The sequence below is a fragment of the Gossypium hirsutum genome, chromosome A01, assembly GCF_007990345.1.
Source record: "Gossypium hirsutum isolate 1008001.06 chromosome A01, Gossypium_hirsutum_v2.1, whole genome shotgun sequence".
Lineage (NCBI taxonomy): Eukaryota > Viridiplantae > Streptophyta > Magnoliopsida > Malvales > Malvaceae > Gossypium > Gossypium hirsutum.
In genome coordinates this window covers 1348223-1418212 of record NC_053424.1, presented here as the reverse complement: position 1 = coordinate 1418212, position 69990 = coordinate 1348223, and the positions used below count along the sequence as shown (strand labels likewise).

The 69990-nt window shown below is 31.8% G+C and overlaps 9 protein-coding genes across 16 annotated transcripts; 6 read left to right on the top strand and 3 right to left on the bottom strand.

The window, feature by feature from the left end:
* Window positions 1-1024: 1024 nt before the first annotated feature.
* On the top strand, window positions 1025-2962 carry LOC121232076 (uncharacterized). The gene is made up of 2 exons (XM_041117472.1): window positions 1025-1481; window positions 2416-2962. Exons 1-2 carry the CDS (start codon window positions 1212-1214, stop codon window positions 2869-2871), a joined length of 726 nt encoding a protein of 241 aa, XP_040973406.1. The 5' UTR covers window positions 1025-1211; the 3' UTR covers window positions 2872-2962.
* A 3294-nt stretch (window positions 2963-6256) lies between these two features.
* LOC107928792 (pentatricopeptide repeat-containing protein At5g13270, chloroplastic) lies at window positions 6257-8749 on the bottom strand. The gene is given in 2 exon segments (XM_016860058.2): window positions 6257-8554; window positions 8557-8749. Coding segments are annotated over 2 exon segments (2253 nt in total). The 5' UTR covers window positions 8683-8749; the 3' UTR covers window positions 6257-6427.
* Window positions 8750-15005: 6256 nt separating this feature from the next.
* LOC121232075 (transcription factor ILR3) lies at window positions 15006-17147 on the top strand. Its single transcript, XM_041117466.1, has 5 exons — window positions 15006-15157; window positions 15547-15609; window positions 15697-15774; window positions 16222-16384; window positions 16569-17147. The coding sequence occupies exons 1-5, from the start codon at window positions 15033-15035 to the stop codon at window positions 16833-16835; spliced, it is 696 nt and encodes a 231-aa protein (XP_040973400.1). The 5' UTR covers window positions 15006-15032; the 3' UTR covers window positions 16836-17147.
* A 2610-nt stretch (window positions 17148-19757) lies between these two features.
* Window positions 19758-27260, top strand: LOC121232073 (SPX and EXS domain-containing protein 1). 5 transcript variants are annotated; one of them, XM_041117457.1, is made up of 15 exons: window positions 19758-19987; window positions 20216-20243; window positions 20730-20866; window positions 20966-21096; window positions 21258-21296; window positions 21428-21520; window positions 21644-21760; window positions 22227-22322; window positions 22507-22620; window positions 23268-23321; window positions 24289-24336; window positions 24817-24967; window positions 25898-26063; window positions 26331-26400; window positions 26879-27260. In XM_041117457.1, exons 3-15 carry the CDS (start codon window positions 20785-20787, stop codon window positions 27140-27142), a joined length of 1425 nt encoding a protein of 474 aa, XP_040973391.1. In that variant the 5' UTR covers window positions 19758-19987; window positions 20216-20243; window positions 20730-20784; the 3' UTR covers window positions 27143-27260. The 5 variants fall into 5 exon arrangements, with proteins under 5 accessions (XP_040973391.1, XP_040973394.1, XP_040973397.1 ...); XM_041117460.1 differs by having other exon boundaries at window positions 19758-20142; XM_041117463.1 differs by having other exon boundaries at window positions 19760-20142; window positions 26334-26400.
* A 590-nt stretch (window positions 27261-27850) lies between these two features.
* LOC107901733 (histone-lysine N-methyltransferase ATXR2) lies at window positions 27851-32854 on the top strand. Of its 4 annotated transcripts, none has more exons than XR_005930282.1 (17): window positions 27851-28051; window positions 28160-28235; window positions 28320-28405; window positions 28497-28834; window positions 28923-29035; window positions 29147-29178; window positions 29345-29490; window positions 29798-29885; window positions 30007-30055; window positions 30158-30212; window positions 30380-30449; window positions 30525-30594; window positions 31050-31126; window positions 31366-31422; window positions 31513-31798; window positions 32235-32382; window positions 32560-32854. XR_005930282.1 is itself a non-coding variant. In XM_016827841.2 (15 exons), exons 1-15 carry the CDS (start codon window positions 27968-27970, stop codon window positions 31621-31623), a joined length of 1452 nt encoding a protein of 483 aa, XP_016683330.1. In that variant the 5' UTR covers window positions 27851-27967; the 3' UTR covers window positions 31624-32047. The 4 variants fall into 4 exon arrangements, 1 of the variants encoding a protein (XP_016683330.1); XR_005930283.1 differs by having other exon boundaries at window positions 32509-32854; XR_005930281.1 differs by having other exon boundaries at window positions 32235-32854.
* A 1313-nt stretch (window positions 32855-34167) lies between these two features.
* On the top strand, window positions 34168-39995 carry LOC107901734 (cysteine-rich receptor-like protein kinase 10). The gene is made up of 7 exons (XM_016827843.2): window positions 34168-35040; window positions 36231-36353; window positions 37011-37138; window positions 37220-37430; window positions 37919-38156; window positions 38663-38804; window positions 39425-39995. The coding sequence occupies exons 1-7, from the start codon at window positions 34221-34223 to the stop codon at window positions 39488-39490; spliced, it is 1728 nt and encodes a 575-aa protein (XP_016683332.1). The 5' UTR covers window positions 34168-34220; the 3' UTR covers window positions 39491-39995.
* Window positions 39996-40639: 644 nt separating this feature from the next.
* LOC107900113 (eukaryotic initiation factor 4A-3) lies at window positions 40640-43420 on the top strand. Its single transcript, XM_016825820.2, has 7 exons — window positions 40640-41074; window positions 41373-41694; window positions 42044-42151; window positions 42242-42361; window positions 42462-42629; window positions 42865-42951; window positions 43099-43420. The coding sequence occupies exons 1-7, from the start codon at window positions 40776-40778 to the stop codon at window positions 43210-43212; spliced, it is 1218 nt and encodes a 405-aa protein (XP_016681309.2). The 5' UTR covers window positions 40640-40775; the 3' UTR covers window positions 43213-43420.
* A 561-nt stretch (window positions 43421-43981) lies between these two features.
* On the bottom strand, window positions 43982-60671 carry LOC107901735 (MAP3K epsilon protein kinase 1). Its single transcript, XM_016827844.2, has 24 exons — window positions 60402-60671; window positions 59862-59996; window positions 59053-59073; window positions 58791-58864; window positions 58622-58712; window positions 58445-58528; window positions 57881-57982; window positions 53523-53654; window positions 53238-53309; window positions 52610-52713; window positions 51941-52043; window positions 51345-51737; window positions 50416-50748; window positions 50258-50302; window positions 49322-49501; window positions 49053-49136; window positions 48517-48608; window positions 48337-48420; window positions 47316-48088; window positions 46667-47049; window positions 46438-46572; window positions 45216-45622; window positions 44873-44987; window positions 43982-44380 (listed from the first exon to the last, which is right to left on the bottom strand). The coding sequence occupies exons 1-24, from the start codon at window positions 60459-60461 to the stop codon at window positions 44204-44206; spliced, it is 4179 nt and encodes a 1392-aa protein (XP_016683333.1). The 5' UTR covers window positions 60462-60671; the 3' UTR covers window positions 43982-44203.
* A 2044-nt stretch (window positions 60672-62715) lies between these two features.
* LOC107900114 (glutamine synthetase nodule isozyme) lies at window positions 62716-69017 on the bottom strand. Its single transcript, XM_041117429.1, has 13 exons — window positions 68828-69017; window positions 68676-68715; window positions 68474-68577; window positions 68066-68114; window positions 67818-67924; window positions 66934-67021; window positions 66200-66328; window positions 65975-66049; window positions 65807-65860; window positions 65677-65714; window positions 64844-65003; window positions 63404-63464; window positions 62716-63067 (listed from the first exon to the last, which is right to left on the bottom strand). The coding sequence occupies exons 1-13, from the start codon at window positions 68899-68901 to the stop codon at window positions 62976-62978; spliced, it is 1071 nt and encodes a 356-aa protein (XP_040973363.1). The 5' UTR covers window positions 68902-69017; the 3' UTR covers window positions 62716-62975.
* Window positions 69018-69990: the final 973 nt, after the last annotated feature.

Below are 69990 nucleotides of genomic sequence, written 5' to 3'. Positions count from 1 at the left end.
TTTCTATATTAACATTTATTGAATATAAAATAAGATAATTTTGTACAATACCCATACATAATGTAATTTAAATTCATAATAATCTAAGAGAAAATATAAGTATGATACCTGAGCGTGTTGAGATTCAAACCCGAGCCATCAAGATCTAAGTACTACGTCCTTACTAAAAAGTCAAAACATAGTAAAAATCTATCCTAAAACTAGGTGATAGTAATTAAAAAAAAAAAACAACTAGATATGAAAAGGGTTAATATAACTTTTAGTCCTTGGGGCTTTGCAATTAGATTCATTTTGATACTTGTGTTTTTTGGTACACTTTAATACTTAAACTTGGCAACTAGGATTATTTTGGTCATTGAATTTGGACTCTATCCAATTTTGATGGCATGACACAATCTCAAAGTGCCATGCCATCAAATTATTACATTTGCTAAATCTGGGAGAAAAAATGAACTTAATTGTCAAGTTCAAATATCAAAGTGGACAAAAAAAAGTATAAATATAAAAATGAATCTAATTATCAAATTTAGGGACTAAATATCATATTAACCCAAACTATAACTATGGATATAAAATAACAAGAGTGAATTCCACCAAACATCCTCAAAATGACTCGCATTCTAAATTAATATCTTACATCGTAAACTATCGAGGTTATGTCAATTAAGTCTTTCAATTAATAAAATCATTAATTTAACTATTAAATCACATGTTAAATCTTAAGTGAGATAATTTAAAATGAAAATTTTAAAAATATTAATTTTGAGGTTTTCAAATCTTTTAAAAAAGTTTTATCATTCACTCTTTATTTTCTTTTTCTTTTTTTTTAATTTTACTTTATTTTTAGTGTTTACTTTTAAAAGTTATGCGATAATTTTTTTTTAATTTTTTTTTTAAATTTAGCTATATAAGATTTGAAGTGTTATTTAACGATTTTAATAACGAAAAAGCTTGATTGATATAATAGGATGTAATAAAAATGTTTTAAAATGTAATGACCAATTTGAAACAAGGGTCATAATTTAGGGATCTCTAATGCCATTAACTCAAATAACAATGATAGGGAATTTTAAATTAGCATTGGAAATAACTCACAATAAAGGCACAAAGCCGGCTCTTATAAACTGCCTAAACAATTAAAGACATGCCGAAACTCGTTATAATGATCCACACACAGCAAGTGAGTTCCATTAAAAAGAAACCAAGAAACAATGAAGAACCTCTCGAGGAACAGGTTTTTGCTTTGTTTTAGACCCGTCGTCGATATGGACATCATGCGCCTCGAACCCAAACCCGCCGCCGCCGTTGTTAACCGTCCCGCCTTTACATGCGTCGCCGGCTTTCAAAGCAAGGAGGATTTTTCGAAGCCTTCGACGGCAAACTCCTCCGTTTCCGATGAGGAAAACTCGATCGATGTTCATAGTGGGGGAAAGAAAACGCTTTCCAAAGTGATCAAAGCTGTTGTTTTCGAAACAGTATTGGTTCGTTTCTTCTTTCCATTTATTTCTTACTTGTTCTTTTATTTTTTTCATTGTTTGAGGAGGTCTAATTCTGAATTTAATATCTCTTGTTTTACAAAATTGACATGTTAGTCCCTATTATTATGCTTTATAAAAAGTAGGGTAAACTACATTAGTAGTCATCAACTATACTTTTTTTTTTCTATCACCCAACTAAGAAAAGTTAAAAAATATCACTTAATTATTCAATTTGATCTATTTTGGTCACTCAACTATATTAAATTTTTGGGTGTTTCTATGTTTACCTCAAATAATTGATGACCAAAAAAAGACAAATTTAAATAACTGAAAGCTTATTTTATAATTTTTCATAATTGGAAAATAAAAAATGATACTAATAATTATGTGATAATTTTGTAACTTTTGTAATTGAGTTACTAAAAGAATTTATAGTTAAATAACCTAATTTTTTTAAGAACACCATTTTAAATCATAAATTTTTTAGAGAAATAAAAATTTTAAATTCTTTTAAGAAATTAAATTATAAACTTTTAATTTTGTGGAAGCAAAAACTGTTAAACTTTAGGAGATAAAATAATATTTTATTGATGGATTAACTTAAAATTTTGAAAATTTTAAAAGGATTAAAGTAGAAATTTTTTGTTTCGATACTCTCCTTAAAATCATCATATTGTTATATAAATTATTGAATTAAATGGTAAAATTGTTTTTGAGTGCTTTCGAAAATTATAAATTAATATAATGGTAAAATTGTTTTTTTGACCTTCGAAAAATTTAGAACTTTTTTCTGCCTTCGCCTTCTTTGCTGAGTTATTGATATTTATCTTAATGATTTAACGATCCAATTAAACTAATTTCTCGATTTTCATAATTCCGGATATTAAATTTATTCATAAATATTATGTTTTTTTTCTTCATTTTATCATATTAACAGGCTCACAGGGTTCGAGATAGAAAAAGAAACAATGAATCCAAAAACAGAGTCTTGACTAGAAAGCTAATTCAATCCACAACATCATCATCTTCTTCTTCTTCTTCACCGTTAACACCAAACACAATACAGAAAACAGAGACGAAACATCAACAAAGCGGCTGCAACGAATCGAAACCGAAACAAGAAAGGATCGATAAGGGTTTTTCGTGTTCAAAAAACAGAGCCATGTCTCTGTTCTTGATTTGTTTGGCAATGACGATTTTCTGGGGAAAATTGGTTGCTATAATTTTGACATCAATTTGGCTTTACTTTCTCCATCATAATGGGGTTGCTGTAAAAATGGAAACCATTAAAACATGGGGTGAAAAGGAGTCAGAAGAAGAAGAAGAAGAAGAAGAAAAGGTGGTCATTAATGGAAGCAAAAACAGGGAGAGGGTATTAAATTTTGGGGGTTGAAAATTTGCGTTTTCGTGTATGATGGAATGATGACCTGTGTAATTTTATCTGATTATTTTTATAGATAAAGTTCAAATCAGTTTCTTGCTTAGTGATCTTTTTGTTTTGTAGTTTTTTTTAGGGGTTAGGTGAGGGTAGATTTCAGGATATTTATGACGGTTCACTCAATGGGTAAAGAGCTGTAATAAAGAGCTGTAGTAAGTAACAGTGATAATTAAAGCTAGAGTTTCTTAAGGGTTAAAGAACGAGAAAATCAAGAAAGGTAGGGAAAGAGAAGAGAATTGTTTGGTTTCTATTGTCCGTGGCCCTTAAAAGGGTCATTTAGTCATTCCCGAGGCGTCACGTACCATTCCCATATTAATTTTATATTTCTTGAAATTCAATTGACTTACAAATTTTGTTCTCGTGGGTATCAGTTGTCTAGTCGGGACAATAGATATACATGATGTGTCAGGGATATAGTACCTATAGTGTGTGTACACGAGAGGTTATGGGTTGCAATGCCCCGAGCCTCGCGAGTTTCGGACTCATAGAATTCTCCAACTCGCACGATGTTGTTGGTCTAGGGTGTTGTTCCACGTGATGTGTAGGACATAGTGCTAGCTCGCAAGGTATCGGTTCAATAGAAATTGAAAACGATACAAAATAAGAAAATAGGTTACAGTTATTCTGTCCACTACTAATTAAGCAATGTTTTAGGATGATGTTGAGGTATTTCTTTTAATCATTTTATTACACTTTAAAAACAAACCATATCATATACACAATTGTAAGAGTTTTTTTTTATTAATATACAAAATAATAATCCGTATATATATAGATTTCTAAACCATATTGACTTGCATTTTTTTATGTCTTTTGCTTCTTAATCGTAAATTTAAATAGCGGATTAAACTTTAATTCGATTAGTGTAGATATTGTTATCAATGTAAGAGGACGAGAGTTCGAGTGCGCTGAAGTGTGTTATCCTTCTATTTATGAGTTGCGGATGAGTTATGGGTAGGTCTAGACATTATGTCAAAAAGAACAGATATAACCAGAACCTATAATGAGATTGTTCAAAAAAAACAATAGCAATCATTGTGAGGCTTTGATAAATTTACAAAAATATTAGTAAGTTTACGTTTTGGTCACTTAACTTCAAAAAGTTACTAAATGGTCACTGAACTATTCGAAAGTTTTCATTTACGTCACTGGACTATTAAAACCGCTGTACAAATTTGAATATCACGAATATGCAAACCAAAATTCCAATAACTTTCTTTTTCAACCTTTGACATTGACCGTCAGACAGATCAACTTGAATTTAAGGTATGTTCTTCTACTCGTCGATGGGTACTAATCTACTATACCAACCTTTGAATTGTTGCTTAGAACTCCTAGCCAAACTTAAAAAAAAAAAATCTTAACAGCCTAGTGATTTAAATAAAAACTTTCAAATAGTTTAGTGACCATTTTATAATTTTTTAAAATTGAATGACCAAAACGTAGACTTACTAATAATTTAATGACCTTAAATGTAATTTACTCATATTTATCTACATTCTAGATATAAATATACACTAAAATCACATATATATGAACATTATATACTAGAATAACATCCATGGAGATTGATGTATTTTAACATTCATATAAAAAAGGTAAGAAGTGTCGATTGAGTTTTAACTCAATTGACATTGATATTGCTGTAGTGCACGAAGACGTGGATTTAAGTGTGTTGAAGTACATTATTCTCTTATTTAAAGGTTAAAGAGGAACTATGAATAATTCTAAACATTATATAAAAATGAACAGATATGATAAGAACCTATAATAATATTAGTGTTAAACAAAATGAGAAAAATGAATAAAAAATTTTGTATTCCTGTCCCGTACTATTTACTTGACACAAATTAACAAGTGTCAACATCACAATTTAAATGACTGCTCCCATATAAATTTAAATGTAATAAATAATGTTGGGCATGCCACCAAACTGCTAGGCAAGCACTACAAGGAACTTTGGAAAAGAAAAAGTACCTTTAAATAATGTGAGTGTTACATTCTTAGAGCATTGAATCTATATGGAAAAAACAAAACATGTTAACATTAGGGAAGCTTCTAACTTTTTTTCGTCCTTTCTTTCTTTCTTTCTATTTCTAGTTTTATAGATTATCCTCATTACATCAAATATAAATACTAATGTAATTATTTTTTTTCAATTATTCATGACTTATTGGACTGACTCGATTGATTATACTAAAAATTGATTAGGGTATTAGTCTAAAAAGCGACAAAAAGTCGGTTGACTTATAAATCGATAAAAATCAATTGAAACAGATTGAAAAAAATAGGATATATCAAATTCTATAATTTTAAATTTTTTAAATTTTTTAAATTTTTAAAAATTTATTTACTTTAAATCAAATTAACCAATTAGGTCGATCAAACTAAAAATTAATAGTCTAACTAATTCGACCACTAATTTAGTTCTAAATTTGTAAAAATTGATTGGATTTCGGATATTTATAATATTATATATGCTTGTATAATATAAACTATGATTTCATAATATAAAAAAAATATACCATATATTTATATAGCCTCACTTTTCTTTTCGTGCAGGCTTATTTTTTTTTATTCAAATAAATTTAAATATGGAACAAAAATCTGAATTTAGAAATTAATAATGTCCTGCTATTTTTGTATTGTTGTGCAAACACGTATCTATTTTTATATAAAAAGGGTTATAATTTTAATCTCTCCACTTTTTATTTTGGAATAAAATAATTTGGATGTGAAACCCTTTTTTTTTTTTGCCTTAAAATAAAAAGAAATTTCGGATAATAAGTTAGGTGGTATCCCAAGCAAAGGATCCCATGTTTGTTGTTAATGGCACTTGCCCATCGAAATTTTATTTATATAAAAGAAATAATAATAATTCTTTTAAGCCTTTTGATTACTATATTAATAAATTATATTAGTTGATTAAAAAAAATAAAAAGGAAAAGGATAGTATGAAAGAAAGGAGGATATAAAAAAATTTAAATAAAGCTGGAAAGCCATCATCTTTCTGAAAAGAAATTAAAAATATAATAAAATTATTTTTTAAATGGTATAAAATTATTATTAAAGAGAATTACATAGGGTTACTTTTAGTCCACAGTTTCTAAGTTGGCAGATTTGGCAATATGCTGATTAGTAATTATACTAAGAAAATTATCAATAAATGTTTAGTGATTGGTATTCAAATAAAAAACTATTTTGATATTTGATATTCTTTGAATTTGTGTCGTGAGTTAAAATTTAAATAAAAATAACCATTTCAACAGAATTTATTAATTTCGATTAAATTATTTTGGTTTTTTTTATATATTTACAATAAATATATGGTTGATCACAGCAGTTTTTATAGCATAAATGGATGAGATTTTTAATAAAAAAGACAATTTTTTTTTTGATTTAACGTATAAGGACTAATTTGACTAATTTTTAAGTATTTGGACAAAATACAATCTAATTCCTAATATAGGGGACTCCATTGTACTTTTACCAACAATGGTAATTGCAAGAATCACCAATAGTCATCGCAAGAGCATTTCCCCAAGTGGAAGTGATGGAACCTGCATGAATCTCTAATGGTGATTCGGCGTCCCGTAACCATCGATACATGTTTTGCAAAATCGTGGCAGTGTTTACATGCCCGGAGATTCTTGAAAATGACGATTGGAACATTGTTTGGTACCAATATGAGCCCAAATGCTACGGCAAGTCTCTCGCTATGCTCCATTAGCAGCTGTTTCCGTTCGGGCAAACCAAATGACACATCCTCTTCGGTTAGATGGACGCTTTCGACATCCGTAACTGAACCGTTTAATTCTTTCAACTTTCTGTAAATGTCATCGGTCCGAGGATGGTGTTTATCGCCCACTACGAACCGATGTACCTTACCCTTAACAGTAATCCAGCTACAACTAAGTTCCTTTTTCAACTTTCTTGCACCCATCACACTTCGTACACGAGCTGCTTCGTCCCATTTTCCGTGTGAACCATATAGGTTAAACATCAAAATGTAACCTGCAGTATCATCAGGATCCAGCTGAAGTAGATTTTCGGCTGCGATTTCCCCAAGTTCGAGATTCCGGTGGATCCAACACCCACCCAACAAGCATTTCCAGCTCATTGCATCAGGTTCAAAGGGCATATTCGTAACCAATTCATATGCCTCCTGAAGCAACCCAGCACGAGCGTATGCATCAACCATACAACAATAATGATCAATAGTCGGATCCACACCATATTCACCGCTCATTGACTCTAAATAAAGCTCAGCTTCCGTAACCAAACCAGAATGACTACAAGCGGTTAAAACACCAATGAAGGTAACTTCATTCGGCCTTGCGGTTGAGCTCTGCATCCTCCTGAAAAGCTTTAAGGCTTCGGAAGCATTGCCGTGATAAGCATGACCGCATATTATCGCAGTCCAAGCCACGGTATCGGGTTCATCTATAGACTCGAAGGCTTGATTCGCATAATCCAACCTACCACATTTCGAATAGAAAGTAATCATTGCACTCTCTCCATGAACATATGAAACTAAACCCCTTTTTATTGCATCTGCATGAGCTTGAGCTCCCATGTTATAATCTGCAAGAGCTGAACATGCTTGGGTTATGCTAGTATATATAAATGAATTCATAGCCATATCTTTGAGCCTTAATGACCTAAAAATCTGCAATGATTTCTCAAATTCACCAATTTGGCAATAGCCAGTTATTATAGCACTCCATGAAGCATCATTCGGTTCGGATATCCTCTTGAAAGCACGACGAGCCGAATCAAAACACGAGCATTTGATGTATAGATCGACAACAGGAGTTCCCACAGAAACATCGGATTCCAACCCGAGTTTAACAATGTAACCATGGATTTGCCTCCCTAAGTTCAGATACTCCAACCCGGAACACGCTTTGAGAGTGATTGAAAACACGAACTGGTCCATTTCGACACCTTCCTTTAACATTCTAATAAACAATGCCAATGCATCTTTCTGTTTGCCAGCTCGGGTGTATCCCATCATCAATCCTGTCCAAGCCACGGCGTTTGTTTCGACCATTTGATCGAAAACGAGCTTAGCCCTTTGTAGCTGCCTGCATTTCACGTACATATTGGAGATTGCTGTGATCACAGAAACATTGGTGCTTAACCCAGTTCTTATAACGAGAGAATGAAGCTGTTCCCCAATCTCCAACACAGAAGGATCTGATAGACTCTTCAAGAGGTTGGTGAAAACGGTGGAATTCAATCCAATTCCCAACTCAATCATTCGAGTACATAGCCGAAAAGCTTCCTTTAACCTTCCTTTCTCTGAGTAACCAGAAATAAGTATACCCCAAGACGCCACATCTTTTTCAAGCATTTCATCGAACAGTTTCTCGGCATCCCGAAAGCTCTCACAGGCACAATACATCTTCAAAACACAATTCTCGAGGTACCTAGATGGGTTCCCCAAACGCCGGTGAATCAATTTGCCGTCCGATAAAGAAGCCATTTTGCCGCAGGCTTCGAGAAGTGATTCGTAGGAATGGGGGTTGACGAGAACGCCGGCTTCGTCCATTTGTTTGAGGAAATCACGAGCCTCTTTGAGTTTCCCTTGCTTAGACAATGAAACCAAGTGCAGGTTCTCGAGCTGACCCTGCTGTTGTTGGCCATGGGGATTTTAAATGAAGAAGAGGTGCTTTTGAGAGATACCGATGAAGGTATTCGAGCAAAGCGAGCTGCTGCTGCTGTTTGCGAAGGAACGGAAGGCGGCAAGGAAGAGCTGGCCATGTAAATTTTTTCCCCAGAAAATTTCAGTTTAACCCCAGCAAATTGTACATCGGGAGAGTTGGTGTTCTTTTGGTTTAATTTGAATCTAGTCCTTTTACTCTTCTAATTATTGAAATTTAGTCAAATTTTACTCATTTGTCTGATTTAAAAATTAAAGTCGGATGCATTTGGTTCATCAAATGTACCATTAAAACCCATAATCTCACATTTTAGAATAATATTTGTTTGGATTCTATACATTTCGGCCAACCATTAATATCAAATTACCAAATAGTATCAAGATTCCGGAATATAGAATGTACTTAGGTCGTAATATTAAATTTTGGATAAATTTTCTTTTCTTTTTATCAAATTTTCCATTTAATTTTATTAATTTAGCCTAATTAAAAATAAAAATCTATATTTTTCTTAGACTGCATACTTTTAAAATTGTAATTATTATATTTAATATAAAATTTTATTTATTGATATATTAATTATGATTATCATTATTATTTATAAATTATTGTTGGTGATCCAATCACTTTTCATATATTATTATGATTATTATTTATAAATTTATTTCAACATCATATATTTACTTATTAATATATTTAAATATGTTTAAAAAAACAGATTACATAACAATGACAAATTTGGAGAGGTTTCGTAATTAAAATTTTATACTGACTCGACATTTATGATGTCGAGGTAAATAACTTTAAAAGAAGGCATAATGTTAAATTTATCATTAACGTTTACAACTTTTGTTATTTTGACACATTCTTTTTTTAGCTAAATTTAACCATTAATATTTCAAAAAAAAAGTTAAATTACTTTTTTTAAACAAAAATGTTAAATAAATTATTATTTTTTAGCAATGTTGGCATGGCAACTACTGTGATAATCATATTAGCTGCAATGTCAACAAATAAGTTATAAAATTATAAAAAGTCCATAATTAAAAAAAAAGTGCATGGACTATATATGGATCATCACGTGGGTTGTAATGATAAAAAAAATTAACATTTTTTGTCAATATTTCTATTAAAAAATATAATTGGACTATTTCAAAAATATATATATAATTGGACTATTTTTGAAAAGTTGATGGTAAAATTTAAATTTTTTTAAAGTTGGGAGTCAAATTTAACTTAAAAATGAATAAAGGTTAAATTGATAAAATATTTAAACATTAAGGGTTAAAAATGATATAATACCCAAAAAAACTTATATCGAGACATAATGCTTTTCCAATGCTTGTCTTTATCCCTTTATAAGATTTTAGAAATAGAAAAACTATAACTTAATAAATTTAATAATTATAATTTATGAAATTTTAAAATGTGGAGATTTGAAATGATCAAATTGAAGTATATGACTAAATTTACAATTTACACATATTGCGTGTACTGATAGTAAAATTTAACCATTTCATATGCTACTGTTCTTTTAAAAGTGTAGTTAAACTAAAGTTCTGGTCAAATTTTGGGCTGCTATTTGGGCTTTTGAGTATGAGGCCCAATGGTTTGATAATAATTTTATATGACAATTAGATATAATAATTAATTATAACTTAAAAAGCAAAATCCAAAGCACCATCAACCATGGTAGTCGTCATTGAAATTATTCCTAAACGGATGCTAAGTTGTTTATATTCCGTTTTAGTCCAAATTTCAGTCTATTTCCATCATTTTGATGTGTTTCAGTTTGTTTTAGTTAATATTAATTTGGAAATTTTAATATAAAATTTTGATATTTTAAATTTATTTTTTATTTTTTATCTTAATCATTTTAATTTTTATATAATTACATTTAAAAATAAAATAAAAATATTAAATTAAGTTATTGAAACTAATTAATAATTTAAAATTTATATTTATTTATATGAATATAATTGATATGTATTTGCATTTAGATATAATTTATTAAGAAATTAAAAAAATTAGACTATAAATATATATAATATTTAAACGCTTATATAATTTATTATTAAACGACTATTGATGTATATAAAAATATTTAAAAATATAAATAGAATCAAAACATTACCCCACAATACCAAAATAAAAAAGGGTGCAAGTCTATCATCAAAGTCTCGTATTTTTGTTAAATTATTTTATATGATGAATGTATCTAAGAGGTCATTTTATTATAAAAATTTAATTAAATTAACTCATTTATTATTAAATAAGTTGATTTAATTCTTATACTATTAAAAATAATTAAATAATATCGAACTAGAATAGAGTTTTCTTTTATTATATAAAAAATGACATTTACTACTTAACAAAGTCAATATATTTAAAGTTTTTATAGTCTTGTAAATAAATTTTTTGTTTAAAATTTAACTGTAATTGAAAAAATAATTTCGAAGATATTTTTTATAGAACAAATATTAACTCTGTATTAATTTAAATTTTTTTAATAGTGTAATAACTAAATTAATTTATTTAATAATAGAAAGATAAATGTAGTATATATTCATCCAATATGCAGATAGTCTTCCATTATTTTTTTTATATTTTAATAAAATTTAATAATATAAGTTTCATCATGGAATATTAAATATAATCTATGATCAAAGCATTTTAGTTAATAATATTCCCACAATTAATAGAGCATAAAAGAATAGCTACCCCTTTTCCCATCAACTTGCAGAAACTTTAGTAGTAATGAGATAAGAAGATAGACTCATGTAAACTAACCAATTAAAATGATTTCCTTTTAAAAAATAATATTTTAAAAAACTTAAAGAGTAACTAAAGAAGAAAAAAAAGTGAAGGATGGTAGTTCCCACGGTGCTTAAGTTAAGAAAGAGCGAAATTTTCGGTTTTAATCGGAAAATTTTGTCTTTTTTTCAAGTTCAATTTAATCAGGTTAGATGATTTTAATCTCGATTTAATCAGTTAATTCAATCAATTATTATTTCTTAAATTTTGAAATTGACCCGAAAATTTATTTATTTTATATTGTTTTTAGGTTATTTAAATTATTTTATATTTTATGACATATAATAGATACATAATAAGATAAACCTAACCTTACAACTATGGTTGGTTAACTAAAGAAACAGATCGAATTAAAGTCGGTTTTTCAACTAAAGTCGGTCAAGCTGATTTTCACATATTAGAGTCAGTTAAGCTAGTTCGAAAAAATTGAGCGAGCCAACCAACTAAATCGATTGCTTTCCCCCTAAATTAAGTGTTGAGAATTGCTTAGAGGTAGAGAAGAAGGAAGTATGAAGCATTAAGAAACTATCTTAAGGCTAATGATGAGTATTTATGTGTGAGAGTGATCATCTCTTAACCAGGGGTGAAGTTAAAAAAAAATTTAGGTAGGTCAAAATTAAATTATAATTTTTACAATAGTAAAAATATAATTTCACCATTTTAATAGTCTATATCTTTATAAATTTTAAATGATTAAATAACAAATTTATCACTTTTAAGGGGGTCAAAGTGTAATTTTACATTTACTAATTTAAAATTTTAAAAAATTAAATGACTTACATGAAAAAAATTTCATTTTAAGGGGGGTCGAGGTCCCTGTCAACTCCACTTAGTTACGCCCCTACTCTTAACCCTAGGCCTTGACACATGTTTAGTGCTGGTGTTGTCATACTTGACCACTTAGAGAACATGATAGCCTTATAGGTAGTCGATAATGAAATTAATATGAACCAGGTGAGGCTACATGTGTAATCCATGCAAAGAAAGGTTTAACACTTATTTTTAATGAGGTAAATTAAAGGTACTCTATGTGTCGTCAAAAATAAAAATAAACCGACAATTCAATTTATTTTAAAAGGTTGACGATTAAATTCAAAAAAAATAAATTGAAAGCTAAATTTAATTAAAACAGAATAAGTAACAAATTGATAAAAAAAATGTTAAGGGTTGAATTTGAGATTATGCTAAGAAATAATAAAGGAATTGTATTAAATCAAGACTGGCGTAATTGCGTGAGAACATTGAGCTCTACTGACGGGAATCTTTCGGCTCATCATCTTTCATCTGTCACCAAAGCTATGATAATTTATATATTTTCCTTAATAATAATAATAATAAATACTTATTTTTAATAAATATATAAAAATAAATATTAATTTCCATGACGTCATTAGTTGACAAAAGTTAATCAGTACAGTGCGTTTGGAGACAAGTCCTTGGAAGAATTCTAAATTGGGCATGAAGCATACCGTTTGCTTATATCATGGGTTAAAAAATATTAATTTTTATTAACATTTTTAAAATACATAAATATTACTTTTTAAAATTAATTTATTTAATATGCATAATGACTTATTTGACTCTCTAGCTTTACAAAAAAAGTCATTTAGATCTCAATTTAATTTTTTATTTTTTTAACATTTAAATTTATGTTGTTTGTGAAATAACTAAAAAATAAATGAAAAAGTTAAGGTATGTTCACTTTGCTAACATGACATACATGTAGATTGTCACGTCAATAATTAATTAATTTTTTAAAATTTAAAAAATTAAAAAATTTAAAAAATTATTCAAAGATTTTTTTAAAATTAATTAATTACCAACAAAGTATACACATGGATCGCCACTTGGATGCCAGCCATATATTAACTTTTACATCCATTTTAGGATAATTTAACAAATAATGTTGGTTCAAATGCTAAAAGATGTAAAAAATTAAATGAAAAATTAAAATAATTTTTTTTGTTAAAATATTTAAAAAATGACACTTATATCTCAACAATTATACAATCTCAATCAAACCTACCACCCTTTTAATCAAAATTTAAAATGGTAAAAATATATTAAATTAAATACAATTATTCATCGATTGAGCTTTAATTCAGTTGATATTATTGTTATTTTAATTACTTTAGGCACATGGCATTTAATATCTTCAAATTTACAAATTAAAGAATTTATAAGTAATTTATATGATAGTATTTTGTTGGTCTTTATTTTCATTGGACCATTGTGACTTATTTTAAATATTTTAGATTTTTTTTTTTACAAATGCGTATAATTGTCTATAGTTCTCTTTCAACCCTTAGATAAGAGAATAAATACGTCTTAATGCGTTCAAACCCATATCTTCTTATATTGGCAACAATATTGGTATTCACCAAAATTTTTCTAATTTTCAACCGAAATTATAGTGTAATGCCATTGTTAGCCTTTTTTTTTAAACCAAAATGATAAAATTATAATTTGTTTCTAAAAAATGTTAAAATTTTGATTTAATTTTTTGAAAATTATAAAAATATAAATTAATATAAAAATAAAAATTATATTTTAACTCTAATAAAAATATATAACTTAATTTCAATCATTCCAAAAAGAATTTATGATTTCACACTTAAGCGTAACTTTTCAAACTTGCCCTTCCCTAAATGCACCAAATGGTTAGATTACCCCTATGCAAAGTGATTAGATGAAACATTGGTGATTTTAATATTTTTTAATGATAGACCCAAGCAAAATTATTTATTTAATTATTTTTTGAAATAAAAATTTTGAACTTAACAACATCAAAATTTCACTTGAAATAAAATAATTATTCCAAACTAGATTTGATTTTACAAAAAGTCAAGATAATTATTTTTTTAAAGTTCCAAACATTTAATATTTTTCACAAGTCATGTTCAACTCAACGCTTTCGTTTTTTTTTTAATTTTTTTGCTTGAATTTCCATCCCCTTCCAACATCAAAGCTGAGAAAAACATAATCCTTAAAAGGTTAAATATTGATATAGTCCCTATATTATATGTAAATTGTGAATTTAAACCTTATACTTTAAATTGTTCACTTTTAATTTTTGTACTTTCGAATTTTAAATTTTTATTGTTTATCGAACAATAGCTGTTAAATTTATCAATTCTATTATTTTCAAAATTTACAAAATTTGATATGACAAATACATTATCATGTGTAAATGTCACGTCGACTTGTTATTTTCACATATTAATCACAAAAAAAAGATAGTTAATGAATTGAATAGTTTTGGTCTTCATCAATACTGAATTTCTGAAATTCGAAAAATCTAGAGACTAAAATTGTTTCAATTAGAAAATATTGATTAAATCTTCAACTTTACTTATAGTACAAAGCTAATAACATAATTTAATCAAACAAATTTAAGTGCTATCATTTGAATCAAGATTGAAAAATTGAAATTCGAAAAGTATAGGAATTAAAATTGTCTAATGCAAAAAGTACATAAATTAAAAACAATCAAATTAAAGTATAGTGATTAAATTCATAACTTATGATAGTATAGGGACTAATAATAGAATTGGACCTTACTTTTTAAAAAAAAAATCCCATATAAATTTGGCATTCAAATTTAGTTTTCTTTTTGGCACGGAAAAAGAAATACATTCCATGGAATTGGACCCCTCTGAAAACTCCAACTGGCTCCTTGATTATGGCATACCTGATTTCCCGCCTCCAGCTGCCGCCTTCGCATGGCCTTGTCAATCTACTCTCAATGCTCCATCTAATGTCAGGTTTGAAAATTTTCCGTTTGGTTGCGGAGAAAGTTAACTAGAAAATACTGAAATCGTTAAGGAATTAGTTATGGCGGCAAGTTTCTCTCAGTTTTTTTTTTAGATGCAGTTTTGGAGTTAAACTGTTTCCTTTTTTAATTCATCGGTTCAAGATCGATAGATTTCTTTCTCTCTCTCTCTCTTTTTTACAAAAAAAATAAAATTGAAGCAATAATTTCAAAAGTTGCTATAAAAAAATAGTTGATATATTGTGAAAGAAGAGTATGTTTTTTCTTTTTTTTAGATTCAAATTTCTAAGTAAATGATTTTTCACTGAGAATGAGTAGCGATAAGATTCCTTTTATGACAAGGCATCGTTTGATATATCACTGCTATTTTTGATTGTTCAGTGCTACAGTTGATTGCTCCTTTGCTGATTCAGATTGCTTGAAGGATGTTGTCTCTAGGAAAAGGTGTTAATTCCAGTTTCCTGTAGACTTTGAACTCTATTATGATTAGGATTATTGTTTAATTTTGAACTACTTGATGATGATCTACAGGTTGAAATCGGAATCATGCGGTGGATCCGGATCGAAAGCATGCCGGGAGAAATTGCGGAGGGATAGATTGAATGATAGGCATGAATGATCATTCTTTTCCTTTTAATTATTTGTATTTGATCTTCTGGCAAAAGTACCAAGAAAGTTTTTGTATTAGTAATTTGATTGCATTTTGTTTATTTTACTCATATTAATCATTATATAAATCAAATAGTAAACTAGTTATTTTATTAACAATTTCATCTATTTCTACTAGTCAAAATTGATTCTGCATGTTAGCATAAGCTATACGTGACATGTCAGATATAACTGTCTGATTATTTTTTCAGCCACGGAATAAATGAAATTTTTAACAAAATAGACTTAGTTACTCTTTTATCTAATGTATAGGGATTAAGTTATTCATTTTTTAGTAAAAGGCAAAATGCAATCTGACTTTGAGGCCTCTATAGTACTTTTGCTGATGTTGTCGAATGTTCTTGGTCTGTTGTTTCTCACTTCAGAGTTGGTTAAATATTTGTCAAGGTTCTTGGAACTGGGTGCCGTTTTGGAGCCTGAAAGGCCAATGAAAGCAGATAAGGTTGCTATTTTGAGTGATGCTGTAAGAATGGTGCGTCAGTTACGCAGTGAAGCTCAAAGATTGAAAGAATCTAATGAGGAGTTGCAAGCAAAAATTAAAGAGCTGAAGGTAAAAAGCTCGTTTCTCGAAAACTGAAAATCGGATAGAGTTTGTTTAATTTACCATCATCAAATGCTAAGAGCATTATCGTCATTGATTTGCATTTTCTAAGTGAATGATTAACATGGTTGCGTGGGATTCGGGTTATGACCCCTTTTTTCCACATTACTCAGTGGGTTGTTAATCATTACAGGCTGAGAAGAACGAGCTTCGCGACGAGAAGCAGAGGCTGAAAGCAGAGAAGGAGCAATTGGAGCAGCAGGTCAAAGCCATGAGTGCACAGCCAGGCTTCTTGACGCAGCCCCCTTCAATATCTGCTGCATTAGCTGCTCAAAGGCAAGCTGCTGGAAACAAGTTGATGCCTGTCATGGGATTTCCAAGTCTCGCCATGTGGCAATTCATGCCACCTGCTGCAGTCGATACATCACAGGATCACGTTCTTCGCCCTCCAGTCGCATAATATGAAGCTTGTTGATTGATGATTTAGTTCTTATCACCAGTCTCTTTATGATTGTTGCTTGTTTTACTTATTGCTGTCATGATCTTTGGTCTATTGTTATAATGTTATGTGTGAATGTGAGATTGTCGAGTAGCCAGATATTCTATCACGAAAACCGGAACTTTTGATGGGTTTCCGCTACTCAAAATGTAAAATACAATAAATTATATATACATGAGCTGTAACACTGGTTTATACATAGTCTTGCCATGAGTTACAGTTTCATGTGTTTTGGAATGTTTTCCCTTACTATAATATATACCAATGTTGTCATTTTTTTGTTGCTTTATATTGATCATAAGTTGGATTTAACTACGGCTAGTTGTGTGTGTCCAAATATATATTGCTATTAAACCATTTCACAAATAAGCCATACTATTTAGTATTACAAAGTAGGGAACTGAAAATAAAATTGAGATTCTTGTAAAGAAGAGAATATTAAGAGATTTATATGGCCAAAAGCACCCATGGTAAAAGTCGAAACCCCGATGTGAGGCGTGGTTGAAAACTATTCTCTGTTCATGAGGGCAATGGCTAGGAGCAGTTCGAGAGGATTCAGTTGCAGGTCCATAAAAGGGAGATGAAGGACCGCTCGGAGCTGATTGTGGGGATTTTCCTGGTGAGGGAGAAGATTTTGGAGCCGGAGAATCCGATGGTGGAGTAGGTGATGTTTATGAGGTTGCTAGGTGTCTATATCAATCTTCATTGTGAGTTCATAGTCCGGGAGTATATTCAAATTTTATTTTATTTTATTTATATTTTTGAAGGCTTATTCCATTATTCATGTTTGGATATGTGTTGAATACAGTCGTTGAACATGAATAATGTAGGAAAAATGAAGAGTTCGTGTAACTTTGATCCGGTGTGTACCACGAAACTGCAGATAATAGGTATGTCACATGATGCTCAAATAACAAAGGAATGAAGTACCATTTCTTTTAGCAATTATGCTTGCTAGTGTTCATGTCATGAAGAAAGAAGCAATACTGATACAAATTGGTTTTTATATAGAATTGTGGATTCTAATTCATACTAAAAAATTTAACTTGATTAATTTAAATATATTTTAATTTTATTTTTGAACTCAAAAAAAATTTAAATTTATTCTAACTTTATTTTACTGTAAAAGTTAACAACTCGAATTTGATTGACTTGAATTTGAAACAATTTAAAAATTTTGAAATCTGAATTAGTCAGATCTAGACTATCTCAATTGATATAAATTTGATTCACTCAATTGATAAGTCTTAATATGAAGTTGTAAACTTGGAATCTTGGTGAAGTAAGCAACTTTGTGTTAAGTGTTGGAATATAATAAAATTTTGACCGGTCAAAATACTATTTCAAAATTTCTCCTAAGGTAGCTTGTATAAATTTTTGGGTTCGAGATTGATTATGTGTAACATATATGATGCTTCTTACTAGACATCTTTCGAGGCATTTTTACTTTGTGAACTATTTGTTTTTTCAAACATTAAACTCTCGATAAAATTAAAAGACAAAACTCATCACTAAAAGTAAAAATAACATGTTCAAATAAACGAAGTTGATTGCTTACTCTCGAATTATTTCGAAATCAAACAAAACCAAAAATAAAAAATAAAAAAATAAACGGACTCGTGGATTGAGTAAATTAAATATTTGTAACTTGTATGAAAATTGATCTTAGGATTGGTGACTTAAAATGCAAAACACCTAAAAAAAAGTTTATCACTAAAATAAAGCTTAGATTATGATTTGGCGAATTAACTTTTAATATTTCCATTTTAATATTTAATTTTTATTTTATTTTAAATATTTAAATTATCATTTCCGTTCTAATATACTCAAAATAAAAAAATTAACAATAACAACGTGACATATAACACATTTTTATTGATTATAAATAACTTTTAAAGGTAAAACAATACAAAAATTGTATTTCAAGTACCAAAGTTAAAAAATAAATATATTGCAAAACTATTTTTTATTTTGCTTATTGATAAAATGTTTTATTGTATTTTTTATCAATTAATTATTTTATTTAATAAATAATTTATATTTTAAATGAATTATCCTATTCATTTGGTTGAATCGATGACTTGAAAGTCGTATTCCAAATTCCCTAAATCAGAACCATTCTTTTATATAATTTAAGCTAAAATATTCTTATTCTTGCTATTTTAAAATTTAGCGTTTTTTATTTTTTTGGATTAAAAAATAAGTTTAATTCGTTAAATTTTTTTTATTAAATTTGTTATAGTGCTAGTGATAATTTTGCTTTTTAATTTCAAATTGTCTTATGATGAATTTAAAAAAGAAAACAACAGCATATAAAAGTAAATTTTTGAAAATAAAAATAAAGTAAATTTTTGAAAATAAAAATAAAGTGACTTAAATTTTAAATGTATGGAGTAGGGATTTTGAATTTAGTCCTTAAACTCTTTGTATATTTAGAATTTAGTCTATTTACTTTTATTTCTAGGAATTTTGTCTCATTACTTTTTAGATTTTAAAATTTGAAATTAATTATTAACACCGTTAAAATTTTTTTGTTAAATTTATTGGCATAACATTTTAAAATAAAAAAAAAACCTTACTTGGAACCCATGCAATAAAAAAATGACATAATTAACTTGAATTTAATAAATTTTTTTAATAAAGTTAATAACTCAACTTACATTTTTCAATTTAAAAAAAAAAGACTTTAAATCCCAAATGCATGAAAAGTGCAGGGACTTAAATTTATATTTTAACCTAATTTTAACTTATAATTTAATAATAAATAAATGCATGCACATATTTTCATTTTCTAAATAAATAAAAAAATAAAAACAATCTGACATTAAAGATGGAAATTAATCAGGATTAATGGTATAAACAAAGAAAGATATATAGAAATTAATTAAAACATTTCTGATTTTCACAATTTCAGGTCCAGGAAACACGTTTATGAAAGTGAACCAATTGCTCTTTTATAATTTTCACAACAATTTTTCTTTTAAATTTACCCATTTTTTTGCTTCAATTTCCTCCTCGTAATTCCCTCAAAAACAAACGCAGCTTCTGATTCGAGATTTTTTGAGATCCCAAAAGAGAAAAGTCAAATTTTCAATCTTTGCACAATATTCAAAGTAATTATTATTTGATAGTAATTTTTTTTTTCTTTGAAGCTGAAAAAAAAAAAGAGAAACTAAAAAGAAAAAACTTTCCTAGAGAATTTTTTTTTCCAGTTTACATCTTACCTGGAAACAAACGGGAAGGTTTCTTCCTGCTTTTTAGGAACTGGGTATTTCTGGGTTTTTCATTTGCTTTTGTTTATTTTTTTTATTTTGGGCTGCGTTTGAACTCCCTTTATACAGGTACATTCATTGCAGGGAATTTCTACAGGTAAGGCAAAATTTCTTTATATATGGATTTCATTTTAATTAATTCCCTTTTAGATTCTATTTATTAATTATGTGAATGTGAATTATATGCTTTGATGCTTGTTGTGTAGTTGGCTAATAGTTTTGGGTGAAAAATTATAGGAGTAGATGTTTATTGATTTAATGTGTCTGTTTTTATGTGTAAGGTTTTATGAATTTGATATTTTGCTGCATTACAATATACCCAATTTTTATTTGGAACCAAGGTATCTGTTTTACTCTCCATAGAGACTAATCCTTTCGAGAGGTTTCGTGGCTGTCCCTCCCTCCATATACGCAATTTATACTAACTAAACATCTCACTGTAAGAATATATAGTTAACTTGTTCTTGGAAGAAATGTTGAAGTTAAAACTTAGATATAAGATGCTTAAATGGCATGCTGGTGTCTATTGATTATTCAAGTAATGCTTCTTTATATGTTTTTGTTTCAATGTTATTTATGGCAGAACACTAAGGTAGCTGGAGTGGGTTTAATAGCTTTACCATCTTCTACATACACCTATGTTCGGAGGTCAGGTTGCTGCTCCCATCAATAGTCCGCATTTAAGGAGGTCCGGTAGCCGAGCAGTGGTATCTGATCTAGGTACAAGAACTCTATATGAACATTATCATTGGAAATTAAAGGTTATTTGTTGATTTAGTTTTGCTGCTTAGATCTAATATATTGTAGGATAATTGTCAGGTGCCGAATTGGGAAATGGTGTGGAGAACAGTTACGTGCATCCCTTGGAGTTGAATGGATCAAAGAATGCAAGTATACCATTGGTTACTGCTGCAATTGTGCCTTCGCCTACATTATTATGGAGATTCAAGGTTTGTTTTCAATGATATTGTTGGTGTGTTTATTGTCCATTTACTTCCTTTTAATAAATATAAAGTGGTTAAACTCAAAGAAAAACGAATTCCTCAGTTGTAACTTGTATCTTTTAGTTATTTCTCAACCTTCTGGAATCCTAATCTATTTAGATATCCAGGTACTATTGTTCTTACTCTGGGGTTTCATCTGTGGGAAGGTTAGTCTTATTTTATATTCTAGTTGTTTCAAGCTATACAGTTCGTATTTGATGTTAATAATGGTTAACAAAGGTCTACAAGATTCAATCATGTTGCTTACGTTCTCATCATGTATGCCAAAATATTGCAGACTGGATGGCAATCCGTAATGAGAATGAGTGCAGACTTACGGGACCTATTTCTATATGAAGCATTTTTGTATTATAACCCTCTTCTTCTGGTGGTTAGTTAAAATTTTATGATTTATAAAAAAATTATGTTAAACTAAATTTTCGATGTGAGTGCAATTTTATGTTGTGTGTTTAAGGACTTTTAAGAGATTATTCTTCTTGTTTTGATATTACAGACTACAATGGTATGGCTTTGGGGAATCAATTTATGGGTCTTTTCTCGGTCAAATATCAATTATGCCAAAATTTTTGATCTCGATCAGAATCATCTCACTCATAGAGAAATATGGAAGGTAATTGAATCCTCCAATCACATCTTTTAATCAGGTTGCCTAATATGTGCCAGTGACTCATTATGATATACTATACGGATAAACTATACTTGGTTGCCTTGTTTCTTGTCTTGTTCTTCAGCCAATGATATACTATATGGCCGGCAATGGCTGCAATTTATCTCTAATACACAAACTTTCTTTAGTATGATTTCAATATGTTTGAAGTTTGTGTAGCTGATGTATTTTTTTGAGGGATCCATTTATAAATTTATCTTTAGCTTCAAGCTTTGTAAATGTGTATCAGGGATATAACATTGAACTTTTGAAGGAATTGTTCCATTTTCTTCTTTTGTTTTCTTAGTTTTCTTTTTAATCTTGAAATATCTACATAAAGCTCGATGGTCTATTGGTACTATCGTGGCTAATAGTGGTTGGTATTTTTCCTCAAATAAAATAACTCTCTCTACAATTGTTGTAATTTCAGTGCGCTACATGGATGACTATAGTTGTTCCAACCAGTATGACAGCATATCTTTATCTCTACTCTAATGGAGAAGTATCATTGGCTGCCTCCCAACCAGTGTAATAGATGCATCCTTTCTTTTTATTTTTTATTTTTTATTTTTTTATATGCTCTTATTCCCAGCATGAATGACAAGTTGATTATAATTTTAACATTTTCAGCATGAAAAGTAAATTGCAGTATTGCTTTCTTTCCACTCCCTTTACCATCATCACTAAATTTTACATGTTTTCTACTTCAGGTGCTTCTATATTTTGCAGTCGTGATGCTTTTAATATTCCCTTTTGACATTTTTTATTTTTCATCCCGATACTACTTGCTAAGGGCTCTTTGGCGAATAGTTCTTCCATTTCAGGTCTGATTGTTATCTCTATGGACGTGTTTGATAATTTTGCTACTATCAATAACTTAATGATCTGTTCATTCTAATGGCATTTTCTTATACATTAGATTTACTTCGTCAATACTTTGGGAAACTGAACCAGTAATGATGTGATGAAGTTTATGTTGTATCTCTTTTTGGAAGAAAGTGATTAGTCATATCGAGATTCATCTTTCTTTATGTTTTATTGATCTTTGCATCATGTTTTTTCTTCTAAGAAAAGGATCATGGCATTTTTTAGTGTCCATTTCCATGTCTGCAACTTAAACTCTTACAAGAACGTTGTGTATATCAACTTTTACATGGCCAATCCTGTACTTTAACTTGGGTGACGATCTTTGGCTGGACCTAATCTTGTGGAATTACCTGATATAGCTCGATTTTTATATGTGAACTATGTTAATCTTTGTACCTAGGAATCTATATCCTCATTGTAATGTAGTGATTTATATTTATGAACATCATGAACTAAATATCATCCATGCTTGGCTTTAATGTTGGACCATGCATCTCCAAACCACAACTGAAATGGGGACACATTCTTTTTTATATTTTATTTCTTGCTTTGACACCATGTGTATATGCTGTATTTTAATCTTAAGTTGATATGGTGAATGCAGGCGATAACTTTTCCCGACTTCTTCTTGGCTGATATTTTGACCTCCATGGCAAAGGTACGGCACCTAACAGAAGCACGTGTTATGAGCCAGGCTGTTTTTACTGATATTACTTTTTCATTGTCATTTTATCAATCTATGTTGAGCAGTCTTTTGAAATTGATAATTCTATTGCCTTTTCTGATAAATTTTCTTAGCTTATGAAAGATACAAGGAAAACCATAAATTTTGAGTACAATGGTGCAATACGATACATACTGTGGACTTGCTTGTTGTGATTAAAGGCTTGATATGTTGTTATTGTTGTTGTAGTTAATTTTCAGATAAAATGATGACCACACCTTTGAAAATTTTTTTCATTCCATTCATTTTTTGTTCCCGTATGCTTAGGGGCGAAGTTAGAATTTTTTTTTGGGGGGGGGGGGGCTAGAACCGAATTAAAAACTTTTTGAGATCAAAACGTAATTTTATCATATATTAATTTATAATTCCATCATTTTTGAAGGGACTAAACATAATTTTTTAATATTTTGGTGGGCCAAAGTGCAATTTTACCATAGTTCAATTTGTAATTTTATTCTTTCTAAAGGGACTGAATTGAAAATTTTCATTTTGGGTGGGGGGGGGGTTGGAGGGAGCAAGGCCCCTGCCAGCCCCCCTGGCGTCGCCTCTTCATATAGTCAGTGCTTTAGGTATAACCTTTGTTACTCAGACTTGACACGAGTATGTGTTCCACATGATTGTGTCAAAATTTTCCATGATTTCCATGTATTTGGATGGTTGAGGATTTTATTCCCACACCCATGTTTGGATAAACGTCGGACATGGGTGTTGGACTCAGGTACTTCAAGAAAAATGAAGGGTCAGAGCAACATAGGATATAACTATTTAATGTCTTATCTTGTTAGCATGAATTAATAAATTCTCAATGGGACACATGACTGGTGTTACTGTATACAAAGCATGGTAGCAAATAGATATTAACTCCGCTTTTGGATATTTAATGGTTTTGAACTTTGTGCAGGTGTTTTCTGATATAGAGCGATCCGTCTGTAGAATGGTCCATCGACAGGTTTGTATATCAGTTTTGAACTTTAATGATGCTTCATTTGTATTGATAAAAGTTACATAAACCAGAGCCTTTAAAATCATGGTTGACCTACCTTTTGATTTGACTCTGAAAAAGATCTTTGTGTTAGTTTCTTGAAGTTCAGCCTTCTTGTCTCAATCTCATCCTTTTATGAAACTAACCAAAATATAGAGCACAGATTTGATTGTTCTAAGACATACTAGTTCCTAGAGATTTATGGGGACCAATTGGCATTGTACATGGTTTCTTTTGGTTTTATGAAGCATGGATATAAAGTGCAGAAATAACCTGAATTATCCTTTTACTTCTTTTTGAAAAATTTGTTATCGAACTCTCGAAAGAAGCTTGAAAACATGATCATTGTAGTATGTATTCTTAGTATGTATTCTTACTTGTATGTTCTCTTCGATTAACTCCCATGGTTTTCTTCTATCGTCTTGAGAGATGTTTTTATGCATGCAGGTTGCCACCATTGCATGGTTTGAAGCTGATTCTGTTTGTGGCAGTCACTCTGTTGCAATCCCTTTAGTTCTTGTTTTGCCTTATCTTTTCCGATTTTTCCAATGTCTTCGACAATATAGGGATATCGGTGAAAGATCAGCACTTTTAAATGGTAGGCTCTTGAAACCTTTACATATTCCTCCTTCATCACCTGCTTTCCTCCATATGTCAATTTTACTTTTGGTTTTGACTCATTTTACTTTTAGTAAGTATAGAGTGGGTTAGTTGTGGACCTTTCAAGCCTACACGAGTTTAATGCACTTGAATAACTTGTGGTGATAACTATGTTCTCCAGGTTTGAGCCATGTCAGAAATGGATACAACACTGGCACACTGTGGCTTGAGCCATGTTCATGCTTTCTAGGTTTTTTTTGGTACTGTACAATTAGAGGGTTAGTACTCATACACAGAGTAGGGACTTACCCACACCACACGCGCACACACTATGTCCAAAGGGAGCTGCCCAAATAAAAGTATACCACTTGCTCCTCCAAAGGCTTGAACCCGGGTGGGTTCTATGGGTGAACAGCCATTGGGCACCAGGTCAAACACGGGAGTTCTTTCAACGTATACAAGTTTTATTTCCTTCATTTTGCTAACATAGTTATGTAAACCGGAACCATGACATCTTCAACTTGTTAAATGATATTTTATCAAGTTTGAGTACTGTGTTCTCAGCTCAGAAATTTGTACAGGCATTATCCTAGGTTTCAGTTTCTCCCCTAATGGTTACTGAAATCTATGTCACTTATATTTGAGTTTTGAGTATCAGATACGGGTATGTGTTAGATGCTGATATTTTTAACCTTCTTTTTAGAAGTTTTTCCGTATATTCAGAAGGTTCTTAGGAGGTCATATACCAATACCTATGGATGGATGTGAATCAAACATGGGGTCCGAATGGGCTCGTCTAGAAAAATGAAAGTATAACTCTCTAAGGAAAGCAGATAAAATGCCATTCAAGCTATATCCTTTTGTAGTAGTGTATTAAAGTCGGTTTCGTTGCTTCGGTATCATAATATCTTCATTTTCTTGTGTACAGCGTTAAAATATTCGACAGCAGTACCTGTGATTTTCCTTTCTGCCCTTAAATACCATGTCTTACCCGAAAGCTGGACTAATTTTTATCGCCCACTCTGGCTTCTTTCAAGTGTTTTGAACTCATTGTACTCTTTTTATTGGGACGTAGCACGAGATTGGGATTTCAGGTACGTAAAAAACTCTTTAGATTTTCATAATCTATATGTTACTTGATTTTCGTTGTAAATGTCTGAGTATGAATATGTATTTGAGAGGAGTTTCTTCAATATTTTAAAGTTTTTTTTGTATACTTGAAGTGTTTCTCGTTATGACTGAATATACTAGTGTTGGATATGGATACTTGAAGAAAAATGAAGAATCAGAACAACATAGATTTGCTTAATCGTAAAGTCACCTTATTGATTTGGTTATCAACATTTTTCTTTTCTTGCTAGCAGCTTTGCTCGTATGTTCAAGTTCAATAAATCACATCTCTACTCGCACCTTTTACATGGACGAACATGGGTAAGTTATTACTACACCCTTAAAGCACTAAACTCAGAGCAATTTTTTTATCACTATCTTGCTTCGAGTCTTCATTTTTGTCCGGAACTTGTATCTAGCACATAGGTATGGGGATATGATCTTCAAGGATTTCCAAATATATTGAAAAAGTTTGACCATATTCATGTTAAACGCATATCTGTATCCGAAATTCAAATGAGTATGTTTGTATCTAACATTTGCCCCAAGTTTAAATAACATAGGTTCAAATTATTGGCACTACAAGCTTGCATCTATCCTGCCCTAACTCGGGATATTTCAGGATGGGATGGTCCAGGGTTGAGGAGATATCTTCATTTTTCGGTTTTGTTTTGGCTTCTAAAACTTGAAATAAATTCGAGTTTGGTTTGGATATCGTGTAAAAATAAATTCGAGTTTCAGGTCAGAGTTGTCCGTCTTGATCTATTCTCATCCCTACTCATGTTTGTGGAATTTGCAGGTATACTTTTGGGTGATCGGAAGCAACTTGATCCTACGATGCACGTGGACATACAAACTGTCGGCACATCTCCGTAATAACTACCTTACGGTGTTCACCATTGCTGCCTTGGAGATATTCCGGCGATTCCAATGGATTTTCTTCCGCGTTGAAAACGAGTGGAATAAAATCAACTCCAGGCCAAATATGCAGGTCTCCATGAATGATCCAAGCGATGATGAAGTCAAATTACTTTCTTCTTCAGCTGGTGGTTACAATGTATAAACTGTTCGAATCATTTTGTCTACAGATTCATGGAGGTTTATCTCCTTAATTTTTTTCTCCAAAAACAAAGGTTTAATCATTCAATTTTATAATTCTATATATTTATATATATTGATCATATTTGTTGGGTTAAATTTGTTATTAGTCTTTATACTTTGCAAAGTTGTGGATTTAGTCCTTATACTTTTTGAATTTTGAAAATTTAATCTTGACCCAAACGGTAACATTTAAATTTTTTGCTTAAATTCAATTTCCGGTCTTGTACTATGCGTAGAGTTATAGATATGGTCCGTGTTCTCGAATTAAATCACACTAAGTTTTTATATTTTTCGAATTTTAAAATTTTCGTCTCAAATAAAATTGTCATCATTAACTGGATTTTTAGTTAGTAAAATGTGGAAATAGCAAACTGGCATGACATTTCACATATGATAATATGTTTGGTGCATTAGATTTTGGAAATAGTAGAGGTTAACTTAATTAATTTAACAATTGTCATTTGGTAAACCAAATTATCAATTTTATCTCCTATTATCAATTTTATCTCCTATTATAAAAAAAAATGTATTTTTTGTAAAATGGAGCAAAATTGGTACTTAATAAATTATATACCATTTTTGTAAAAAACTTTGAGGACCAACATGAGAATTGCATTATAGTTCAGGGGCTATTTTAGAATAAAGCAAAAAATGAAGTAAGAGCTAGAGCACGCATCTTAGTACGAAGTTCATCCCCGCACATGATTTTCTGGCGCCGTCAAATATAAATTCAGTGAGTCAAGTTTCGTGGAGGCGGTAAGCGCCATAGCGGCAGCGAAGCGAAGGAATGGAACTCATTTGCCCTATCGATCAACGCTGCTCTCTTCAAATCGCCGCCCTTCTCCGGCCGCCGTCTCCTCCCATCGTCCAGGCAACCAGCCCCCTCCTCCCTTCCATTTTTCTCTCTATTTATTTTTTCTTTATTCTTTTTCTAGCTTATTCAGCTAAGTCCATTTCTTTTAACTTCATTCAAATGCAGGAGTATTTGGACCAGCTTATCTCGAAACGCAAGTGCCAAGGCATCAAAGTGAAACAAAACGGCGACTTCGGAAAAGGTACAATTTTTTGAATTTTTGAATTTTCTTTTTCATTAATTGGATTTTATTTTTGAAGTTATAATTGAGTAATTTGTTCCATAGGTGTGTTTGCCGAAACTGATTTTGAAGAAGAACAACTTATTTTTAAGGATGAAATGCTTGTTGGGGTCCAGCACCCTTCAAACAAGGTCATTTTGATAATATTCATTATTTTCCTCTTTTTTTGGTCTTTAATTCATGTTTAATGGCTTACATTTTATTGTTTTTCCAAATTTTCAGATTGATTGTTTAGTTTGTAGTTATTGTTTCAAATTTATTGGATCAATAGAGAAACAAATAGGGCGAAAACTGTATCTGAAAACACTAGGAATAGGAAATTCTTCACATAATGGATGTCAAAGAAATTCATCTGATGATGAAGAAGACGACCATTATGTTCAAAATCACCATAGTTCTGAAGATGGAGCTTCTAGCAGTTCTGGTAGTACTATTCCTTTGCCTATGATGGCTGTCGAGTCGTTAATGAATGGTGAATTAGCGTTGCCTTACTCCAACAAGTTTCCCTTACCTTCTGTTGTTTCATGCCTCGGCGGATGTGAAGAAGCTTTTTATTGTAGGTAAGTTAGAGTTGCGACTTTCTGTGTGTCACTAAAAATTTCTTTTAACCTTTTTGAACTAAAATTTCTTTTTCTTTGAATGGTGTAGTAAATCATGCGCAGAGACTGATTGGGAATCGTCTCATTACTTACTTTGTACTGGGGAGAAATCAGAGTCTCATTCTAGAAAGGCACTTTTAAAATTCATACAACATGCCAATGGTAGATCTTTGACATCATATGATATTAATATTAACGAACTTCTCATGTGCTTGTGTTTTTCTTTTACCTTCTATTTTTTACTCATTATTATTATTTTCTTAACTTTCTCAGAAACAAATGATATTTTCCTCCTAGCTGCCAAGGTACTAAAAACTGTTAACTTCTGCGTTCTGGCTTTAGTTTTTTGAATGCATCATTTATACTTGATTTAGTTCTTTCATTGGACTTTTGGAACTAAGTAAGGTGCCTGTTATGTTCACTTTTTCTTGATTGTCATCGGAAATATGTCCTTGCGGTTCCATTTTTCAGGCAATTTCTTTCACCATATTAAGGTATAGGAAGTTGAAAGCATCTCATATGAGCGAACAAGAGAAGCCTGCATCTAGTATATTAGGAGCTGATCTATCCTTACTTTTGGAGGCCTGGAAGCCAATATCAATTGGACATAAGAGAAGGTAAATATCATTGACATCGTTTCCTATATAATGCCTAGGAATAGATTTTGGCTGATTTTGATACCTTGTATCTATAATATCAGGAATAAGTATTCCCCACAATCAGGTTTCTGAAATTTTAAACTCTCCATTGAATAGTTGTCAACTCTAGAGCTTGATAAATGTTAGATTACATTATGGTTTGTTATTTAGCTAGTTTATTGCAATTCAATATCTGGATGCTTTATCTTTCTGTAGGGAAATAAAAGCTTAGTGTCAGATTGGAAGGTATTTTGATACTTGGATCACTGATTTTTTTTTTCCATAGGTGGTGGGACTGTATTGCCTTGCCGGATGACATTGATGCATCGGATGAAGCCACATTTAGGAGGGAAATACAGGAGCTTGCATTCACAGTAAGATTTCCTTGTATAGGTGGTTCATGTAACATGCAAAGACTACACAGAGTTAATAGTCCTTTTAATTATTTCTTCTCTTTAAATTCATACCTTGACTGGTTGTTTTAAACATTTTCAGTCACTTCAGCTCCTCAAGGAAGCCATTTTTGACAAGGAATGTGAGCTATGTATCCTCTGTGAGCATGGATGCAATTGATGCAGTTATTTTCTTAGCAATGTTGCTCTTACTTAATTGAAGTTTCTAAACTTAAGTCCTTAACCTTATCAAGTATTCTCCCTTGAAATCTATGGGCATATTATCGGCATGTTCGAGCTCAATAATCTGTAAGGTCCATTGCACCTGTTTTACTTTTTTGTACCGCAGAGTTTGTGCATTGTAAGAATGATGAGCATTTATGATTTCCCTTAACATGCATCGCATGGCATGTTAATCATATTTCTAAATTTGCTTGAGGCTTTCAAGTAGTGATTTGGAGTTCCATTTGTAACAGTGATCTGGTTGTAGCGTCTCCGGTGGAAGATTACTTTTTGTACATTGATGATCTTCCATATCCTGAAAAGGTTAGAAGTCACTCCCTTTGATTGCATGATACTTTATATTTTTGGATTATGAATATATGGTGTCATTCATTGCAGAAAGAAGCTGAGAAAATTACACAACCATATTTAGATGCACTTGGTGAGGATTATTCCAATTGTTGCCAAGGTATAACCCTCTTTAAGATACTAAATAATGACTGTCGGTTTCTTAAGCTTTCTGTTATGTGGATAGGGTTCATTTTTAGTTGAATTCTATTGGTTCTTGTCCTTGATGCACACAAGCTATGTTGCTTTGACTTTTCATTTATTGGAGTATCAATTACTGGCACCCATGTCCGATGTATACTTGGATAACGATATGAGAATATAGCCCTCTAAAGTGTCCTCCAAGCACATGGAAAACACAAAAAATTGAACATGCATATCTGGCACATATACCAATATCCGAAACTCACACCCAAGTCCAAGTAACATAACATCAAAGTAATTCCTTCCTAAGGTTATACGTATCCCGGCCTATTTGTAGAAATTGCTGCACTACATATTATTTATTTCTGTCATCCATCTATATTCTATAGTCATATATAGTGACTAATTATCCTCTTTTGAAATTTTTTTTAGGTACTGCATTCTTTCCTTTGCAAAGCTGCATGAACCATTCTTGTTGTCCTAATGCAAAAGCATTCAAAAGAGAAGAGGTACATTTGTGCTATAATAATGTAATAGATAAGTAGATTGTACTCATTCTAGTTCTTCGTGAACAAATAGGTTAGTTTATTATTCTTTAACACATATACAGCATCCTTTTTGCGTCGTAGTTGTAGCTTTATGTACATGATGTCCAAAGATCCTGTGTAATGTATAGTTTTTACACGGAGCGTTTATTATTATTATTTTTTTATAAGAAATAGCTTCATTGCTTCTCTTTCAATTCCAGGATAGAGATGGCCAAGCGACAATTATTGCCCTCCGGCCTATTTGCAATGGAGAGGAGGTAAAATATTCCTGTCGCACATCTTGTTAATTAAAGAGTTAGCTGTAAAATCCTAATGAGAACCAAAAGCTACATGAATGGAAATTTTAGGTGACCATTTCATACATAGACGAGGACCTTCCATTTGAAGAGAGACAAGCATTGCTTGCGGATTACGGTTTTAGATGCAGGTGCCCTAGGTGTTTAGATGAAGAACCCTAGACCCTAAATTGCCAATGAAGTGGTTGTTTCATAGCATTCGGAAACATAAACCAGAAACATCTCTATGAGAAATATTAAATGTTAGTACAAGAAGCTATGGAAGGAGCTGTTCCCCCTTTGGATCTCTATGCCATTAGATTGCAGATTCATTAGCCTGCTCAGAGGCCAACTCGAGGTGTGATCAGATTTTCTCTTTTTCCTTTAATTTATTTAATTTAAGACGAAAGTACTATTATGGGTATAATTAGGCACTTAATTTTTCTTCTACCATCTTCTTGTGTGCAATATGTTACTTTTCGTTATGGTGTCAGAAACAGTTTTGTATTCTCTTCCCACTGAAACCATAATTTGTCTCTGGTTCAAGTGTTTTTTCGTGTCTGATATTTTATATTTATTTGAAATCATATAAATTTTGATTTTGATATGTTAGTTTGTATTAAGTCATTTTGCATATTCGTTTTACTTTTTTTATTCCGTGCTTTTTGTGTGTGTTTATTACTTGTGTAATCATATCATGTCAATATTTTGGGGTCTAGTTTCTCATAGCATAACAGCCTAGTATGGGTATAATGAATATATATTCGAATAACTATAATTAGAATTTGTTCAAGGGAGGTCAACTTTGTCAAGAGAAGTCTTTTCCATTGGGAGCTGATGGATCCTAACCAAGTTGACATTGTCTCCACGTGAGTTTTGTCTCTTAACTATGCCAAGAGCACGAGTGCTTGAAAAGGTGACGGTGAGAGGTTTATAGAACAGGTGCGACTCACCAACCAAAGAAATCTCATATTTGTAGGCATACAACACATTGTTCACTAAGTATGCTACTAATTTATCACTTGGGCTCAATTGGTAGCATACTTAACACTGACCTATATGTTGTAGGGCATGGGTTTGAGTCATGCATATTACAATATGCATTGTTCACCTTAGCAGGTACTCAACGAGGCGCTTGCGCTTCAACTTTGTTAACCAGTCACTTCTTTAGACACTCAGAATTTCGGCAAAGTCAAGAGACAAAATTTTTATTGGAATCAATATCGAAGGGTTACAGATTTTGACCATATTAAAAGTATTTTTTTTAGATTTGATATACGGGATTTAAGTCCGAATTACATGTAGAAATTATAAATAATAAATAGGCATGATGTGATTCAAAATCTTGGATTGATTGACAATATTTTAATTTCTTGTAAAGTAGTTTTGAAATGGAGGTGAATGATTTGATACGTTAAGGTTATAATTAAAATAATTGCAAATATTTAGTCTATTAGACTATCACTCAGTCAGCATTTAAAGTGAAAATAAAATCTATGCCACTTATTTATTTATTAATAATTAGTTAGGTCAAAGTAAATTAGCTTTGCATAAGACAATTAAGAATAGTTGATAGATTCAAACAGGAATTGCTCTAAAAGATAAGTTTAACATTATTCACTATCATATTTGTTTTCATTATGAATTTGTCAAATTAATTTATTTTATTTTAATTGGCAGTCTAATTTTCCATTTAAAAATTTTAAAAAAATAGTAGTCTCTTAGAACATGCTGGCTAGTTTAGTGTTATAAGTAATAAATTAGAATTAGATTCAATAAATTTGAGTTTAAATTTTATTTAATTTGATTTGATCATAAAAAGAAATAAATAGAATTCAAAATAATTCGAATAAAAACTTAAAGTGATTAAAATTAAAAATATTCAATCTCATAATGACTTGATTTTGAAAACTAAATTTAAGACCCACTTAATCCCGATTAAACTTGAAGTTATTTAAACTTGAAAATACTTTAAATTCATAATTATCATAATTCAAAAAAATTTAAATTATTTCACTCGATTCAAATTAACTAAAATATAAATAATTGTCACATTTCTGTTTCATCACAGAAGATTAGTGCCTTAAAAATTTGAAATAACCAGCATCTCTTTGGATTTTGTTGTTGGAGTTATGTTTAGAAGAAAATTACATAAATTAATATATTTTTTGAGCTAGGTAAAATTTTCAACAACTTTATATTTTTATGATATATACTATTATTGTCCCATATAGTATTCATGTATTAATTATTTAAAAAAATTTGTCTCATTATATTTTTGCATTATTTCATACTTGTATAACGCGTTAGAGTCTGTCTCTTACACTTAAAAAAAGCTGATAAAGACCCGATGATCATAGTCTATGTTTAACGAGAATTTTCCAGGAAATTTGTACCTAAATCTATATTTATGGGTTAATATACTATTTAGTATCTATATTTAGCTTCAACATTCAATTTGAAACCTTAGTGTTATCAATGATTTTTTTTTTGTCTCAATTAAGTGCTTATGTTTTTCTTTATTAGATCACATGATGTTGTGTCACATGATGTTGTTTAGTTTGGATCTAAATTGAGACAAAAAAAATTTAGATACCAAATTGCATTTTGAAGCTAAATATAAGTACCAAATAGTATATTATTCCTATATATTATTATTAATCCTATTTTAAGTTTCCATCAATTCACATTATATAGATTACCTTAAACATGAACTGAACCAAAAATGCAGGTGAATTCTACCAGAAAACTATCACCAAATCATTCTTTTTACCCCACCAATGCAATTTCTCATCTCATTTAAACTAAATTTCCTTGTATTTTCTTCACTTCTTTCTTCAATCTACGCCAATTTTGCCGATGAACAAAGGTATAACATCTGTACCAACGCAGCTAATTACACCAACGGATCCTTATACAGCCGAAACATAAACGCCACTCTATTTTCCCTCACAAATGCTTCCCTCACTGGCTTTGCCACCAACACGATCGGCCTCGACCCTGATACCGTCTTCGGACTCGTCCAATGCCGACCCGACGTTGCCGGAAATGATTGCCGAGCATGTATCAACACTGCATCTGATGAAATCACTCAGTTTTGTCCCAACAAGAAACAAGCTATGATCGGATATGATAATTGCTCGTTACGGTATTCGGATTTTCGATTCTTTTCGATGGCAACTAATGATCCGATCGTTTACTATAAAAACACAATGAACGTAAATGATTCTAATCTTTTTGACAAACAATTGGCGAGCTTGTTTCAAAATTTATCAGTATCTGCGGCAGCTAATGATACAAAATTTGCTGTGGGTGCTATTGGTTACTCGTTGTTTAGTGATATTTATGGTATGGTTCAGTGTAGTAGAGATTTGCCTGAAAATGATTGCTTGAGTTGTTTGCAAGCGATCATTGGGTTTATACCACAATGTTGTGATAAAAAACAAGGTGCTCGGATTTTTACAATGAGTTGTAGTCTTAGGTTTGAGTTATATGCATTTTTTCAGACGTCGTCCCCGCCGATTTTGGGGATGTTGTCTCCGCCACCACCGCTGCCTGTCTCTACTGATGAGCCAAGTTCGGTTCCAACCAGTTCTGATGGTAAGTTTTGTTATTGTATTTTGCCTTCTTTACTCAAAAAAATAATAAATTAGTTATTGAAATCAAATAACAAACTATTCTTTTTGGTTAAAAATTCAATCTATTTTTACTGTTAAAAATTAACTATATATTCAAAATAGCTAGACAAATACACATAACGTGCCACGTGTACTTTATTGTGATGCACATGAATAAATTTTTAATAGTAGAAATTAATGAATTTTTTTTAGAAAAAGGATTAATTTACTCTTTGATCTAACATGTAGGGACTAATTTGCCTCTTTTTTTTTAGTAAAGAAAAAAAAATATAATTTAACTCTTAATACAATAGCCTCCATGATACTTTTACCCATTTAATATCTTATTGAGGGGAGACTTCGATAGAAGTTTAGGAAGTCGCTTGTTGTTAGGAGATAGTGAATTCCTCTACGGGTTAGTACTGTTTTTGGTAACGGTTGTCTTCTGACACTTTTGAAATTTGAGTGCATGAAGAGACATTAAGTTCATAGATTAATATGTGCATTGCGTACAGTGGTGAGTTTTGGGAATTAAATTTATTTTTAAAAGGATAATTAAAATTTTCAAACATTTTAAGAGTGTCATAATATATTTTTCAAAAAAATTAGGATCTAATTAAAATTTTCAACAAATTTCAAGAAAAAATAAAATTTTCCAAAAATTTGGGAGGGCCAAGGCTTTCCATGACCTCCATTGTGATCCACCTCTTATTACGTATGGTAGCAACCCCTATATGTTATAGGACATAGATTTCAGTTTCACTATGTACAAGGCACATGATTCGTCTTATGAAACACTTGACAAAATGTTGAACTCATCGTTCTCTTCAAGCAATTGGGTCTCAACCAAGATAGAAAACAAAATCTTCACGAGAGACAATACTGACCCGTTGAATGATTTATTGGCTTCTAATAAACAATACATCACAAATTTCTTCTAACGGAGTCGATTTCCCTCAAAATGTTTGATTCTCATAAACTCATAATTTAATTAACTCACTTAATTCATCAGTCATCTTTGAGATTTTTTACAATTCTTTTAATCACCATATATGTTTAATAGATCGAGTGATAATAAACTTATCTTTTAAGAGAAGTATCAAATTTGAATTTAATAAATAAATCTCATTCTAATTCGATTTTAGATTTAACTCGAACACTTATGGTTTTCAGGAAAGAGAAGTGGTTTGAAACCTTTAGTTATTGTGGTTGTATCCATGGCGTCGGTTTCATTGCTGGTGATACTCGTAGTTGGTTGTTGCTACTTTTGGAGAAAGGCCAAGAACACTGCAGCTGGTACGTACTATAGTTCACACACAATGCTTAATTCAAGTAAAGTATGAGTGTTAAATATAAATAGAATTAGATTTATTTTAAAAAGGTTTTATACATTCGGAGGATCTCTAAAACGTTATTTATTTATAAATGTGTTTGATATAATTTAAATTATAAAAAATTATAAAATGATCATTAAATTATTTAAAAATTTTCATTTAAGTTGTTTAACTCTTCGAAAGTTTTTGTTTAGTTCATTGGGTGGTTAATATTTTTTAAAAAAGTCTGACTAACGAATTCTTAGTGACGATTTAATGATTAGTACTCACTGACGACTAGAACAATATACTTTAGTTCCAAGTTGTTTAGATAACCAGTGTCGAAAATCGAAGAAGAAAATTATTTAAATTTTAATTCGTAAATCCGTGATGTTATTTCAATTGGTGCAAACGATACGAATAGAAAAAATCATATAACAGTGATTTTAACATATGGGTGACCTAAATGAAAAATTTTGAAAAATTTTATAATATTTTTAGTTTACTCAAAGAGAAAAGGCCAAGTGTATGTTTTTCCCTCGTTCAAGATTAGCTTAAACCAAAACCAAACCAAGGAATCTCAATTATGCTCACAAAAAAATGGAAATTCAAAAATTATATTCTTCAATATTTATCTTAGAAACACAAGCCGATTACGAGAAAACCATGGAATCTCTCTTGATTGGGCTCGACACTCTTAAAACCGCAACGGCGAACTTCTCCGATGAAAACAAACTCGGCCAAGGCGGTTTCGGTCCGGTTTACAAGGTATTTTTTCAAAAATAGTACATTTCTACTTAAATTTTTTTAAAATACATAATGTAATGATAAAATTATAATTTAATTCAGGGAAAACTATTTGATGGGCGAGAAATTGCGGTAAAAAGGCTATCGAGCAACTCTGGACAAGGTCTCGCAGAGCTTAAAACGGAGGTAATGTTGGTGGCAAAATTGCTGCACCGAAATTTGGTAAAGCTGTTGGGCTTTTGTTTGGAAGAAGAAGAGAAGCTTCTTGTTTATGAATACCTACCCAATGGAAGCTTGGACAAGATTTTATTTGGTCAGTATATATTATTTTAATTTGATTTCCGTTGAAGTATGATATAGGTGTTCTAAATATACTCCACATTAGATCTAAAACATAGGAATTCGACTAAAACAATATTAATGCTTGTCTTCTATTTTAGGATCAATTTAGAGACATCAAATATAATTATTGCATTATAGACATCAAATATAATTATTGCATTATAGATTCGAGTTCGAATCCTATCCATTATCCACATAACTAAAGCTACTTAGGATAGCTAATTTGGTTATCTCGATTTGTTATCCACGAAAGAAAATATATTCAAAATATAGATATTTGAGAGCCAAAATCCATATATATCCGTGAGCCAATAAACAGATCTAATATTATCAAATATCCATTTCGTATTATTTATTGTCATCTTGTGCTCGTCATAATAATATTTGTTATATTCGTAGTCACGATATCATCTTACTTTTCTGATCAAAATTTGATACTTGGATGAAATACACATACAGATCAGGGCAAAAGGTTGAGACTAGGATGGGAAAGAAGGTACAAAATAATTGTTGGGATTGCAAGAGGGCTACTTTATCTGCGTGAAGATTCTCAATTGAGGATTATACACAGGGATTTAAAAGCTAGTAATATTTTGTTAGATGAGCAAATGAATCCTAAAATTTCTGATTTCGGTTTAGCAAAACTGTTCGGTGAAAGTGAAACTCAAGGGAATACGAATCGGATTGCTGGAACTTAGTAAGTTTTCCCATTATTTTATGCTTAAAATATAGGGTTTATAAGACTCGGCAGAGCTGAGATACACTAGCACTTCTAATATTTTATGCTTAGAATACATAGTTTACATGGATCTATGATGGATCTATGATTTTCTATATATATTAGAAGTGTTGACATGTCTCAACTCTGTTGAGACTAAGTGATACATCACATAAATCAGATATTGTCCTGGGTTAGGATTTTGTCTTCCGAATCTACTGAAAGCCTTAATGTATTCACTAAGTGGGAGTTTCTTGGAGCGTCTAAATAATAAAAACCATGAAAAACCAAAGAGTTTATTTGGGCCCGACCAGAAACAATACATAATTTTTGTTATGTACCATTCGACTAGTAAACTCATAAAACTCTCAATAGAATCAAGTTACATCAACAAAAAACCTTTGCTAGCAAATGCATAATATTATCCAAAAATTTGCAGTTAAGCAATGTTATATCTTGATTTAAGTTGTTCATTGTATATGCAGTGGGTATATGGCTCCGGAATATGCTAAGCACGGATTATTTTCAATCAAAGCTGATGTGTATAGCTTTGGAGTGTTAGTTCTGGAAATCGTAACCGGTCAAAAAAATTCTTCCTTCCGCAATTTAACCAACCTTCTAAGCCACGTAAGTGCTTCCTTTTCCTCTATATTACGGGTTATCTAAACTTGATCTAACTTGATTTTATTATAAAAGTCAACACTCAAAAAATTTGTTCAACCAGTATCCAAGCAAACTCAAATCTGAAACAATCCAAAATCAAAATAACCCAAACTCGAAACAACTTTTGTATGATTAATATTTTAATGATCCAATTATTAAATTTATTGATATAATTGTACTTGGCATGCATGTACAATTGTGAAACAATCCTATATTACTATCATATTGATCTAAAATAGTGTATATGTTAATATTTATTGATCAATTAAAAGTTTATTACATAAACAAATAGTCAAATTTATCATAGATGATCTATATAAATATAATATGAAATATAACGATTGAATCGTTAAAATATTAATCATATAAAAATATACGAAAAGATATAGAACTATTGGTGTAAATGGATTCCTCCCCTATATACATATATATTTATATATATGAAATATGAATATCTCAAAATTTACATCATGGGTAGATTTGTATCATACGCGAAAATATGTGAACAAAATACGAATACACGGATAACCAAATCTACTATATATATGGTCCGATTTGAACTAAATGACTTAACTTTGTCACAGGCTTGGTTACATTGGAACAATGGAACAGCTGAAGAGCTAATAGACCCAATATTGAATGATCCATGACCAACATTTGAAGCTTTCAAGTGTATACATATTGGATTGTTATGTGTTCAAGAAAATGCAGCTGATAGACCTTCAATGTCCGACATTATTACCATGCTTAGCAGTCACTCCGTAACGGCTCCTGCACCTTCACGACCGGCGTTTTTCGTCTCAAACGGAAACTTCAAGACCGATTCGGCTAATGAATTCGGTTCGGGTTTGTCTCGATCCACGGATTCAATACAACGATCTGTAAATGAGGTTACTATCAGTGAATTAGATCCTCGCTGATGCATTTAACATTTACGTAGTACGACTACGTACACATGATTCCACACGTTTTCTCCAGCTTTATGTAGAATTTTTTGGTAAAATTGTTTGAAAAGTCCTTTTATTATAATTTTTTATCAAACTAGTCCTCTATTGTTAAATAGATCAATTTATGCTGTTAAAATATAAGTAACATTTACTGTTTAAAATGTTATTTACTATTTAACAAGATAATATCTTAAAGTTTTTATGGTCCTACAAATGAAAAAAATAATTTCATATTATTTTTTAAATAATAATTATTAATTTGTTGAAAATTAATCTTATTCGATTATTTTTAATAATACTAAAATTAAATTAATTCATTTAATAGTAAAATGATTAATTCGATTTGGTTTCTATAATAAAAAAAACTTATCAAGTACTTTCACCAGTTTCTTCTCTTGATAATTTTCTATTTTTTATTAATCTCAAAATTATATGTAATTGGTGGCTTTTATGTAATAATTAATTATTTTTTTAGTAATTAATTAAAATATTTATAAAATGTGAAAATATATATTTATATTTTAAACTTAAATATTTTAATATGTATAAAAAATATTTTTTTTGAAAAATTTATTATTACAAATAGAGTACAAACACAAGTCTTAATAATTACAATATAGAAGTAAGGATATAGTTAAAAATATCATTAAAATTTTAATTAGTTTAAAAAATTGGTGGTATAATTAAGAACATATATTAATATTAATTAAATTTAAATAGTACAACATATTTTATATTGAAATTTATTGATTAAAAAAACTTTAAGGACCCATCTGAAAATCGGAAATAGTTCAAAGCCAATTTACTAATAAAACCTAAATATAAACGTATATAAATAAAACCCTAGCAATCGCACCACAGTGCTTGCCTTGCCTTCCCTCGCGTTCTAAATTTCTATTTTTAATAGTCTTTTATTTTTACTATTTTCTTTTCAATTAACTTTCCCTGCTAGACGATCACAGCTTAGCGAAGGCCGAAAAAACGAGGGATGGCGGCGGCGACGACGAGCAGAACGGCTCGGCGGATGGGAGCCGAGGATGAGAAGCTAGTGTTCGAGACGACGGAAGGAATCGAGCCGATATTGAGTTTCGACCAGATGGGGTTAAAAGACGATCTCCTCCGTGGAATCTACAATTACGGCTTTGAAAAGCCGTCGGCTATTCAGCAGAGAGCTGTTATGCCGATAATCAATGGCCGCGATGTGATTGCTCAAGCCCAATCTGGTACCGGTAAAACTTCCATGATTGCTCTCACTGTTTGTCAAGTGGTCGACACCGCTAGCAGAGAGTATGTTTTTTATTTCAATTCTTTACCTGTTTTAAAATTAGTTGTTTTTGACAGATTTGAATGTGTTCTGATATCGATTTCATGTAATTTTTTTGCAAAAGCCCTAATTTTTAGATACCTCATAGCTAAAACCCTAAATTTGAGATGTTTCTTATTCAAAGAGTAAAAATAATGCTATTGAAAGATCGTAAATTAGGGAAGGTGTTTGAGTCTTGAATTTTTTTTTAGGATTAATCTATAATTTATTTAATTTATTTTGAAGTATGAGTTGTGAATATGCTAAGTAGTGTTATTTTAGGGTTCAAGCGTTGATATTGTCACCTACAAGAGAACTGGCTTCTCAAACAGAGAAAGTGATACGGACAATTGGTGATTTCATGAATATACAAGCACACGCATGTATTGGAGGCAAAAGTGTGGGTGAAGATATAAGGAAGCTAGAAAACGGGGTTCATGTAGTATCGGGAACTCCAGGTAGAGTCTGTGATATGATCAAGAGGAGAACCCTACGTACAAGAGCTATTAAACTATTGATTCTGGATGAATCTGATGAGATGTTAAGCAGAGGGTTCAAAGATCAAATTTATGATGTTTACAGACATCTTCCACCCGAGCTTCAGGTGCCTTTCTCACTTTCTTATCGTGCCTAAATTCAGAGTTGTTGTGATGTTTTTGTTGACTTGTGGCTGTTACCTTGGAACATTGTTTCCAGGGGCGAAGCCAGGAAATTGTTTTAGGGGCCAAAAGTGAAAAAAATGGGGGGGGCAAAGTATAATTTTACCATTATACTAGTGATATCCTAAAAAGTACAGGGACTATATAAGCAATTTTTCATTTTGAGTGGGCCAAGTTCACTGCCCCCCCCCCTCTCGATTGTCGTATATGATGTGTAGCCATAGGGCCTTGTTTTCTCTTTCTTTCTCCTTATCCGAGTCTGTTTATGTTGTTGAAGTTGATGAATTCTTGTAGGTTTGTTTGATATCTGCTACACTTCCTCATGAAATCTTGGAAATGACGAGCAAATTTATGACTGATCCTATAAGGATCCTTGTGAAGCGTGATGAGTTGACTCTAGAGGTAAAATAATGTTATTACGCTAACAAGATTTCCACGACTTCTAATATGGGATTTGATGCCAACTTTTGTTCTGTTTTTTCATGATTACAGGGAATCAAGCAGTTTTTTGTAGCAGTTGAAAGAGAGGAGTGGAAGTTTGATACGCTATGTGATCTTTATGATACATTGACAATCACCCAAGCTGTCATTTTCTGCAACACAAAACGAAAGGTATCATCGTTAACCATGTTTCTGAATTCTTTGATACAAGATTTTGGACTTCATGCTGTGATCTTGAGGCTTATCATTGTGATTTCTGCTTTTGAAATAGGTTGATTGGCTAACTGAGAAGATGCGTAGCAATAACTTTACGGTATCGTCAATGCATGGGGATATGCCTCAGAAGGAAAGAGAGGCAATTATGGCAGAGTTTCGGGATGGTGCAACCCGTGTTCTTATCACAACAGATGTCTGGGCTAGGGGGCTCGATGTTCAACAGGCAAGTCTTTTGAGGGGCTTTTCATTTTATTTTTTCTGGTTCACTGTCGCTTGTTCTCCTTTTTTGGTCTTAGATGGCTAAATAATTTCCAGAGAACAAAAAATTGCTCGATGCCAATAATAATAGCCCAGTCTTATTACCTCGTAAAAAGGAAAAAAAAAAAAATTTTCTATCACTTGAGAAGCCGTTTTTCATTTTCAATTTATAATTACTAAATTTACTTTGATTGTTTTAGGTTTCCCTGGTGATAAATTATGACCTCCCAAATAATCGAGAGCTTTACATCCATAGGATCGGTCGATCAGGTCGTTTTGGAAGAAAGGTATTTCTTTCTCTTTTTTGTTCAATAGAAGACTTTTGACCCAAAATATTGCATATTCTTGATATCCTTCGCTGGATTTTATTATTTTTCCATAATCGGCCTCGGCCGAGGATATAATTGTTTTTGGTCACACTTTTGTATGTGCAGGGTGTTGCTATAAATTTTGTGAAAAGTGATGACATCAAGATTCTTCGAGATATCGAGCAGTACTATAGTACCCAGATCGACGAAATGCCGATGAATGTCGCTGATCTTATATAAAAAGAATCATGTGCTTGGATTGATGGAGTGATTAAAAAATATTGTTGAGAGCATTAATCCATGGAGTTTGTGTAATGTACTTTTTGGTCTTTTATCTTTCTTCCATTTGATTTTATTTGTATAACAACTACGTCGTAGGTGAAGGGTTCTTTAAACACTTACCGCTGACAAACAAGAAACACTAATATATATAATCAGTTAGGGCTTTTATTATTGTTAACAATTATTATTTAAAACATTTTGTTCAAGTTTGATTAGTATGGATATTAAATTTGAGTAGTACATTATTTTTTTATTTATGAATAAAGGAAAGATTATGATTACTGTTAAGCATTATCTCAAAACAAAAAAACATTTGTGATTCGTTCTTTTTGTATAGTTGGATTGTTCAATTTAATAGGTTTTGATTTCAAATTAAATGGTTTTGTAAATATTCCTATTAACAACCTTATATGAATGATAAAATTAATCTCTTGAAGTTAAAAAGAATAAATCATTTTTTTTTAAATTTCATCTATTTTGACAAATCACGTGTATTCTGTTCTATGATCATGTCCAAGATTAATTTTTAATAATAAAAATGGAAATGAACATACCAAAACCCATAAGACAGCATACTAGATAACTAAAACCGGTAACATTAGTTGCCATATAACACATACATGAGCATACCAAAATCTTTATAACCCGACCTATTAACTTGTTCAATATTATATAAACATAATAAAATAGCTCAAAACACGATTATAACACGAACATGATACAAATCTTTTAAGGCTAAATGGCGGGAAAAAGGCATTTACTGACCCAATCAAAAACAAAATCATTTCCTAAACACTGATGACAAACTAAAGGGACCAAATAAATGAATTGGCCAAACAAATAAAAATGAAAACAAAAGTGGAAAAACCAAACCGATCCTTCCTAAAGAATTAAAACAATATACATAAGGAGGGGAGGAACCAGGAAAGTTTTTACAACACATGTAAATTTACAGGACTGTGTTAATATGAAGGGCTTTAAGCAATGAAGTAGCCATTTGTTTCACCAACACTTGGCCTCCGGAACGCTGCCCGTCTCTCCGTTCCTCAATTAGATTCTTTAACTTCTGTGGTAAATCGTTCTCCACGATTAGTTGTTTTGGTCTTGGGTGATGCTCGTAAACAGCCTGCCAACACCAAAAAGTTTATATCGGAACTAGTCATGATAAATCTCCTCTTAATGCATCACTAAGCAACTAGTTATGAACCACAATTGCACAATGGTATACTAGTCTTTTTTCAAGTGCTTGAGTTAATATACAGTCAGTAAACTACCCCTATTTTTCCCCTTTTTTTAAAATATATATTTACACACCCTCACATGGATATATCGTGAATACAGATTTTTCAAAAAAATATTCTATATTTTCCAACTCGCATAGCATAGTAAAGGTTCCTATTCAACAGTTTCTACCACTTAACAGACTATCAAAGGGATGCATGTTCATTTGTTTAGCTGACCTCAAGGAGCTTCCGTATGCTGGTATGTATCAGGAAAATGGACAATCTTAATGGACCTCAAGAAACAAATTTATACTCGAGGATTTGGAATCAGTTAAATAATTTGTATAGAAAATAGATGCCATGCAGATTCTGACAATAAAAAGGATCATACTGACCTTAATTAATTTAAGTAGATTAAGACGAGCAATGGCGTCCTGGTGATCCAACCTTGAGATTAGAAGTGGCGTCAAACCATTAACAGCTAATGTTGTGTTAATTCGGGATGATTTCCTGCATTCCAGAAATAAGTAGGGTCAAGTTAGCAAATTCTAAATCAAGAACTAAATATTCGATATATGCCAATCTAATATAAAGAAGATTCAGCATCGCCAATTCAAACAGTGAAATGACTCAGGATGTTCTCATGTCAGTTCTTAGCCATCAATAATCTAATCAGTCAAAATAGCACAAGCTCTTAAAAGAACTACAAAAATAATCATTGGGTGTAGCATCTCGTACGTGATGATTTTCAAGAATGGCTCCAATATGTGAACAAAGTGTTGCTCCGGACAACATTGGAAAAATGTCACCAATTTCTGAATTGCCTCTTTCTTCAGCAAAGCTTGTTCCACCTTGCGGTTGTCATTGTCATGAGCCAAGCAAACAGCGAGCGAGTCTAGTGCTATCACAGACCAAAGCTCATCGTCAAGCAAGCTCAAGTACACATCCAATCCACCATGAGCCCTCAACTGTTCCCTTGAATTACGTGATGCATGAGCCATGTCGCACAGTAACGGCAATGCATGTTGTTTTAAAGGAGAATCTGACATGATAAAATTCATCAAGTGCGGAATGATTCCGTTTTCTGCTGCTTGTTCCTGTCTCCTCTTATTTATCTTGCACAAGTTGAATAGTGCATTGAGAACCTTCAGAAGAGAAAATATTGTCAAATCAGATAAGTCTTCCTGCCCACTGGCACTGAGGAATACAATCATAATAGGATAAGAGTTAAAGCTGTAATATACACAATCAGATGCCAATTACCAAGCAGAAGAGTACAAAAAGGAGAATAAATACAGTAACTAATAAGCTAACCAGTAGCACAAAAACTGAAGCTTGTATGGCACAGTACACGCTACCAACAAGGCTCAATATTTAGCTCCCTAAAGCTAATTTCTAGTATTTCACCCCAGCATAATGCAAGTAAAACTTGGTCTTCTAGAAATAGAAAATGTCAAAAGCAAGAATTAAAAACATAATTAACGAAAAAAAATAGTGTGCTTGACGATGTTTGGATTGGAAAAGGGCGGCAGAAGATAGAATAATCCATGTCTCATGAGTGAAAATAAAGAAGCAGAATTTGCAAAGTAACAAGAAACCAGTACTTCAAAAGCAGAGAGCAATAGTTCATTTAATTTTGTGAATAAACTTTAATTTGGTTGCAGTTAAAAACTCTAAAGATGATCCAAGTAAGAATATAACCTATTACATGAGTTCACATGACCATTTTAAACATCAGGTGGGTTCCAGCATATAATCTAATGAATTCAGTCAATATGTTAAATCCATGAGAAACAGAAAGAGGGAAGTAATATAGATGAAGTTAAGAAATTGGCATAAGACAAGAACCAGGTGCATGAAGTCTCAAATAATCGCAGTTGATAACTCAAGAAAACCAGACATACCAAATTTGCTAGTAAATGGATTATTAGGCATAATGATCAAGGATAATAAGGCAAACCTCGTGATGTATTTGAGATACAAGCGGTCCATAATTGAGTTCTAGATTTGGGATCAAATACTTAATTGCATCTGCTCGCTGAAGATTCTCTAAGCAGTTTGGATCGGTGGACAAATGATTAATACACTTCAATATCTAAGAAAATAATAATAATGAACCGTGAGACGAAGTGTACAGGAAGATTAAAAAGTCTAAAACATAAAATGGAAAGCCAAAATAGTTTAGGTACCTTCAAAAGAACAGGTGGCTCTATGCGATTAAACATCTGGAAAAGACGGTTAAGCAAGCTTTGGCTACACATGTAGGATTTAACGGTTGTATCTGCTTGAGCAAACTCAAGAAGTAGGTCTGCCACCTTTTCAAGGTACTCCTTGGCAACATCCGCGCTCATTGTTGATACCATGTTGGAGAGCAACCCTGATGATGTTGTACTTCCAGGTCTAGCACTTAAAACACCTGAGCCAGATAATACACCCGATGCAGTCTGAGAAGCTATGCCAGATGTGGATGCTGTTCCTTCATTTACTGCCAGTTGCCCGACTTTCTTACTTTTATGTGAAATTCTAGGTGTAGAATCAACACCTCCAATTTCTCTTCCACGACCAGAGACCTCTGAAACCACAAAGAAACAGCATTGAATAAGCATATTAATTGTACCTTAACTAATAAAAAGCTCAGTGGAGATACCATAACTCTCATTTAAAGGTAGCATAAAAAGCTCAAAGTTAAGTTGGAAAGCTCCAGTATAAGCATCTTTCAAGGATTTCACCAATTACTGATGATAATGCGATAATGGAAAGATACAGTGAACTGTTTACAGATTGTTAATATCTACATAAAGCGTTGAGCAGTAGATCAATTAAAGCATGAGAAGATACCTGCAAATTCAGCCATCAAGAAATCTAGTTCACCATTGGTTTTTCTGTCATTAGCATGTAGTAGAGGCAGTATGCTTTCATGTCTCTCCAATCCAGGCAGGTGGCGCACATACTCCAATTGCTGCCTAGGAGGTTCCTTCTCTAATAAGCTAAGAAGAGGTCGAACTTGCTCTGCCTGGGTAGTTACTGAAGTGGTAAGTCCATTTGAAATACCTTCTATCAATTTTGGAGGTCTGTCCAAAGATGTCCTGTTCAAAGCATTACTTATCTTCTGCCTTCTAAGGTCCTCTGCCCGATCCAAATTTTCTAGCTCTTTGGAAGCTGACGATTCTCTAGAAATTGAGACATCCAATGCCCCATTGCTAGATCGAGGTCTGTCGCCATCAACAGCAAGATAACGTGAATCTGGCAGGTTAGGATCTGACCTCTGAGAAAGGGAAATTGAAGCCCGTGAAGGTTCTTGTGCACCAACTGGAAAGGAATGCTCAGTCATTCCATGCCTAGCTTTAAGGACATCAGATTGATCAGTTCCCGAGAACGGAGTCTCATTCTGAGCAAACAGAGGATGACTGGAATCGAGTGGACCAGAATGTGAACCACCCCCACCAGATATGGTTGCAAGTCGAGTTGCCTCATTTAGACTGTAAAGAGTATTAATAAGCCTCGGTAATATCCCATTCTTAGCAGCTATCCGACAGAAATCATTCCTCGGGGTTGATCGCTGAAGCTTGAAGACCTGCCACATGCCATCAATTGCTAGGTGAACCATTTGCCTGTGTCAGGAGCAGGTGGTAATGAGCATTTTTCAAGTATAGAAAGCAAAACACACTGGAGCATTTAAACGCACAACATTCAAAATGAGAAGGGGTAAAAGAATCAAAAAGGGGATAGAGTGCATCAAAAAGTTGAGAATATTAATTTTGGCACTTGGTCTTAGAGCTTCCCAAAATGGTAAACAGTCATCATCTTACATTACAATGCATATCTAGGATTGCATCCACAAACACACATGCACACAAACCTGTACTTTGCATAATCAGCCTCTAAAAAGCCAACCAAAACAGGGATTCCATGGCAAGCTAGAAACATCTGCAAAGTCAAAGAGCTATAAAGAAGGAACCAATATGGTCAGTATAACTAATTTCTGTCAATTAAAGATGATATTAAGCAGCAGAAATAAAGAGAAGAGACAACTCAACACCTTGATTGACAAAGCTGCTGTAAGAAATAAGCTGCCTCCATCCTAATTTCCCGAGGACGATCAGGCCCCGCAAAACTCTTAATCAACGGGATCTATAATGTAACTTGAAAGTGAATAAAACGGTATAAATACAACAATATAATCACTCTCCCTCCCCTATCAATTTCAGTTCAAAAGATCAATCCAAAACGTGACACAAACACACAACTGAAACATACAAACGTAAACCTTTATTTACACGAATTACAACTGAAGGCCAACCAAAGGATTCTAAAAACCACAGAGATGCCTCATTAATAGTTGAGAGTCTCCACCAACTCCTAAGGAGTTCTAATGGTAATCGCTCATTAGTGTAGAACAAGGAGACTGCACATGTTCTGAGCATGCCATGACACTGTTATTCATGAAGGGGGAAAAATAAAATAAAATGAAATCTCTTTTAGGTCCCAACCTACTGAGCAATTATGTAACAACTAGCACACCTTGCCCACTCTTCTATATGTGAACAAATAAAGCTACATGAGCGTAGAACTTACAAAGCCAACAAGACAAGCATTCTCCTGGAAATCAGTGTTTTCTTTAATGATATGATTAAGAAGTTGAAGCACTGAACATATGACCTGCAATTGAAGTTTCACCAAACCCATAAGCAAGTAGGAAACAAATTTAGAACTTTCTCCTTTACTCCTTCCCCAGCTAGGAGGACTGGAAGTGGGAGGTTTTCTTTTTCCTTTTTTTCCTTTTTTTTCCCTCTTTTGGTGGGGGTATGGGTGGGGAGAGGAAGAGAGCCTCATTATTGACATACACGAGTTTTTGGGACATCAAGCAATTCCATTAGAGGCAGCAAACCACGCTGGCTAACAAAAACAATTTTTTGTTCAGGGCGCTGATGGAAGATCGCTATAAGCTTCTGACATGCAGTAACAATTGCATCCTCTGATTCCTCGGGTCTTAGGGAACCAACTAACCTGCCAAACTCAACCGCCTACAGTGCAAGAACAAAATAAGATTTCAAACTCTTGGTTGCCAGGAACAACAATAACAAAAAAAAAGGTTTAAAATAAATAATTCAACAGAAAGAAATTCATAACAGACAGCTGGAAAGGACAACAAGGGTCGGATAATTTTTCGGAGTAAATACAGATTCATTTTTAGTAACTTACAAGATCATGTCTTTATCCTTTTGGTAACAGAAATAATAAAATACAACTTCAGTCATAAATCTCAAGAGGAAAAAACTACTAAAATAATCTCCTTAGAATTCACACAGCCGAGGAGTATATGCAATGGGCAACTTATAATAGGATTTTGACATGCATAAGCAAACTGATGATGACTCCCATCACTTGAGATGCCTGCTCTCCATGAGACAGACAATTAAATAATTTTATATGGCAAAGAAGACAAAGAAAAGAACACTGAAGCCGTAAAAAGAAGTGGCTATATATTATAATTTCAATACAAATATCTTAAAATTTGAATTTACTAGATTGAAATCAACAGCAAGACACATAGGATACATCCATTAATAATGGTAAAAACTCTTAACAAGAAGCTGCACATGCACAGCAGCATAAGGGTTACTTTAAACCTATTAGAATCAGGTTGAAAAACTACAGTTAGAAAACCTCAATATACTCAAAGGTAGAGTGTATTGCACAACCAAAAAACAAGTTATATAAGAGGGTTCCATTACAGATAAAATAATTCAAGTCCACTTTTTGGAAGAGATGATACATACCTGTAAGGGAAATAGGTTCTCAGCAGGTAATTTATCTTCAAAATCCTAGCCACAGGAATACAATAAACAAGAGAAAAACATCATCAGGTTCATGCCTGACAGCATCACATAAACATGGCACTCAAAACATATCAGATCACAGATTATTTTTAACATACCAAACCATCAATGTCTATTACATCATCCTTCAAAACGCCCATCATTAAGCGAAGAAGGTTGCCACCTCCATTTGACTGACCCATCTCCTCTTCCATTTGTTTCTTAGCAATTGTATCACGTAACTTCTTAGCCAGGTCATTTTTTCCAGTATCAGGCACAGTATCATGGTTCACATTCGATGCAGATGCAGATGCAGACGTTGAAGCTTCAGCTCCTCTTTCCTCCCGATTTTTATCCAACGGATGAAATAAATCATCCAAGGAAGCATCTCCAGGAGGATCACTAAATCTAATTAGCTCATTTCCACTTGAGGTCACTGAAGCTTTCGCAGCCTTAAAAAGGTGGGAGTCAAATATTAAGGTTCCATTTATACATTTGTGAGGAAACCAAAAAGGAAGGTGAGAAAGGTGAACAGAAAAAATGACAAGCCATGTGCATAGAACTGACAAGAGATGTTACAAAACAGAATCATAGAAGCACAGAACTGATAAAAGAATTTACAGAAAGAGAATCATAGGTAATACCTCAAAGAATACAGAATTCTAATAAACATTCTCTAGAGGAAAAAGAGGGTCAGGGCATAAATGAACAATCACCATTATGACTCTCATTTGATCTGAGAAACAATGAGAAAACAGGCAATAATGAATGCATCTAGAAGAAGATATCTTTTTTTTTTTTCTTTAACTAAACCATACAAGCCAAGAAGATACTTCATAGAGATAAAACAGTCCAAGACATAATAGAAACCAAGATGAGTTCTTTCTAACAATGCAACTAAACTGGCATGCAACCTAGCAACCACATAGAGGCATGCAGCGAAATGTCAGAGAAAGCATGACTGAAGTTCAAAAGTAAATTAATATAAATGTTATAAATCTAACAAATTAACTTTCTCAGAAACTGACACCATTTCATGAAGCATCACCTTTTGCAGACCAGCATTCTGAGTGATAGGTCCAAAGGCAAATGATTTATTCTCATTATCAATTTGATCCCAATTGCCTCCCTGTCCTTTTTCCGTATGTTTCCTTTTTGATGGTGAGCCAACATCACCATTCATCGTAGCTTCATCTTGATGTGATATATCATGAAGCTGACTAGAACCAAGAGCAACTGCTACATTCTTAACAGATAGTCTACCAGAACTACTCTGTAATGATGGTTTCTCATGAATAGCTAAGGTTGGAACTTGATCTGATAGTAGATCATCATCTAAATTATTTGTTCTTTCTTCAACAGGAGTGTTATCTGCAGAATGATCGTGATCATACTTGCTTCGATCAGTGGCCTCTGTTGATGATACCTCTTTCCTAGAGCTCTGATAATCAAAAGACTATGTCATTAATGAGTAAAAATCAACATCCTCTTGCATCATTCTATATGAAAAACTAAACAATAGTCTTCAAACAACTTAACATAGTCTCAATTTTTAAATTTGCTTTAAAAAGTTATGTCTCCTGTAGCTTTCAACTTTAGCTATGGCTTGCTTCCAGAAAAGGTTCAGGCTGAACAAGTTCTCACCGTTTCAGATGCATCCACTTTCTCCACAGGAAGATTCTCTCCAGCACTCTGGTTATCTGCATTAGAGCTTTCTGCATCTGCTGCAGCATCTTCGGCAATGTTTCTGCCAAGGAATAGACAACCAGAGGATTAAATAGAACATAAATGAACAAGTATTTAGTTGTCAACTCTGTAAATATTAAGGTTTGGAAATTTTATATGAACTGCTTAAAATATGAAAGAAAACAAGATCAAATATTAATGGCACACCAGAACAAGGAAAAGTCTCATAGAAGTGAAATATAATGCTAAGTCCACTAGTAGCATAAGAAGCAAGTTTGCAGTAGAAATAGTTATAAGCAGAGATACGTCCTCATAATTTAGTATAAAAAAATTGACAAAAAGCCCACTGAGCAGTATTGTTAAGTATCCAAACTAAAACCAATTACCTGTATATAGAGGGCATTTATTACAAGATCACAGGAAGCCCAATGTGGTTGCTAGGTTGTGAAAATAATTTAGACTAAAATCAATTAAAACTCTGATTATTTGACCAGCTCAGATATTGTAGGTGTCTAGCAGATAAGGGAGACGACATAGCACATAAATTCATGAATGCAGAATACTGACCAAAAACCCAAGGCAACGTTCAAAATACATTACACATGAAACATACTGTACCATACACACCTAATGGTTCCACTTTGACGCAGAGAAGACTGCAAAGCACGTCTGCAATTCCGTATCCAAGGGTGAGAAAGAAGCGTTTTTGCATCAGGCCTTTGTCTGGCATCCTGAAAATTCAACGAAGCCTCGTCTAAGAAATTAACAAATTATCACAGACTTTAACAGGGTCAAGTGAAGATTTGTGATGGTCTGATCAGCAACCATCATCACATTGGGTGACAACCATTGAACTCCAGCAGTTATCATATAAATGGGACCAAGATAGAAGGCCATATCTTCTTTTAGCCACATGAATTTCAATTAGTCTATGAAATTATCAGGCTATTCTATTTTCCTTCCATTTTGAGAATTTCATTTCATCCTGATGGTGAATTCCACCCAAAGATTTTGTGACTAGAAGAATATTTACTCATTCTAGAATTTCAAGAGAGTTACTGGATGCTTTTGGTCTTCATAGATTCCAAAGTTATAAGATCAAAACACAGGTCATTCCCATCAAAATATATCTTTCATTGCTAATAACCGTATTCTGTCTGTTATAAACCAAGTATGTCTGAAGCATTATACACTTTTGACAGATCAAGCAATAATTAAAATACAAAACTGAATCTTCATTTATCTGCCACCTTACCTTCTTAAAGCACTGGTGCAGAAAATCAGTAATGTCAGGAGATAGGCTATCAGGTATCGGAGGATGCTCATCCTGAGAGGAAGACACATACGTATGTGTATGCATAAAGACAAGCAATTTAAGACATGGCAGAAAATAACTTGCTAAAGCATTCTTCAGCAGTGAAAAGAATATCCCAATATGAAATGTAAATCAACAGGGAGATAAATCAAGGATGGAAAGAACCACTCAATACAAAGAATTTACTCTTATGCTTATATACTGACTAAAGTAAATTGCACAGACCTGCACAATCCGAAAGAGAGCTGGCATAGGCTGCAGATCATAGTATGGAGGAACACATGTAAGGAGTTCAATCACAGTACAGCCAACACTCCAAATGTCAGAAGCAGCACAAACCCCAGACATTTCAATCACCTGAAATTTAACTTCACCTGTAAGTAACACATCCAATGTATACCTTAAAAAACAAACATGAAAAAATGGACAAAAGTGTCAGATTACAGTTTACTAATTAAGGAATATTTAAGTGTATCAGATAGGATTCTGTAAATATTTTACTGATTACTATCCCTAACTTTAAGGCTGTTTTTTTTAGACAGCATCCCTAGAGTTAGTCTGTTTCCTAGTATAGAGTTTCCTAAGTTAGGCTTACTATGTGTATAAATATTTATGTAATTCCTTATGAATAAGACGGAATAGAAAAAGCCTGTTCTTAACATGGTATCAGAGCCGTTTTTTTAGCTCAAATTCTGGGATTTTTTTCTTTGTCTGGCAACTTCTTCTCATTCCCGATCAACCCTCAAGCCTGTAGAATTTGTTCAAAAGAAACATGGCTGAAACTGTCAAAACCAGCAACACTGGAGAAGGGAATTCTCAAGAATCATCTGTTGAGTTCAATAAAGAAGAAGTTGAGAAGTTGAAGAATCTGCTGGGATCATTGGAAAAATCTCCTTCAATAGGTACTAGTGGTTTGGTTTTTTCAGGTATATCCTCTTCTCAAAATTCTAAAATCTCGGATATACCCACAAAAAGTTCTTGGGTCATTGACTCAGGAGCTACAGACCACATGACCCACTCCTCACAAAAATTTGTTTCATATACACCTTGTCCTAGTAGTAGAAAGATAACAGTAGCCAATGGTTCTGTGATCACAGTGGCTAGTCAGGGTGATATTGTTATAAACAAAACCCTTACTCTTAAAAATGTCCTTCATGTTCCAAAACTATTTACCAATCTTCTATTCATCCAAAGAATTACCAAAGACTCTAACTGTAGTGTGGTTTTCTATCACAATCGATGTCTTTTTCAGGAACAGAATACGAGGAGGATGATTGGACATGCTAAGGAAGTAAATGGCCTATACTATCTTGAGGAATCCAGTGGAGAAGTTAGTGCTCTAAATTCCTCACCATTATCTTTCATATCCGAATCTATTAAAACCAATAAAAACCAAATTTGGCTCCATCACCTCCGCCTTGGTCATCCATCGTTTAGAGTCCTTAAAATTATGTTTCCTTCATTGTTCAAAGGATTAACTATTGAAAAATTCCATTGTGATGTCTGTGAACTTGCAAAACATAAACGTACCTCTTTTCCGGTAAGCAATAAAAGAACATCCGCTCCTTTTACTCTTATTCATAGTGATGTTTGGGGACCATCCACTATTTCAAATATTTCTGGGGCTCGGTGGTTTGTATCCTTTATTGATGATTGTACCCGTGTGTCTTGGATATTTCTTTTAAAACAGAAATCTGATGTAAGGTCTGTCTTTCCAACCTTTTACAACATGATCAAAACACAATTTGGAGCTGAAATAAAAAGATTTAGGTCAGACAATGCCAAGGACTATTTCAATCAGTTTCTCTCACCATATTTCCAAGAAAGAGGCATTATACATGAGTCATCTTGTGTTAGCACACCCCAACAAAATGGTGTTGCCGAAAGAAAAAATGGTCACATTTTAGCTATTACAAGAGCCCTCTTGTTCCAAAAAAATGTCCCTAAACAATACTAGGGGAGGCTGTTTTAACTGCTACTCATATGATAAATAGATTGCCTACAAAAGTCCTTGAATCTCAAAGTCCTATGCAAGTTCTAGCAAAATTCTTTCCTGATTTTAGTACTTCAAGTAGCCTTCCTCCCAAAATATTTGGTTGTGTTGCCTTTGTACATGAACATTCTCAAAATAGAGAAAAATTTGATCCACGAGCTGTCAAGTGTGTCTTTCTCGGTTATTCTTCCACTCAAAAGGGGTACAAATGCTATCATCCAGCCACAAAAAAATTTTATGTATCAGCGGATGTTACTTTTGCAGAACAAGAGAATTTCTTTACTCGTCCTTATCTTCAGGGGGAGATCTTATTCACAGAAGATAAGGACAGAGAATTCTTTCTTCTTGACATTCTAGCTACTGTCCAGCAACCAAACACTCACATTCCAGCTCCTGTCCAGCAACCAAACACTCACATTCCAGCTCCCGTCCAGCAACCAAACACTCACATTCCAGCTCCTGTCCAGCAACCTGAAACAGAGCCTAATACACCCAAATCACAAAGAGGGATTCAGGGCACTACTCGTCCTTTACTGGTTTACTCAAGGAAGAAGGCACCGGTGCAAGTTCAATCATCTTCTCCTCCTATACAACCTGAGGTAATTGCTGAACCTACTACTAAAACTACTGAAAATTTAGATGAATTTCCCATTGCTATTAGAAAAGGGATTAGAGCCTGTACAAAACATCCCTTGTACGTATTTTTGTCTTGCAAAAATTTGTCCCATAACCACAAAGCCTTTCTTACTAGCCTAAATTCTATCTCCATTCCCAAAACAGTATCCGAGGCATTAGAAGATGAGAATTGGAAAAATGCCATGAAGGTTGAAATGGAAGCTCTTGAAAAAAATAAGACATGGGACTTGGTGAAATTACCGAGAGGAAAGAAACCAGTGGGATGTCGCTGGGTGTACACAGTGAAGTATAAATCAGATGGTTCTTTGGAGAGGTACAAAGCAAGATTGGTTGCTAAAGGGTACACTCAAATGTATGGAGTAGACTACCTTGAGACATTTTCCCCTGTTGCAAAGATGAACACTGTGAGAGTGTTGTTGTCACTAGCTGCCAACCGAGGCTGGAAATTACAGCAATTTGACATAAAAAACGCCTTTTTACATGGTGATCTTGAGGAGGAAGTCTATATGGATGTTCCACCAGGATTCGGTCCAAATACAGGACAGGTAGTTTGCAGACTAAAAAAGGCTTTGTACGGACTAAAACAGTCCCCGAGGGCTTGGTTTGGAAGATTTACCAAAGTAATGCTCAAGTTGGGGTATAAACAGAGTCAAGGAGATCACACTCTTTTTGTAAAACACTCATCTTCAAGGGGAGTGACTGCTTTATTAGTCTATGTAGATGACATTATAGTGACTGGTGATGACCTAGAAGGAATAGAGAATTTAAAGAAATGCCTAGTAAAAGAATCTGAAGTCAAAGAACTCGGAAACTTAAAATATTTCCTTGGTATTGAAGTGGCACACTCTCGGGAAGGAATCTTCATATCTCAGCAAAAATACATAATTGATTTGTTGACAGAGACAGGCAAGTTGGGATGTAAACCAGCAGACACACCCATAGAGGTGAATCACAGACTTGGAGATGCACTAGAAGATGCAGCAGTTGATAAAAGTTCATATTAAAGACTTGTGGGGAAGCTCATTTACTTGTCTCATACCAGACCGGATATTGCCTATGCAGTCGGTGTTGTAAGTCAGTTTATGCACAACCCCAAAGAATCACATCTTAGAGCTGTGTATCAAATTCTACAGTACTTAAAGGGCACGCCAGGTAAAGGAATCCTATTTAAAAAAGAGGGAGAATTTAACCCTTGAAGCCTATACTGATGCAGATTATGCAGGGTCTATGGTTGATAGAAGATCAACCTTGGGCTATTGCACTTTCCTAGGAGGTAATCTTGTGACTTGGAGGAGTAAAAAACAGAATGTTGTGGCTAGATCTAGTGCAGAAGCTGAATTTAGGGCGATGGCTCTTGGAATTTGTGAGCTATTATGGCTAAAAATTATTTTGGAAGATTTGAAGATCAAGTGGGAAGGTCCAATGAAGTTGTATTGTGATTATAAGTCTGCTATCAATATTGCACATAATCCAGTTCAACATGATCGTACGAAGCACGTTGAGGTTGACAGACATTTTATAAAGGAAAAACTGGACAGTGGCTTAATTTGCACTCCATTTGTGTCCACTGATGGTCAACTAGCAGACATACTTACCAAAGGGTTGTCTGGAAAGTTGTTTCAAAAACTAGTAAGCAAGCTGAGAATGGATGATATCCACTTCCCAGCTTGAGGGGGAGTGTCAGATTACAGTTTACTAATTAAGGAATATTTAAGTGTATCAGATAGGATTCTGTAAATATTTTACTGATTACTATCCCTAACTTTAAGGCTGTTTTTTTTAGACAGCATCCCTAGAGTTAGTCTGTTTCCTAGTATAGAGTTTCCTAAGTTAGGCTTACTATGTGTATAAATATTTATGTAATTTCTTATGAATAAGACGGAATAGAAAAAGCCTGTTCTTAACAAAAAGTAACGAGGTTGACAATTAATAGCCACAATCCAATCATCGGTACCTCTGGTGCCATCCAATATGGCGTTCCAACAACCGAGTGTGTGTTAACATCAGCCTCAGTTAGTTTGGTTGCAACACCAAAATCAGCAAGTTTCACTAGACCCTGAAAAGAGAAATTACATTGAAGATAAGTCAGAAAAAACCCAAAGAGAGTCCACAAACCCCAAAGACACAATCATCAAAACCAACTTGAACATGAAATTGTGAAGACGAGAAAAAATGGTGACTAAAATGCATCAGAACACACAACCAAGAGCCCTGAGGTTTGAGGCAATAAAATATGGCCCAAAATTCAGCAGCCTGCAGGTGTGCAACTCAAGAAGGCTCAAGCACTTCTGTTTCATTTATCTTAGGAGATTTCTCAGCACATAAGTAGCCAAAGTAAAAGGAAACATATGAATTAAATGGCCAAATTCAATTAGTCTCCAATGGCCCCATAAATAAGGAGAGGTCAAATTGTTTCTCTGCTGCCATGCTCAAATTTATTGCAAGATAATAACTAAAAATTAAAGACCCTGAAATAGATTTAAAACTAAGAGAAGAACTGGCATGGTTGTTAGGTTACCTCTTTAGTTGTCAGAATATTTGCACCTTTAATATCCCGATGGATAACACCCTGTTCATGTAGATAAACCAAGCCTTCCAAAACCTGTTGAACAAGTATGTAGCAATCCAATGATACTTTATAGCAAAATGAATCAATAAATTGCAGAAGAAAGAAAAAAAAAAGAAAAAAACAAACCTGAGCAATATAAACAGCCACCAAAGATTCTGGAAAAGGCCCAAATTTATTTGGCTTGATGATGTTTGCAAGTGAACCATTCTCTACATACCTACAAAAAAATAAAAGAAGTAATACAAGTTTCTAACAGCTCACAGAACACTGCAACGCACAACGTAAGATTTCTTACTCGAGAATTATATGCAGGTGAGCCTTTGTCTTCGATGACCCAAGATACTTCACAATGTTTTTATGGTTCAAGTTCTGCAAAGAGCTTCAAATTTTAATTAGTATTATCCGAGCAGCAGGAGACAACTACCACGAAGAATGGAAGATGACCAGTAAACAACAAGTAATGAATGGGGGGATTGATAGTTGCTACACGGCCAACTTATAAGCATTATAACAAGGGAAAAGTTCAAAAAGCACTAAAAGTAGAGGGAAAAATTTACCTTCAATAAATCAATCTCTTGCTGCAATGTTAAGCCATTCCACCAATCAAGAGCATTCAAAAGATAAGAGCAACTTGTCAGCGTTGTTAACACTACAGAAACTGGAAAAGGTAATTTCATGCTTCAAAGGTAGCATTCCCATGGACCAAATTTAAATGTTTATCACCAAGCTTTTTTTAAACTATTGGACATTTAAGTTAAATACACCATAATTAAGGGCTAGAATGGTAAAAGCCCTTTGAATAAAAAGCAACCAATAAGTACTCAGAGGATGTTCAGATACTAAAATCCAGTCTCCCAATGGATTGCACACTAAGATTTTCTATAATAAGATGCAAACTGATCTTACATAAGCAGGTCCTTGAAAGCGGTCAAGACAAATAAATTCAAATGCTGTGACTCTCAAGTACCTTTGATACAAAACGTGTTGCTTATAAATATAAGTCGTGTGTACATATTCAGGAAATAAACTACTGATTCTTTAACATGAGAAAAGAAGTTACATGGCTTCATTTTGTCAAATAAAAAATAATGAAAAACTAAGAACCATGGCAACCAAAAAAAGCACCGTATTCAAACAATCTCTCGTCCATTATTATGCCCTGAAAACATGGTATAATCTATAACCAAAAAAATGTCAAAAGCTGTGTAAAGTGACTGAACCCAACTATAGTTTAAATACACGGAACATTACCATTTATCACTAATGGGCTAACCAAAATGACTAAGAGGCCTTGTGAAACCATGTATTTTATTTAAGTACTCAGAAATTTAGAAACTCTAGAGCAAAAAGGACTAGAAAATCAAACCATTATGATATTGAGATCCTCCTGAGCTATATTCTCCAAAGAAACTTGTTTAATTGCAACAAAGTCTCCATTCTCCAAATCCAAGCCTTTGTAAACACGTCCATATGCACCTTTCCCAATTTCGTCTCCAAGCATCTACACAGAAAAGGAAAACGCAATATATAAGCTTCAACATATCTTTCATTTTTCTCAGGTGTATGCTCTAACTACTCCTACAACGAATAATTCAACAAAATAAAATGATCACAGAAGAAACTTAGCTTCCAATTTTCGAAGAGTTTTTGTTTTAAATGAACATTAACTTTTGCATCAGTCAAATCATATGTTAGAAAAATCGCTCATTCATTTTCTCGTAATTGAGAGTAAAATTTTGAACCTTCAAATTTTCTTTCTCATTTCCAATTTTCTTTTCATTTGCACTCGATTCTAAAACCAGACGAGCAGCTAATAGCTGGAAGAGTGAAAAAAAAGGGGAATTTAACGAGAAAAAAATGTATAATTTCTCGAGAAAAACAGATCGATTTATGGAAATTGACTTACGTATTTGTTGTCGAGGGTTTTGGATTTAGGGAAAGCGGAATTAGCTGCTAGGCGAGACATTGCTTTGTGTTCGTATCCCTCTTCTTCGTTTTTTTTTTTTTTGAAATCTTTTTCAGAAATGAGAAACAAAAGAACAAAAGCTCGCTGTCTCAAGGGAAAACACTAGAAGAAATGCTCCATCTTTTTGAGGACAGGGTTTAGAAGTTGCAGGAATCCAGCTACGAGGCTAGACTCCATAAAGAAGAAAGGAAACTGAGGAATAAAAGGTACGAAGGAAAAAAAAAAAAAAGAAAGGGAGAGGAATTGGGCTAACTGTACCGTATCGGAGTTGATGGGTCGGGCCGGACTTGTTTCAAACAAATTTGGGTAAATTACATTTGAGTGCACTAAACTATTAGAAAGTTTATATCTTGGTCACTCAACTTTGAAAAGTTACAAAGTATAACTCAACTATTTGAAAGTTTTCATTTAAGTTATTAGGATGTTAAAATAGCTATTGTATGGCGTTATTTGTTCGCATCGTCCGTACCAATCAAAAGCATTTTTTTCTCTTCTCTTATTCAGTTCAATGTTTTTCATAAAATAGTTTTGAACATCATAAATCTACGAACCAATATCCAAAATAGTTTTCTACTTTGATCTTTGGCACTAATCGTCAGATTGACCTGGATCTAAGGTATGTTTTTCTACTCGACTAAGACATTGATCCACTCTAATGTGGTACCTGAGTTTGACATTTTTTCTAATGTGTTACTTGTATTATTTTTGTCCGATATAGTACTTCTATTTGACAAATTTTGGCTCTGTTTGTTTCGAGGTAAAAGCTTTTACGAAAAAAGTTTCAACCTTTTTCGATGTTTGTTTCATGTAAAATAGGATGGCCAACATAAAATGGTTTCCAGTCAATAAAAAATTACCTCTTATTCTTATAAAACATTTTACTAAACTGATAAAGCTCTGTTCACTGTAACACCCCTTACCCAATTCGAACATCAGGTCAAAACACCAAGATTTTACATTCTTTACTACATTCTTCTCCTGTCAAATATTTTCTTATAAACTTTTATAACTTTTCAATTTAGTCGTTTTTTGTCATAAAAGTTCAATATTCACTAATTAATCATATTAAATCCAATTTCTTTCTTGTTACAGTTTAATCATATAATTTATCTTAATATATTGCTTCACATATCAAATTTCTATGTATTTCATTTCTATTATTTCATCCACATATTTTCTCAAGTTTAACAATTTAGTCTTTATCGTCATAAAATTTTTGTATTTTTCCACAATTTCACTTTTACAATACTTTATGCATATTTCATCATCTCATAACACATTTATTAAACTTTTATCATAATTTTCTTATTCACATATTAAATTGTTTCACACTTAAAATTTTGTATAATTTTCAATTTAGTCCCTATTGCCATGTAATTTATTTTTCATTATATAAGCAATTTAACATAATAATTCATTATAATATATTATTTCACATAACAAAATTTCATGCATATCACTTCTCTTGTTTCAATTATAAATTTCACAAAATTTACAATTTAATCATTAACATCATGAATATTCATTATTTACTATAATTTCACCTTAACATCACTTTGTAATCAATTCACTATTTCATTTAGACTCTTAATCATGAATCTCAAATACATGTTTGTTTCATTGAACAACTTTTATAAAATATTTTCAAGAAATCTGCTAAACAATAGAAAATATTTTACACAGATTCACCCAAACACCTAGAAATATTTGTTTTTCTAGAAAAGTAAGTCATTTTTCAGAAGCCATTTTCAATTAAATAAATGGAGCTTTTATGTATTTTGGTACTCGAAAGTGACAGCGTTAACTTTTTAGTTTTAGTATTTAAAGTTTGAAGATAGATTTGATGAAAGCTAATCGTTAAAACTATTATGTTTGAAATTTTCATGATTTTGTTAATAGAATAAATTTAGTTTTAATTATGAATTTGTTTAGTTTTGCGTTTAATTTGTCAAATACAATCCAATTAATGTGATCTAGTTCGGGTTTTAAGGTTGATTTAATGAAAGTTAATTACTAATATTATTAGCTAATTATGATTTTTTTATAAAATCAACTCTAAAAAGTTAACAATCATACTTTTGTGTATCAAAATATATAATTTTTGTCAAATATAAGTATTAGATTGAACAAAAAACAATATAAGTACTACATTAAAAAGAGTGTCAAACTTAAGTATCAATTTATGTATTAAACCAATAAATTACCGAGCAATTAACATCTTTGCTACTTTTGTTGAATATAGAATTAACAGGCATTTTTAATTCTCGAATCAAATATATTTAATGATTATTCAAATAATTTAAATTTTTAAAACCCCACAATTAACTATTTAGATTCTTTTTCCTTTTTTCTTCTTGACCATATCTCGGCTATCATTGTTCCAACAATATCCAGACAAATAAATTAAGAACTAAATAATAAGTACTAACTGGCAAATTCGAAGCAATAAAAAGTAATTTAACATTTAGTTTTAGTTCGATGTGGGATTTTCCAATGCCTCCATTTTCAAGCTCTTTATGGCTTCCATAGAATGGTGGTTTCAGCTATCATTGAAGTCACAACGTAAGGATCCATGTTAGATGATGGCCTTCTATCTTCGAAATAGCCTGCAAAGTATATTAAATTTAAAAAATAAGAAAAATTAATTAAATTATATTTTATCTTTTTCTTTTGTTAAAAATTTCGTTCTTAAAAACTTATATGAAAATAATTAGATTGTGACATTTGGCGTGTCACATGTACCTCATATTAACATATAATAATCAAATTTTAACAATAGAAACAACCAAAGTTTTTAACAGAATTATTAATTAATTTATCTATTTTTTGAGTAGAGGGAACAAAATATAATCTAACTCCTAATAAAATGGCCTCCATGATATTTTTACCTAAAAAAGTCAAGAGACGAGATCTAAAAAAGAAGAAAAGAAAAGAATGGTTACCTTTTCCTTCTTTCTCAGTGTCACGACCAACACGAACAGAGGCTCCTCTATTTGCAACACCCTAATATTTCAACAATACAAACAAAATAATATTTCAATCGATTATGATAAATATCGGCAAAAAAAAAAGCAAAATAACATAATACAATGTGTCATTGCAACTAGACCTATTTATGGATCGAGTTATTCGCACAAGCTCAAAGGCCTGCTTGAAATTTGGGAGAATTTGGCAAAAAATATTAGGCCTGAAAAATAGACCTAGACAAAAAAATAGTCTCGTTTAAAATATGGGCCAAGCTCGAGTTTAAACATTCAAGGCCCAAGCTCAGCCTGACCCTACCCATTTTTAAGTTTACAGTACTTTATATTATGCTATTTTTATATATTATGTAATTTAGAACACATTAAATAAAATAAACTAATGTTAAATATATAATACAACTCTAATGTTAAACATTAATATAATGATAACTACATAAAAATTTTCAATAAATAAAAAATTTATAAAATTATTAAATATTAAAATAAAATAAATATTTTTTAAAAAATAATATGAAAAAATAAACTTGGGTTAATATTTTACATATACGTGTAAGTTTAAACAAAATTTTAAACCTATATTTCGAGCCAAACTGAACTTAAACAAATATAAAACATTTTAATATCATGCTTAAATATGACCTGAACAACTTATAAACACATTTAATTACAACCACTATTTAATTTCCTTTTCTATCAAAACTATAAGGAGAATCAATGCATTCTAAGGTTGATATTGATAGTCAAAAGGGATACGGTTCAATCTACGGAAAAGCCATTAATAACGAAAATCGAATTATCCCAAAACAAAATTTACCGGTTCATCGGTTATTTAAATTTTAAAAAAAATATTTAAAAGCTTTCTTCATTAACTCAGAAAAGCTAATTGTATATACATAAAATTATAATTCAATTCCAATAATTATGATTTTTTAAATCTTTAAAAAACTTAATTACACTTAATCTAAATTTAATAAAATTCAATTTAACCCAAATTAAATAATACAATTCAAAATTCTTTTAATTTCTTTTTGAAATTTTTAATTTCCTATTAAGTTTCAACCCTAACGCTAGAGTTGTTCAATGGTCAGATGGGTTGAATAATAATAAAATATTTTTATTTTATATTAAGTTTGAACCCAATCAGATTTAGGTTAAGTTTGGACATTAAATTTTATTTTATTAACTTAATTTAAATTGAATTCATTTAAATAATAAAAAATATTTTTATATCTAATTATAAAAATGTATATTTTAATTTTTTGAACATTTTAAATAGTGAAATAAGCTTTTTAATTGAGCCAGCCTAAAAACAAGCTTAGACTTCAAAATTTTATCAAACTGAGCCATGGTCCAACCCAAGACATGGAGTGCTAAATTGCTAATATGATGCTGACTTACCCAAGAGAATGTGTTGATATCGGCAGTCTCGTGAAGACCTGTTAAGCGTCTCTCATTACCCTTACCATAAGCTGCAATGTGTTCCTTGTGTCGCTTACTCAATTTCTCGATCGCCTCGTTTATCACTTCGATCCCACCATCATTTCTCATCGATTTTGTGCTGAGACAAAATATATATTTTAAATGTTTGCGGTCATAATTCATTCAATTTAAATTATGATCACGTCTACTCTTCTCTTAAAAATAAACTTATCTATTTGTAAGGTTGAGTCATGATCCAAAATTGTGTTAGAGTTGATTTTAAGGTAAATATATATTGGAACCTAAATTTAGTTTCAAAGTTCAAATTGGTAATTAAGAGTTTTTTTTTGTCTAATTAGATACCTAAACTTGGTCTCAAGGTTCAAATCGATACCTAAACTTTTTTTTTATACTTGAATTTGGCCTCAAGATTTTTTTTTGTCCAGTTAGGTACCTAAACTTAGTTTCAAGGTTCAATTTGATACTTTTTTTTGTCCAATTAGGTACTTAAACTTAGCTTTTTTATTCAAATTGATACTTGAACTTAACTTCATAGTTCAAATTTGTTCAAATAACCAAATACTACGTTAAACCAAAAAGCTAAATTCAAATACCTAATTGGACCAAAATAAACTTTAAATGCCAAATTCAAATACCTAACCTAAAAAACATATATAATATCCATTTCAACACTAAAATAAAATTCATATAACAAAATATATATTTACCCTTAAATTTATTTAAAAAATTTTGTCGTAAGTAATCTATCCCATTAAAAAATAGAGAATATTGTTTGGTATTTTAATTTTTACCTGTAATTAGTATGAGCGCCGGCACCATTCCAATCACCCTAATCGAATAAAATAAAAACAAAGATTAAAAAAAGAAAAAAAGCCAAAGAAAAAAGAAAAGAAATTGTAGGCATTGGGAGTTGGGACAAACCAAAACAGGTTTGGGATCGAAAGAAAGAACAGCTCCTGCGATTTCAGTTATTCGCTGTTTAAAAAAATGAAAAAAAAATAAAAATGTTATAATAACAAATACCTTTATAAAAAAGATCAAAATATGATTATTAAATAAATAAATAAACTGGTTTTGTGGATATATTACCTCGAGTATGTATCGAGCCATCCATACTTGATCCCCTGAAGAAATCCCAGTAACTGGACCTACCTGGAATTCCCACTGTTTACACAATAACAACACCACATAAATATGCTATATTTCGGTTGGATTTTATATATAGTATTTTGATTTTTAAAAATAAAATTGAATATTGTAGTGAATAGATCGAAACTGAATTTATTTGATTTGTGAATAAAAAGAATCACATACCTGGCCAGGCATAACTTCACCATTGATTCCACTAATGTTAATGCCAGCAAAAAGGCAAGCTTTGTAATGTGCATCCACAATGTCTCGGCCGAAGGCTTTGTCAGAACCCACTCCACAATAGTACGGTCCCTGCATGTATGGATTAATTAAGTTTTTATTTTTAATATTTTAAAAAGGTATTTAAGGGATTTTTCACAATTGTAAATAAACGAAATGATTGTTTTTTTAACACTATAGAGAAGTTAAAAATAATTAGAAATTAAAGAATTTGGTTTAGTTTGAATAATTATGTATTTTTCAGCTTTGAAAATTGAACTTAACTAATTATTTAATTTCACTTGAACCAAAATCAAATTAAATTTAATAAATTTCGAATTTAAATATCTTAATCTAATTGATTTTCAATTTTTTGATATTTTAAGTAATACTAAAGAAAAGAAGTACAATGTAATCAGGGTGAACAGTAATGGTGGTAAGGGCGGTGTTGGCCTCAAATTTTTTTAAAATTTTTATTATTCCTTTGGAATTTTTAATTATATCTTTCAAAATTTTAAAATTTTCTTATTATGCTTTTAATTTTTTAAGTATTTTAATTAATGTCTCTTAAAATTTTAAATTTTTTAATTAAAATCCCAATTTAAAACAATTCTTATCAAACTCTTAATTTTTGAAATTTTTAATTAAACCCAAAACTTAGTTAAAAAAAATCTACCACTAAAATGTTTTATTTTTACCTGTGGTGCGGGAAACCCTCCGACAGGCCATCCAAGAGGCCATTTAGTGTCCTTTTGAAAAAGTGTGTACTCTTGCTCAATGCCATACCTAAATTAGTACAATAAGATAGTAATTTTTAGGATACATTGAAATATAGACAACTATTAATTGAAAGAATATGGCATTAGATAGCTTTTTAACCAGTTTATGAAATTAAAAAAAACTCAAATATATATACATATAAAACAAATATGAACTTATACATCAAATAAGTCTCTTTAAATATTGGATTATTCATTTGGTTCATTTGAGTTGGATATTTTATAAGAGATTTAAATTTAAATTAATTAAGTTGATTTAACCTTAGTACGATTAATATTAGATTATGGGTTCGAGTACGTTAAAATCCATTATCCTTCTATAATAAGATTAATGTTAAAAAAATTAAATTAATTAAACTTTAATCGAATTAAAATTAGTATAATAAAATGTTCTTTTAATAGTAAAATAGGCTGATTCACGGGTTCAAGCCCAATTGAGACTTAGGTATAAATTTAAGGCCATAGTTGGTTCATTTGGTTTATAATTAAGGCCATAGTTGGTTCATTTGGTCTATAAACGCCTGAAATTTTGGAATGAAATTTTTGAAGGTTTTTTCTTTAAATTACTACAAGTGTTAATGAAGATACAAAGTAAAAGACATTGTAAAAGAAAAACTTTATTGGTAAATTTATCTTTAAACAATAACTTTTTTTTATTGGCTAATAGGATTTTGGGTAAATTAAGACAAAATTTATAGTTTAAGGAATATTTCTAATAATAAAAAAACTTTCAAAATCAATACAAGAATTGATGTATAGTTTAAGGGTTAAGTTATTAACAAAGTTGAAAAGATATATACTACCATGGCTCCTCCGCAACGACATCAGGGTGGCTAAAGATCTTGTCAGCGATGAATCTTTTGTTTGTAGGAATGGGGTCTCCAGTTGGTGTATACGCGTCACACATCACCTATTTATACAATTATATACATAAAATTAATAATTGGTTCATTGACAATATATATATACATATATACAAATTAACCCCATAAGCTGTCTTTAATATCTTAGCAAAATTCTAAAATGTTTTATCGAAAAGTAAATTGATTACCAACATGTTCCTTCCTCTTCTGAATGGATCTCTGAATATCGCTTGAGGACTAATCTAGTCAAAATTTAAGATAATAGTTATCACATAAAAAAAAGTAAATTTATATATGTACATGAATACCCTAAAATAAATAATTTGTATTTTTAAAAAAATTACAAAATTTTAAACTTATAATAAAAATATTTTTTAACTTTCAAAAAATATTTAATTTAATTTTAGCAGTACCTAAAAAGATTTACTGACTTCTCCAATAATAACCTTAATTTTCCAAAACCGAACTGAACTGTTATGGTTGCTGGATTCTTTTTTTTTTTTACGTTTAAGACCTTGGAGTTGTCCGATCTAAACTAAGCATGGATTACCGAAATACCTCAGTAAAAAAAGAAGAAGAGTTTAAACAAAACTTACTATATAATAACTTCACTGTTATCACCGGTGGCCTGCTCCGTGCTGGAACCGTCGTAGTTCCATTTAGGAAGTTTTGAAGGATCCGACTCCGGTCCCGGCAATGTCTATATCCAAACCAATATATATCACCATTTCGATTCTAGAAAAAAACAGATCATAATATTCAACAAAAAGTTTTGAATGTTTCATTAGTAAAACACACTCTTGCTTTGCTCCTCATATCCATGCCAGATCCACCGATCCTGGAAAAATGTTTGAAAAAAGGCATTAGTAATTAGTGTAAAAATTAAAATTGTGTGAAACAGAAGAAATCGAAAGGGAATTGAAAGATATAGAGAAAGAGAGAGTGTTGACCATATGTATTCAGCTATGACTTTTTCAGTGACGTCGCATAGATTGAGATTAACGAGATCGTTGAGAAGAGACATTGTTGTTTGGCTACTGAGAATTTCAGAGAAAATTTTTAAAAATGGAAAGGGGTTTGGTTGTTGATTTTAAACTGAAAAAATTAACGGTTTTTCGGCTGAGGAAATGCATTGTTTTTAGGGCAGTTAAGATATCTAATCTATAAATAGATGATAACAGTAATAAGGATAAACTACATCAGAGGTCACTAAACTATTAGTCAATTTACATTTTGGTCACTGAACTTCAAAAAGTTACAAAATGGTCACTATACTATTCGAAAGTTTTCAGTTAAGTCGCTGGAATGTTATAACCATTGTTGTATGGCCTTTTATGTTTTCACCGCTTGCACCAATCGAAAGCTTTCTTTCCTATTCTTTTTTACAGATTAGTTTTTTTCATGAAACAATTTTGAATGTCATGAATTTGAGAGCCAAAATCCAAACAACTTTCTTCTCCATTCTTCAATACTGATTATTAGCTTGACTTGAATCTAAGATATATTCTTTTACTAATTGATGGATAATAACGTCAAGGGTTATTTTTATGTACCTTGAAGGAAATATCATACTGTTAACAACAATAATAAATCTAAAGTACTTTTTTATAAAAAAAATCATTTTCTTTAGCCAAAAATTTATCGGTCAAATGGTTGTAAAACAATAAAATTAATGAAAAAAAAACAGAAGGAAATAAAGTTTCAAGATAAACTCATTTGTATCAATAATTGACTCGAAGAACGGCTTGTTAGTTGAGAAATTTTTTGGGGAGGTTTCAAATTTATAGATATGGAATGTCTCTATTTTAAAAATTGAAAGCTTTGGTTGGAAAGTGATAAACATGTCAAATTGCATATTTTTTATGCTTAATTTGGTTTATTGATGAACTGAATCCTGCTAATTAAGTGTTTTTATGATTTAATTCTTGTCAGGGATGCAATTGATCAAAAGCAAGCTGAAAATGGGCCAAATTAGAAGAAAATTATTGGAATGGGCCAAAGCGAAAAGATGGAGCAAGCCAAGGACTAGTCATAAATTTGACTTTGTAAAAAGCCAAAAATAGGAAATTCTATTTTAAGTTTATTTTAATTTTATTTATTTTTAATTATTATT

Bases quoted from the DNA above. Each gene is read 5' to 3' on its own strand.
- LOC121232076 (XM_041117472.1), top strand. From the start codon at position 1,212: ATGAAGAACCTCTCGAGGAACAGGTTTTTGCTTTGTTTTAGACCCGTC. The intron at 1,482-2,415 runs GTTCGTTTCTTC...TCATATTAACAG, and splicing joins TTGTTTTCGAAACAGTATTG to GCTCACAGGGTTCGAGATAG.
- LOC121232075 (XM_041117466.1), top strand. From the start codon at position 15,033: ATGGAATTGGACCCCTCTGAAAACTCCAACTGGCTCCTTGATTATGGC. The intron at 15,610-15,696 runs GTGTTAATTCCA...GATGATCTACAG, and splicing joins GATGTTGTCTCTAGGAAAAG to GTTGAAATCGGAATCATGCG. The intron at 15,775-16,221 runs GCATGAATGATC...ATATTTGTCAAG, and splicing joins AGGGATAGATTGAATGATAG to GTTCTTGGAACTGGGTGCCG.
- LOC121232073 (XM_041117457.1), top strand. From the start codon at position 20,785: ATGTTCGGAGGTCAGGTTGCTGCTCCCATCAATAGTCCGCATTTAAGG. The intron at 21,761-22,226 runs GTAATTGAATCC...TTGTAATTTCAG, and splicing joins CTCATAGAGAAATATGGAAG to TGCGCTACATGGATGACTAT. The intron at 22,323-22,506 runs GTGTAATAGATG...TTTCTACTTCAG, and splicing joins CATTGGCTGCCTCCCAACCA to GTGCTTCTATATTTTGCAGT.
- LOC107901733 (XM_016827841.2), top strand. From the start codon at position 27,968: ATGGAACTCATTTGCCCTATCGATCAACGCTGCTCTCTTCAAATCGCC. The intron at 29,179-29,344 runs GTACTAAAAACT...TCCATTTTTCAG, and splicing joins TTTTCCTCCTAGCTGCCAAG to GCAATTTCTTTCACCATATT. The intron at 30,213-30,379 runs GTAAGGTCCATT...CATTTGTAACAG, and splicing joins ATGTTCGAGCTCAATAATCT to TGATCTGGTTGTAGCGTCTC.
- LOC107901734 (XM_016827843.2), top strand. From the start codon at position 34,221: ATGCAATTTCTCATCTCATTTAAACTAAATTTCCTTGTATTTTCTTCA. The intron at 35,041-36,230 runs GTAAGTTTTGTT...TATGGTTTTCAG, and splicing joins GGTTCCAACCAGTTCTGATG to GAAAGAGAAGTGGTTTGAAA. The intron at 38,157-38,662 runs GTAAGTTTTCCC...TTGTATATGCAG, and splicing joins AATCGGATTGCTGGAACTTA to TGGGTATATGGCTCCGGAAT.
- LOC107900113 (XM_016825820.2), top strand. From the start codon at position 40,776: ATGGCGGCGGCGACGACGAGCAGAACGGCTCGGCGGATGGGAGCCGAG. The intron at 42,152-42,241 runs GTAAAATAATGT...TCATGATTACAG, and splicing joins GTGATGAGTTGACTCTAGAG to GGAATCAAGCAGTTTTTTGT. The intron at 42,362-42,461 runs GTATCATCGTTA...CTTTTGAAATAG, and splicing joins TCTGCAACACAAAACGAAAG to GTTGATTGGCTAACTGAGAA.
- LOC107901735 (XM_016827844.2), bottom strand. From the start codon at position 60,461: ATGTCTCGCCTAGCAGCTAATTCCGCTTTCCCTAAATCCAAAACCCTC. The intron at 59,074-59,861 runs GTTTGATTTTCT...TTAACATTGCAG, and splicing joins AGGATCTCAATATCATAATG to CAAGAGATTGATTTATTGAA. The intron at 51,738-51,940 runs GTGAGAACTTGT...TTTGATTATCAG, and splicing joins AAGTGGATGCATCTGAAACG to AGCTCTAGGAAAGAGGTATC.
- LOC107900114 (XM_041117429.1), bottom strand. From the start codon at position 68,901: ATGTCTCTTCTCAACGATCTCGTTAATCTCAATCTATGCGACGTCACT. The intron at 68,578-68,675 runs GTGTGTTTTACT...GTTTGGATATAG, and splicing joins ATATGAGGAGCAAAGCAAGA to ACATTGCCGGGACCGGAGTC. The intron at 66,329-66,933 runs GTAAAAATAAAA...CCATACATGCAG, and splicing joins GAGGGTTTCCCGCACCACAG to GGACCGTACTATTGTGGAGT.